The sequence below is a fragment of the Gossypium hirsutum genome, chromosome D08, assembly GCF_007990345.1.
Source record: "Gossypium hirsutum isolate 1008001.06 chromosome D08, Gossypium_hirsutum_v2.1, whole genome shotgun sequence".
Taxonomy (NCBI): Eukaryota; Viridiplantae; Streptophyta; class Magnoliopsida; order Malvales; family Malvaceae; genus Gossypium; species Gossypium hirsutum.
The window spans coordinates 61,359,547-61,431,111 of record NC_053444.1 but is presented as its reverse complement, the minus strand read 5'-3'; the positions used below and the strand labels follow the sequence as shown (position 1 = coordinate 61,431,111).

Sequence of the window (71,565 nt, the reverse complement as noted above, 5' to 3'; positions counted from 1 at the left end):
AATTAATGGTTTCAATAATATAAGGACATGGTTGATATGATATCGATAGTTTAAGGATGTAATTAGAATGTTTTGAAGTTGGGGACCAATTTAGAACGAGGGTCATAGTTTAGGGATGTTTAGTGCAATTAACTCTTTAATTGATTTCTTTATTTTTTTTGGTTAAAACTACCATAACCCTTCCCCAACCCTTAATTGAGTTCTCAAAAATACAATATTATATCAATTAAATCATTTCACTAGTTAGAGCTTTAAGTACCACCTTAAATATGATATGGAACATATTTCAAATATGTGGATCAAATAATAATTATATGTATACTAATTATATTGATAACTCGAATCTAACATGTAAAAGAAATAGCACTCTAAAATTTTATTAACGCTATCTTTTTTTATAACACGCCAAATCCAAATACCAATGCGATAAGTATACATATTTACATTTTAATCTACATGTTATAAATATCTTTCATGTTGATCTAAATTATTTAACGCCTAAATTATTAATTAGATTGATGAAATGGTTTTATTGATATAATATGAATATTTTAAAGTAAATGGATGAATTTAACATTTGAACAATAATTTGAGTATGTCTAAGATGATCTAATATGGAAAAGGTTTTCCACCATTGCAATGTCTTATACACCATCAATCAACGAGATTATGAGTAATGTCGTAAGAATCAAATTGATGATCGATTTGCTCGAACTAGCATGAAGAAAAAACATCACAAGCAAAATCTTCTTAGAACATGAAGTATAAACATATAAGTTACATAAAACTTGCTTCAGAGACCCATTGAAACATATTAAGAACTCAACATTACATGTTACAATTAGCACTACACAACTTGTAACTAAAACACCATAAGTGAATTATGAAAGCTTTGTTGAAGTATATATGTCGGCTATATAGTTAAGTAGATTATTTACAGTTATTCAAAGATGGAATTCTGAGACAAATCCAAGTTAATTCAAGTCCGAGTTAATAAACCCTTTTATCTCATTCATGAGGCAATAGAAATGGTCATTATTAGGCAAGAAATAGAACCCAATGGTGGCCTTGTCTAGGTAAAGAAGCTTCACTTGTTGCCCACATTTTTCAAGTCCTTTAACATAGGCCAATTGCCAATCTTGAATCAAATCCAAGCCGGCGACGACGATGAGACTCTTCGGGAACTCGAGCCCGTCGAGGGTTCGACCTCTCGGGCCGAATGGATTACACGCGGGGTGGTCTCGATCTTCGCCTTCAGGTAAATAAGCCCTCCAATACCAATCACGGTCTTGTAATGTGACGAAGTACTTCCCATCTAATCTTTTCTCTGACTCTGTTCTACTTTGCCCACCAAACAATGGGTGAAGGAGGATGTTGCCTAATACTTCAACGCCGGCCTCGGCGGCCATGACGGCCACATTGTGAGCTATGTTACCGCCGGAACTGTCTCCGGCTAAGTAAACGTGGACTTTTGAGTCTTTTCCACTTTGAAGCCAAGTTCTTGATTTAACCCACTTAAGAGCTGCCCAACCATCGTCGTAAGCACAAGGGAACCTATGCTCGGGTGATCGGCGGTAATCCACCGACACAACGACGGCTTTACAAACATTAACAAGGCGGCGGCAAAAGGTGTCGTAGATGGCACTATTGGCGGAGGAATGAGTGAAGCTTCCGCCATGGAAGAAGACTATGACCGGAACAACCTCGGTGGCGCTCAATGGTTTTTCAAGGTCCACAATGCGCCATCGAGACTCGATCCGAGACGATGGTTGATAAACCCGGTTGAGAAGGCCGGTGGCTCCGTCGACATGGTCTAAAGAAAAAACCCCATCAACGGGGTTTATATTGGCGGGGACTTTCCGGTCAAGGTACTCCGATAGGTCCCTGTCGAACGTTCCATCGGGTCGGCGTTGAAGATTATATGCTACTTTAAAATTGGAAATCAGTACCCATGTATTCAATGGAACAACCCTCTACAAAAAAAAAACATATAAATCAAAGAATTTCAAATGAACCCAAAAGAGAAAATGAAAGAAAAAAATACCCTTGATTCATTGAGGTTGACTTCATTTCTACCAGCCATGGATCAACAAAACCCAGACTCAAAATGAAAAATTTTTAAAACCCCATCTAAGGAAAATGAAAAATTCTCTTCTTTGTACTTGAGTCCTTTAACCCTTTCTTTTTTTCTGATTGATTCCTCGTTTGTTTGTTTGTTTGTTTTTCTTTTTGAAGATGAGACACTTCCTTGCTGCAACAAGGAACCAGAGATTAAAATAACAAGAAAAGAAAGACAAAAAAGAGAAAAAGACCTCGGACGCTGCTTCAAAGAGATGTAAAGAAAGAGATAGAAAGCTAAGAGCCTAATAAGTAATAAATATGTATTTATATCGAGAGAGACAATGGAAATGTTTCTTTTGTTTTTGAAGAGTCAAAAAGGTCGCGAGAGGAAGACGATAGACACGACAAAATGGGGCGGCCCTATTGTACTGTTTATGTGGGTCCTACGTCCCTACGCTTTTTTGGGTAAATTTCATTCTAGGTGATTAAATTATTAGTAAGTTTATGTTTTGATCACTTAACTTTAAAAAGTTATAAAATAGTCACTGAACTATTTGAAAGTTTTTCATTTTAAATCACTGCATTGTTACAATTGTAGTTATATGATCTTCTCTATTTGCACCGCCTACACCAATCAAAAGCTCTCATTCTCTTTTTTTTCTACAATTTAGCTTTTTCTCATTAAACTACTTTAAGCATCATGAATATGTCAACCAAAATCCAAATAGTTTTTTCGCTAATATCTTATCCTAATTGTCAAATTGATTTAGATCTAATGTATGTTTTTCTACTCATTGATGGGTAGGGGTGAGTGTTCGATTGAATCGAGTGAAAAAATTTCAAGTTAATCGAGTTGACAAGTCCTATTTTATCATCCTAACTCGATTTGAATTTTTTTCGAATCGAGTCGAGTAAAATAAAATTCGAGTTGAATTGAATAGAGTGAAATTGTTCAATTTAAATTAAAAAATTAAACCTATCAAATTAAAATCTTGTTACAGTATAACTAGTTCCATGTTGGAGCACATGAATTTGAAATCATATATATTTGAAAATAACTTATTTAAAACAATAAAAAATACAAGATACTATAGTATGATAAACTTGAATCCGTAATTAACTTATTTAAGTCCCAAAATTATTATTTTAGAAAGTTTTTAAAATTTTAACTTTCTTTATATATTCTTTAGAATTTTTTTTAAAAATTACTATAATTTTTTAAAAGTATATAAATTTTTGGAATTTTTATAAATATTTTGAATTTTAAATTTTATTTTGAATTTTTTTGTAATTTTTGTTTAGAGAGAGACCAATTTGCTATTTTCAAAATTGACATGGACCAAAGGGGTATTTACACCAATCTGTTATTCAAATTATTTGAATTGCAAAATTCAACTTGATTCAAACTCAAAACTTGAATTACATATTCAAATTGACTCGAATAACTCGATTCGATTAACTCGAAATTTGATTTTTTTTGATTTCTTCAAATTAAATCAAGTTTTTCTCATCCCTATCGATGAGTACTGATCCATTGTACTGATTGTTGAATCTTCATTTGGAGCTCACTAGCCAAGTTAAAAAAAAAAACTTAACAATTCAGTAACTTAAATAAAAACTTTTGAATAGTTCAATGACTATTTTATAACTTTTTAAAATTGAGTGATGAATAGACGTAATTACATAACTTGAATTCAAATTTTGAATACAAAATTATTAGGAGGATAGCCACAAATTTAAAAATAATTATTTTTTATGAATCTAAGATAAAGAATATCTTATCATTTAAAAAAATTAATAACTAGTTTTTTAAGCAAATCTAATAAGTGTTATTAAAATTAGTTAACATTTGTAACAAATAAGGGGTATTTGAGAAGAAAATCTCAATTTAAATAGTTTGAATTATTTTTGGTCGAGTTTTTTAACCAACTCGAATAAATAATGTTAAAATATGATTCAACCTTACTCTCTTGTATATAATAATGAAGTCAATTATCGGAAGATTACCTTAGTTTGATCGAGTTTGGTAGCTAAACTTGATAATTATACATATTCTGATTAGAGATATTTATGGATCGGGTCAGGTTAGGTTCGAATCGGGTCCATGTAATGTATTTATATTAATTTTTTAAGTTCAAATCAGTCCGAAAAATGAGTTTACGTTTTTACCCAAATCCAATCCAATTTAACAATGGTAAGCCGGTCCTCCCATATTTGATTTTTTTAGATTAATTTTTATTTAAATTTAAAAAACATATAATACACTAAATGCACTAAAAATACGCTAAAATAAAAGTTTTCTAACACATAAGAAAGTATTTATATTAATAAAATACAAATAAATGTAATAAATATTTTATTGTATTAAATATAATTTTTAAAATTTCATATTTTGGGTTGAGTTATTTAGTTAAGGCTTTTTTTTAAGTTTTGGATAATAGATTTAATTGTTATTGGGTTGGTGATTTAATATAAATATAAATATATATATGATTTAATTATTATTTAGCTTATATAATTAATATAATATTTTTTATAACATAATATGTTCGATTTAGGATGGACTCAAGCAAAAAAAATATTGTCAAGACTCGACCAATATAAAAAATGAGCCTTAAATTTTACCCAAGTCTATTTTTTGGGTATCATATTTTTGTTTAAACTTTCCTGTTTTTCAAGCAAACCTTCAAACTTGGATGAATAGCCTAACTCATGAACAGGTTTAATTTTAATCATTAAATTTAAATTTTATTAATATTTGATGATATGTGTATTGACAAAAAAAATACATGTACAAATATGGGCCTAACTATACAAGTTCAATGGTCAAATATTACAATAATCAATTCCATTTTTATTTAATTTTTTTTACTTAAAAATAGTAGAGTTGATGTTATTGGTTATTTGTGATTTTTCAAGTAGACTCTTAAGTCATATGGACTTTTATAAAAATTTCTTTATAATATCTAAATATAATTGAATATATATTTTAATTTGAAATTTTTAGGTTAGTCTCGATTAAAATTTTAAATCCAATTTAATTGATAAAATGAGACTTGTCAATTCGACTAATTCAAAAAAGAATTTTGACTCAATTATATTAAATCAAATGGCCACCTTCTTTCTGAAGCGAAGTTAATTATACTAGATTATAATACACGCATGATGTGGATGAAAAATAAATTTAAGTAACAAATATATTTTAAGTTCACATCTCATTATGTGTGCATATTTTCCTATTTTTATATAAAAAAATATAAAAAGATAAAAACAACCTCAAAAATGATATAATTTACCTTGTAAAATAATGGTATTTTAGTCATTTTCTAACATGTTGATGAAGTAGGCCACCAGTGTCCACCAAGATAGACTCATGAGATGGCCGGGTGCAATTCCATATTCGTTCAGTATAGTACAGAAGAAAGGGTTTAGTGGAATGTGAAGATTTGCCTCCAATAGATAGAGAGGGAGAATGAAGCCATTACTACAACCGCTCAAACGACACTCCCCTTATACAACTTCGAAATCATAAGCGAAGTTGGGTTGAAGAATTCCCCTGGCGGCCAAGTGTCTGATCATCTCTTCCTGGGAGTTGTACATCTAAAGAACGGGGTTTCCACTGAAGTATTGGCTTCTTGATTTCATGGCTCATTGCCACTACTAGTGGTAGACCCACTACCCTAGCCCCTTTGATTCCAACTACCATGTCCACTGACTCCACCTCTAGAACCTATCCTAACTCTAGCCATATGAGGGGAAGCTTAAGAGTAAGGAAGACGGGAATGAATGATTACTTTTGGAACGAATGGAATTCTATAAAAAGAAACTGAAATGCTACGATGATGGAAGAAAAAATCGAGGAAGAGAAATTAGGGCACGAAAAAAACTCAAATGATGAGGAGTTTTGGGGGAAAACAATTTGAAAACTAACGATTCTCTTTTCTCTGCGATGGGCTATATAAGGTAATCATCTCATAGAAGTTTCAATTTTAAAATGGTAATAAACTGTTCACATTCCCCAATCTACGCTTGACAGCTGTTGGTGATTCACGAGGATTTTTCTTAAACCCTTGGTATCCAGAAAAGCAAGAATATCCACCAAATCATCCCACAAAAATAAGTATTCATCAATGTAGGGTTTGCCCATTAGGCATTCGCCAAGAATGGATGTTGAAGAGTCATTATTCACTAAGGATATTTATTCTTGTACTCTACAAATTTTTGCCTCAGGTATCTTTAATGAGGCTATCCGCCAAAGTGAATACTTGCAAAAATATTCAACAAAGTGTCCCACCCAAGGATTTCGTATCACCAGTGGCATTGTAATATGATAAATTCGCCAAGTATCAAGGTAAAAAGACCTCTCTTAAGTACCTTGTGTAAAGTTATCCCATGTCTTCCTATTGCAAAATTTCTTCCTTCAATTATAAGAAATTTCTAGGATGAAATTTTTTTTTAGGGTGAGAGAGTTGTCACACCCGAATTTGTAAGGTTCAAAGTAGCAAAAAAGTTTGGCATACCAAAATGAAAGGTTCTCTAACCCGGCGGGTTCTTTCTGCAAATAAGAATAAGTAGCGGACTGGTTGAGGTAAAGTTGGATTTCAACCATAGTCCCATTGGTTATGAACTAGAAATAAGTTATTGGAAGACATGATGGTTAAGGTATTTCCAGGTGGCACGGAATGACTATATATAGAAGAAGCATTATTCCCTGGGAACGATTCTTTTGTTTTCTTTTATTTTTTTCTCTCTAGTTTGCCATAGAAGAGAGAAAGATTAATGAGTGTTCATTCATGAAAGGGTGAGACTAAGGATTAAGTCTTTGAAATTGGAAATTTTGCGTGTTGGCAAGTTTTCTAATCTTTTTGCATCATCAGATTCAAGAAAAAAAGTAGTTAAGGATTTTAACAAATTATTGGTTTTGTTCTGTTTTTGGGTAAAGTGGCAAATGACCATTCAAATGGCTTTTGCATGAAAAAAAATTATGGATTTTGTACTAATGAATGGTCTCAGTTAGATTTTAATATAGTTATCGCGTTCTATTAACTAAAAAGGCTCGTGCAACAAGGGAAAAAAAATGCTTAAAAGGTGGAATTAGCGACGACGCCTAGGTGAGTTCTCATACTTAGATCTTAAATGAATGTACTCTGTGTCCTTAACATGTTGAGTATGATGTAATGTTACCAACGGTGAATCAATTTATGGCAAAGTGTTGTTGCCTTGTGTGTGCATGGGGTATTGAGTGCAAACATTGTTTGGCCAAATTTGATCATGACTGAAACAATGAGTGATTTAGCGTAATGTATGTTTTTTAATGAGATACAATTGAATGGTTGTAAGCTTACTGTATTGAGTGAACGAATTGTTTGGCATAATGCGTTATTTGCGTATTAAAGTGATATGATTGGCTGATAGTAAGTATGCTTATGATATGTCACTAGAATTGGGTTGTTTTGTACTGTATGATTCATAGCTTTTATTGGCAAAATGTGTGTATAATGTGCATTATGTTTATGTGGCTTTACGGAGGATCGGATGGTCATACACGGGATTGCATATGCATTACATATATGTGGCTTTGAGGGAGGTTTGGTTTGACTGAGCCAAGAAAAGAGATCAATGATATGAAGACTTGGTGCGCACCCGTATATGAGAGCCCCTCGGAGGATGTATGGAACTCCATGACCATGACACTACTGTAAATATGGGAAGCCTGCGAAAACAATCTAATGTAATTATTTTTCTGATGATGTGGCTAAATAAAAATTAGAAAAATTTTAATTATTTTTGTGATTTTATAATTTTATATTAATATTAATATTAATATTAATATCAATTAAAAATATTTCCCTCCCCCAATCCAACCCCATCCCTCTCCCCTCCCTCTCCCCCATCGTCCCCCCGCCCCCGCCCCCACCTCGAACCTCGCTCTCTTCAAAGACAATTAGCATCTCAATTTCCTTTGATCTTCGAATAGAGACTTCGCCATTTTCCATCTACCCGAACAACATTAAGCCAAGAATTAAAACATTAGAACCCAATTATTCTCAACACTTTCCCTTGTTTTTGGACTTTATTGTATAAGACGTAAACAATTGGTACATTGAAGGTACTTAATTTAGTTATTGGCACTTTAGAGTTTCAAAGTACAAACGCAAACCCCAAATTGGAAGAAGGCCATAAATAAAACTAACAAACACAAAATCTTTACCCACAAAAATCAACACAGAAATGTTCTACTTCTTGCTGAGGTATAAAGTTATGATCCTATTATAAGGAAACAAATCCAATACATGAAAAGGAAAACACCAATTTTAGGCTTGAATTTTATTTTATTTAAGGTCATTTTCCCAAACATGTGGTCTACGAATTTGAAAGCAACTGGGGGACAAAGAATCAATGTTAAAGAAAAAAAATGAGAGAAAAAATATTTTAATGAAAATATAATTGAAGGATTCGCAAAAAGAGAGGGTCAAGTAGTAGGGGGAGGACGGTGGGGGACATGGAGAGGAATGGAAGAGCAGTGGTGGAGAAATGTTTTTTAATATTTTAATTTTTTATGCAAATAATGAAGTGATTTGCCGTGGCTTTTTTGCCACATGTTGATTGGTGATTGGGCCACATCATCATTGACCAAGGTTGACTAACAACTGATTAACGAAGAACTAATGAGGTACCAATGTGGGAAAAAAATTAGTTTAGGTACTCAAATTGACCAAAAAAAGTTTTAGTAGCTATTTGAGAAAATAAGTATAGTTTAGGGAGCAATTTTTATATTAAGCCGAAAGAAAACGCTGATGTACTTTATTGGAGACAATGCTTATCTGAACATAAAGCCATTGGGGACCGTTGATTACTGTGCTTATATGGAAAAAATAGTAAATATATTTATTAAAATTTTATAAATATTTAATTGAAATAGTAAAATTAAAATATTAAAATTATAGTATTTTGAGTTGAAATCTAAGAAAATATAAGTTTTTAGTGTTTTATATAAAATTATATATAAGAAAAGAAATAAATTTATAAAAGTATTGTTTTAGTCTTTCCCTAATTTACCAATTCAAATACAAATTTTAAATGATAAGTTTTGATAGACAAGTTAAAGGATTGTTGTTGTATCGAAGAATGACTTGCCTTAAAGGTTTTGCCCTCTTGATGCTTGGACAAGTTAATTTATGACCATTGAAAAGTGAGATTTTAGAAATGACGAATTTACAAGCTATTAAAATTTTAAAAATAAAAAATAATATTAATTACAGCTCAAAATGTAAAAATTAAATCCACAACTTACATACAGTACAATAACTAATAGCAAAAAATGGTATATTATTATTTTCATATAAAATTGAAAAATATTTTTTTCTCACATCCCTCGGTGTTTGGTAGTTACATTGCATCATAACTAAATTGAGAGCGAGTAATCAACCTTAAACCTGACTCAAACGTTAACAGAATAAAATTAAAATTTATACTCGTGCTCTCAACTAAATTCGAAAGTCAAGTTGGGTTGGAACCTTGAACATGAGAAAGCTTTTTAAAGTTGTTTTCTCATTCCAGCCGTGATTAAACTCAAGATCTCATCGTTTAAGTTGGTTCTCCTATTGGCAGCACACATTCGAATCCAAAAATCCTCAATTCCTAGGGTTTGGCCGATTGGATCTCTTTCAATGCAAAACTCATTCAAAACTCTACTCAATAAGTATTAAATTCTTTACTACTCAACTTAACAAGTAATTTTACATTAAAATATTTTTGGGTGGTTTTAAAGTCCCTGAAGATAGTTATTCCCTTTTACAATGTTATCTTCAAAATCTTTTTTTCCTAATAATACAACTTACCTTATTATTGAACCAAACCAATTTTACCATCATATCTACACCATTTGATGGCTTTTAATTCTATTTAAAAGAAAGAGTAGGCTTGGGTTTTGGATTGGATTTGGGGGCTTTTATTTTTGTTTCTTTTTATTGGACCACAGTAATTAAAGGTGCCGCCCACCACAATTTTGGCTGCTTGTGGCTTAGGTCAATAACTAGGAACAGCTTTCGGCTTCTGCTTAGGGGAGTCAACCTGCCAAAAAATACCACTTCTTTTTTTAAAAAGGCATTATTTAATGCAGTAAATTTTCTAGAAATGCCATTTTTCAATTGACATCAAGTCTCATTTCTCTTATTAGGAATAAACTGAAAATGGATTAGGAGTTTATATAAACCCATATTCCATATCGCTTAAGATAACAAGAGAAATGAGACTTGGAGTCTATATAAAAACTTATTTTGTAAATTTTATTTTCAAGAGTATAGGAATAATCTACAAATGGATTATAAGTCTATATAGACTAATATCCCACACCGCTTAATAAAATAAGGGAAATGAGACTTGAGATTTATATAAAAACATGTTTTTGTAAATTTCATTTTCACAAGAGGTGGTACCAAAAGAATTAAAAAAAAGATATTAAGGGCCGAAAACGCTTCCAGCTTGCAAATTCGTTGAAAATGTTTCCAATTGGAAGCGTTTTCGTTATTTTGACATAGTCCTGTAATTTTTTTAAAGAACGACATTTTTGAGAGATATACTCGATTAATATTAAAGATTAAATTAAAATATTGAGTTAGTATTTAAGGTACTATATATACATTATTGATGAACTAAATAATAGCACATCATTTACAATTCTTAAAAATAAATACATTATTGATGAACTATATATACATTAGTGTTTTATACTATGTCGTAATTTGATTCTAAATTATACACTATGTTTACTTTTTTTCTCATTCATAGTAGTGAATTACCATTGATTTATTATATTACAAATATCTCTCAATTTTGAAATTAAATAAATTTGTTCATTTAAAAAAAATAGGAGCAATTTTAATCCCTGAGCAACTAAAGAAAATTAATCACGGTATTAATGACTTTCATCAATTGTACTTAAATTTGATCGGTATAACTACAACTTTAGCCATCGATGTTTACATGTTTTGTCAAATTGGTTTTGATTCTAAAAAATTCAACAAATTTAGCCTCAACATTTACATATTTACACAAATGTTGCAGGTTAAAATTGTTAAATCAAGACCAAATTGATAGAATGTATAAATTTTGAGGGCTAAATTTATCATTATACTAATCAAAAGTATGTACATGCGATGAAAAACATTAATATTGTGATTAAATGTTCTTAATTGATCACTTTCGAAATTAACATGAATTAAATCGCTTTGATTTTATTAAGAGAGATCAATTTGTTCAATATCAAAATTGAAATAAACCGGAGAGGTCTTTTGTCCAGTTATTATGTATTATTTATGTATACACATGCTTTTAATAGAAGTTATATAATTTCAGATAAATCCTAATTGAATTTATATTTAATACTAACAAATTTCTGAATATAACTAGAATATGCCCCTGTAAAATCTTATTAAATTTTAAAATATGATATGTATGATATATATCACTAAAATTGGATTCCACGTAAACACTTTCTGTCATACAATTTTAAGTTAAAGTACTTAAACAAGTATATAAAATTATAAACACGTCACGGATAATTTTATTTTTTTTATACTATGTTTAATGTTATTTATAACTCTTATCTGACCCTTGATTAGGAGAATATGTTAATATATTATTATAATATATTAAATTTTTAGGAATATCTAAATATATTGGATATTATTGTATAACTTTTAGGCATATATTTAGGAATATATTACATATATTTACAGGTGTGATTCGAATTCGGCTGCTTGCCCGTTAACTCGACGTTTACTTACTGGATGACTTGTCTTTTTGGGACAATCTCCTATTTCCTATAAAACTAAGAAACAACATATTGTGTCTTTATCTTCTGCTGATGCCGAGTATAAGTCTGTGGCTTCCGTCACCTGTGAGCTTAAGAGGCTGAAGACCTTGCTATTGAGCTTAGGTGTACATCATCCTAAAACTATTCATTTATTTTGTGACAGTCAATTTGCGTTGCATATTGCATAAAATCCTGTATGTCACGAGTGTACTGAACATATTGAAGTGGATTTTCTCATTGTTAGGGATGCAATTTAGGATGTGTTGATTGCACCTTCTTATGTTCCAACCTCCATTTAGTTGACTGACATTTTTACAAAAGCGTTTGGTAAACCGCAATTTGAATACCTTCTCAACAAGTTGTGCATTTATGATGTGCATGCTCCAACTTGAAAGGGGTGTTAGGACATTATTATGGGATATTATCTTTCAAGAATATCTAAATATAGTGTATATTATTGTATATCTTTTAGGCATATATTTAGGAATATATTATATATCTTTCATATTCCTACGTGACTACTGCTGTATAAATATTATATATACTCTTGAGGTCTATCAATAAGACTGCCCTATTTTTGTCAGAATAAATGTGCTTTAGTGCGCTCGAACTCACATCCTTTTACACTGGCAAGAATATTGATGTCAACCGAGTTAAAACTCAATCAGCGCATACAAGAGAACACATATTTATTCATAAAGGAACTATTTCCAGATTAAAGTACTATAAGAACAATGTTGCAAATTGATGAATGAGTTAAATATAAATCACAGCTTGTACTTGTTAAATTATATTAGATTATACCTTGAATAAAGCCCCACGGACATTGAAAGTTCTCTAATTGTATAAATATTTTTGTATTATCATATTTATTTTATAATTAATAGTAACTTCATATAATTACAATTGAACGGATATCTAACAACCCAAATTAATGAATTCACAGCGTTTTTAAAGTTGATTAATATAAATGCAATTATAATTGTTGAGGGGACGTTGGTATTGGACCCTCAACTGTGGTGGTATTGTTCCTCAAGTGTCGATACTCAATTTTAGTCTTGAGTTTATCTTCGTACTTTGAAGAGAGCTTAAACGGATTCACAGAGTTTCTTTAGTAGTAATCTTACACTATAAGGGTTTGGGCGAACTTCATCACAGCTAAAATGATAAAACATTTCCTTGGTGTACTTTACGTGCTCTAGATAAACTTGGTGAACTCATTTTGGCTCTTCTCGGAATAACGAGTTAAAAATTTGATGCTAAAATCACATAGACACCTCAAAAATAATACCAGTCCGAAATCAACAATAATATTATTTTAATTGATTAAATTCACTATTATTTTGGATTGACTTTCAAGATTGTGGACAGGAAAAAACAGACATTTTAATTGCAGCCACCGCCTCATTTGTTAGTATTTGCTGATGCAATTTTCATCTTCGTTTTGTCCCCACAACATGAGCTGATTATGAGAATAAAAATTCATTAATTAAAAAGTTGTAGTCACATTCAAATGGCAAAGTTACTGTCAATGGATCCTACACGAAATTTGAGGACAATGTGTAATATTCTGTGTTTGTTTTAAATTTCTAATAAAAATAAGTGATAGGTGTTGGATTTTATAATTGGTAATCCAATTGGGATTGTGATGTAATTTCATTAATTGGATATTATTTGGTAATTAAGTTGATTAAATAAGATGTTCCTACTTTAACTTTTAGAATTGTTGATATCAAAAGAAGACGTGGAGGAAAATGAGGTTGGTTTATCTTGTTTGAATGGAGAGCCGTATGGGTTGAGTGATGGAAGAAAGCTATGAAGGAGGAGAAGCTTTGAGAAAAGAAATAGTGTGGTTGGAGCTTAGAGTAGAGGGTGAGCTTCAAGGTTGAGAGGTGTATTTGTATGGCTTTACCTCTCTTGCCACGTGTTGTCCTCTTCTAGGTATGATGGTCTCTTCCACGGTTTCATCATATTCATTGAAAAATGTTAGGGAAACCACGGTTTAAAGAATAGTCTTAAAAACGTTTATTTAAAAGCCATTTTAGATATGCTGTTTTGTTGTTTACCATCAATGATATTTATTAATGTTTTCCTTAAAGGTGATTGGGGATGGAAGCTACTTCTTGAACTTTAGGGGTCAAGAAAATTTCTGCAAAACAAAGGGTAAAGTCTCTTTTTCATATTTAAGTTAAAAGAGGAAGACAATGGGAATAAGGTATAAGAAAAGATTTTGGTGAAGTAATAGCAAAGAATTGAGGTTGAAGGAGAGTGTACTTAGAAAGTTAAATTGGGGTGTCAATTGCCCTGATGTACGTTGTTACTTGCGTAAGAGTGTGAGGATTGAGGATCAAGGTGCCCCTTGCATGAAATTGAGTGAAACATACATTCTTGGCAACTACTATGTGCATGCTAGTACTTGGGGACCAAGCTGCTCGTTGCATGGGGTTGGCTGGAGCGGATTTCGTTGGCCTAATAGGATTGTCCTTGAGGCTTTTTGTTGTTGTTGTTGGTATTGTCTTTGAAGGTTAAGCACTATTTGTTGTGCCAAGTGTCGTATAACCTGGGCCTCTTGAGCCATTTATTTCTTTGGGTTTAAGGCGTATATCTTTAAACTGGTATAAAAAAAAAATTCTAGGTCTTTTCAGGTCTTCTTAGTGATGAAACTGGTAAAATCTTAAACCTATTTGATTGTATAAGAAATTAGATAGTAAATTTATCTTAAAAATTTTTACTTATGACTTTATATTTGTTGTTGTATGGTTGTATCTCAAATCATATATAACCAATATATATATAATTAAAATAGTTTTAACACACTTTCATAAATTTTATATTATTGATATTTTAATAATTTAATTATCTATTTTATGTTTTATTCCTATTAATTTTTTAAAAGTTTAAAATAAATAAAAAATATTTTGTATAAGAAAGTTTCGACATAAGAAATACAATTATATTATTAAAATATTATACAAAAATTTGGAAAATATATAAAATTACATTAGAGTTGCACATGCAAGTCCCTAAGTTTAGGATTATTCAACACTAATTCAATGTAATGGAATATATTTTATGCCAAGAAGGAGACAAACCAATGTGATGTGACCTTATAAGCATCATTATAAATGCAAACAAATAATTTAAGCCCACCTTATATTATTATAATTAGAATCTAAGTTTATTCTTAAAGATCCCATCAATCAAGAAATAAAAAATTTTAATTATTTTCAAAGGTATTTTATAATTAAACAAAAAATAAAAGCCAGTCAGCTGCTAATTACTTCAAAATCAGATGGCTTCACCTTGAAAATACATCAGAGAGCTAATTATTTAGTTGAAAGTGGCTCATCTTTCATCAGTCACCAAAAAGTGATTATTTGTCTTGCACCCTTTTAAGCCTGCTTTCTATTATGCCAATTCTTTGTATAAGTAGATGCTGGAATCAGGATCCAATCTTTTATGTGTTCTTTATATAAGTGTGAATTTTTTTCGAAAGTGAACATTTGAACTATATTAAATATCAAATTGTTTTTTTTTAAGTAATATTTGACTCGACTGTCATGTGTTCTATTCTAAATACGTCGGCATTTACCTAGTTTTTATTACAAATTGGGGTTCAGTGCGTGAAAAATCTTTATTTGAGCACTTCTATAATTGTTTGACCCTTATGTAAGCAACTCATAGAAGGTTGGGCTCTAATTTAAACATTTAGCCTACTAATAAGGTCCTTCCGTCAATGCAGTCATTAATTTAAACGTTAAATGGCAGCTCAAATATAATGCGGAGCATATTTAAAACAAATGGCTCAATTTGTAAACATATGTGTACGCATGAAAAGCTTTGCATTTTAATTGTTAAAAAGAACTAATAAATTCTATCGACATTCTCTCTCTCTCTCTATATATATCATGTTATATGTAAGTTGTTTATATAATAGGTATACACTTTTTTACAATTTGATTAACATATTTTAAATATGTTCCACATTAGATTTGAACCGACATTTAACTCTTAAATTAACAGCTAACAAGAGGACCTCATCGATATAATGATAATGTTTTGAGGATTCAATTAAAATATCTTGAAGTTCGGGGTTCATGGGCTAATCTAGAATACGATAGGTATACATATATTTACAATTTGATTTAAGTATTCTAAATATGCTCCACATCTGATCAGAGTTGGCACTTGATGCTTAAATTGATTGAGATTAACATAATGACCTGATTGATACAATATTGATACATTGAGGACTCACATGGAATATTTTTGAAATTTATAGACCAACTTAAAATACAAGTATTAGTTTGAGGATGTTTGATGGAAGCAACCCATACAATAAAAATTGAGATTTAACCTCTTTTCAATGGCTTTTGCTTACCTGCTCCATTTTCCCAACATTCAAACCTAAACCAGCAAATTTAACATTAAATTAATAATATTATTATAAAAAGTAAACAAACGATTAAAATACCATTTTTTTTATTTTCCACCTTCGTTTCTACTTATATGATTTTATATATTAAAAAACATTATTTCATTGAAATGGGAAATATGTTATGCCAAGTTGGGGACAAATAAATGCAAACAAATAATTTAAACCAGCCCTATGTTTAATATAATTTTATAATTAGAATCCAAGTTTATTCTTAAACATCTCATCAAGAATTAATTTTTTTTAGTTACAATTAGACTTATTCATGAGTCAGGTTATTTTCGCAGACCTGGAGTTCCGCCCGAAATTTGGGAGGATTTAGGTAAAAATATAAGATCCGAAAAATGAGTTTGGGCAAAAAAATTAGATCCGTTTAAAACATGGAGCTCGACCCAACCTGACCTATTTTTAAGTTTATAATACTTTATATTATATTATCTTTATAAATTATGTAATTTTATAACACATCAAAAATAAACCTATACTAAATATATAATACTACACTAATGTAAACATTAAAATAATGTTAAGATGACTATATAAAAAATTCAATAAATAAAAATAATAATAAGATTATTAAATATTTAAAAAAATTAAAAATAATACGAGCAAACTTAAAATAAATTTAGGTTAGTCTTTTGTAAATATGATTTGGGTAAAAATTTAGACTCATATTTCGAATCGAACCGGGTATAAGCAAAAATAAAATATAGTAATTATAACGGTCTGATTTTAATTCTATTCAAATCAAATGGTATTTAAATAAAATCCGTCTAACAATGAATTAATCCTCTTTAAAGAAAAAAAGGAAAATAAAAATTAAAAAATGTATATATATGATTAAACAAAAAGCATAAGAGTCAACTGATTATTCCTTGAATTAGAGAGCTAATTGATATTTTTAATCGAGAGTGGTTGATATTTCATTAATCACCAAAAAGTGTTTCTTTGTCCTAAATTCTGGTTTCGTATATTAAACTTAAGATTATGTATTTGCGTAATCCTAATTACAATTTAATAAAATTACTTAATTAATTTGTTTTAATCGAGTCATCGGTCTGGATTAATTGCACCAGATTCCTCAAACTGTGATTCAAATTCTAAATTAGCTCCAAACTTTAAAATGTTTGAATCGAATCCTTAGAGTCTCAATGCCATATTAATCGAGCCATTCCATTAACTTACCTGTTAAATGCCTATTCAAATCATATTTAAAACACGTGTGTAATTATTGTATGGACAACATGGCAGGGGACAACTAAATGGAGGGTGCGAGGGGCCTTGCCCCTTCTTTTTGGTCCAATTATTATTTAAGTCCTGCTAATTTATGATTAAATGAATTGAGCCTCCCTAACTTTTCTTGGTTTAAACACCTTTTAGGTCCCTACCAATTCTGAATTAGACAAAATGATCTTGATCCCCAATCTTTTGTTTAATTGTGAATTTCGAAATTAGGCAAATTAGATTCTCTCCCAATTTTTAGTTTTTAAATTGGTCGCTTAACAAATAAGATTTTAGCAACTTTTTTAATTTTTAATTTCTTATTCTATCTTCTTCTTTGTTTATTTTTTTCGTTTTTACATTCACCAAGTTGATATACATTTGTGATTTTTGCTTTTCGTTTTTCCTTTTCCCCTGGTATGGTAGCATATGACAATTTGTATTAAAATGTAAAATTGTAAGATCTTGTCTACTTTTTTTTCATTGATGTATTTTTTTTATTTATAATTTTGTTCAAATTTTAAATTAATCATATGTGTTAACTTTATATATATATATGATTTTTAACTACAATTTAACTTTCAATTGATATTTTTCTTATATTTTTTAAATATATAAAAATATTTGAAATTAATTTAAAATATTAAAATCATAAATCAATTGGTACACGATGATATAAGGTGACATTAATAGAATTTTATTGAAATGCACAAATAATTTTGACCAAAATGAAACTTAAACTATTTGATATCAGAACACATTGATTTCATGCTTAGATCCCTGATGTTTTATCCTGATTTTGTCATTATACCAGATGTCCAAATGAAAAATCTAAATGAACATTCAATACCCAAATCTTAGGCTAGGTTGATAGAAAGATTTAATTAATAAAATATTAATATTTTGAAAATTCAGTTAGAACGTTTTAAAGTTTATGGATCAATTTAAAATCAATACGATAGTTTGAGGATGGTTGATGAAATTTAACCCCCAACATCCGACCTTCATGATTACGTTACAAAATGCAACTCAGTCAAAAGGTTAAGAACGCCAAGACAACGACCCCTTCTTCATGTTGTTTTCATTTTCAAAGTCTTTCCTTTACCTGCTCCATTTTTCCCACCATTCAAACCTAAACCAGCAATTTCAACATTTAATTAACAACAAATCTTATTATAAAAGTAAACAACGAATAAAAATAATAAAATTCCATTTTTTTTTCCTTTTGCATCTTCATTTTTTTTTCTCGGCAACCAAACAAACCTTTCATAAATCTTTCTTGAGAAAAAGGCTGAACTTAGCTATTCAATGGACAGGTTAGTGAAAGTAGATGTGAAAGAAGTCGAAATAGTGTTCATGGAAGGCCAAAAAACCACTACGAATTTCACTTTAACGAATCTCATGCACACCATGTCTGTAGCTGTTTGTTTATCCACAAAGAACTCATCTTTCTTCTCTTTCAACAACCAATTTTCAATAATCCCACCCCTTTCATCTTCAACCTATACTCTCTTCTCCCAGCCGTCGGATCAACCTCCTTTGACAAACCCTCCCGATGCTATTACCGTCAAAACCACCATGCTTCCTTTAGGGAAAGCGCACCATGACGATCTCCGCCGTCTGTTTTCCAAGCCTGGACCTCACGTGTTCAAGGACGCTACTTTACCGATCTCGTTCACCGGTCCCCACGTGATTCAACACCTCATTTCGAGCAATACCCAGATGACGGATATGGATATTTGGTGCAACAAAGCGATTTCCGGGTGTTTCGGGGACCAACTCACGGTGCTGCTCAAATCCGCTGTCGTTTCAGGGAAAGTTGGTTTGGTCCGTACACTGATCGACCACCGTGGGGATGTGAACTACAAGGATGATAAAGGAAGGTCTTTGGTCTCCCTAGCTGTCGAAGCTGGACATGTTGATGTCGTCAATGCCTTGATTTCAGCTGGTTGTGAAATTGATAACACAGTTGACCATGTCTTGCACTATGCAGCAGCAAAAAACAGAGTCGATTTGATGGATGTTCTGTTTCGAGGTTATAAAAACATGGATCTGATTGATTCCATTGATTTCAATGGCCGAACCCCAATTCATATATCTGCTATTCACGGGCACACCGAATCGATTAAGTTCTGTTTATCACTAGGTGCGGACCCTGAAGTTTTAGACGTCAATAAATGCACCCCACTTCATTTAGCCGCTCTGGGAGGTCATTTAAGCGCCGTGGAATGCCTGTTGGAAGTATCCAATTATACCAAATACGCATTGAACGGACAAGGGAAGACCGCTTTTGCGCTTGCAGTCGAAAACGACCGGTCGAACGTGTATGATCCATTGCATTTAGGTGACGCGTTGCACCGTTCTGCGAGGATAGGAGACGTGAATGGGATCAAGAGTTGCATCAGCGAGGGGGCGAACATGAACGGGAAGGATCAGAACGGGTGGACGCCTTTACATCGGGCGGCATTCAAAGGTAAAACCGAGTGTGTTCGGGCTTTGATTAGCTACGGTGGTGATATTAACGGTGTTGATAACAACGGGTACACGCCGTTGCATCGCGCGGTGGAGGCGGGGCATGTTGAGACTGCTTTGATGTTGATCGGTCATGGGGCTAAAGCTAATGTGAAGTGCCTTAAAGGTATTGGTATGGGGGTGGCTTTGAAGTCAGATTGTTCTAAGAATCATTGTTGTTATCGTGGTTCATTTGTTCAACCTTTGTGATTGATAGATTTGATGATTTGCCTGTTTTGGGGTTGTTTTTTTAGCTTTGAAATGTGCAGAGCTGTGTAAAATTTTTCACTGTATAATATGGGATTTAGCCAATGGTGTTTACTTGGTTCAGTGATCTCATCTTCTTCCTTGGTTTAAAGTAAAAACCAAGACATTTAACAATTTTAAGCAAAGCTTAAACAGACAGTTTTATTAAATATACATAACTATTAGTGTGGACATTGTATGTTGCCCGAGTAATGTATTAAGAAGTTATCTCGATTGTACTTAGCTAACACATAGTCAGAGTAGTGGTTAATATTCCAGTTAGACACCTCTTGTCTTGGTCAAACAAATTCGGAAGAGATTATCCAAGACTTGGCATCAGGACCATTATGGATAAAATGGCTGCAACCTTGCATGATTGAGGGAAAGGTCCATAGCAGCTCTCTGTTTTCTGGGTATAGCTAGAACAAGCACAAGATGGATCCCTTATAACCACCTGTATCGAGTGACTATAGAGGGTGTTATTCGAGGACTACATGGTGGATGGTTACTGGGATAAGATGAGCCCCCATGCTACATCCGTAGTCTTCTGGAAGATGACATTTAGTCGGTGATGGGCTATCTGAGGGTCCTTCGGACCGGCAATAGCTAAGCTTGTTTATTATACAAAAAAAAAATCACTATCATTTGCACATTGTGTAGAGTGAATTTAGAGATAAAACAACATTTAGACTCTCCCTGTTTCAACTTAAAAATTGTTGTGATAAATACTTTGTGTTTTTTGATATTTTTTTTATATAAAATAAGATAATGAATATAAAATTTTTTTCGATCAATATAAAATTATCTCTTTATTCTCATAAATTATCATATCAAAATTTTTTCTGCCAACATATTTTCTAAAATGATAAAGTTATCTTCACTGTAACATTCCTATATACTTCCCGCCTAACCTAAAATATTGCAAGTCCCACAAAAAATATACCTTTCCACGTTGGGGATCCTACTGATTTCAAAATAACCAATCAAATCACAGGTCCTTCACCTATCTCCACGACGGTGATCCACTTTGGCGATCCGCGTGAAACCCAAGTAACCAATCAGAACGCAGCTTCTCCTTCCTATATAGACCCCAAACCGCCGAAATCAAATCTCACCACTTCCCTCCAAAATCAATTTCAAACGTTTCAAAAGTCTCTATTCCTTCGAAACAGAAAATTGAAAAATCTGCAACCATGAGCTCAGCCGCCGTAGCAGCCAAAGGAGGTCGGGGCCGAGGCCGAGGTAAGCCAACGGCCAAAGCCGTTTCCAGGTCTAGCAAGGCTGGTCTCCAGTTCCCCGTTGGCCGCGTCGCTCGTTTCCTCAAGAAAGGGCGGTACGCTGAGCGCGTTGGATCTGGCTCTCCTGTCTACCTCTCCGCCGTTCTCGAGTATCTTGCCGCTGAGGTTTGTGAAATTGAGATTCCTCATTGATTTATGTGAAATTCTAAAGGTTTTGAAGAGGGATTTAGGTGATCTTATGTACCAATTCTTTGATCTTTACAGGTTTTGGAATTGGCTGGAAATGCCGCAAGAGATAACAAGAAGAACAGAATCATCCCGAGGCATATTCAATTGGCAGTGAGGAACGACGAAGAATTGAGCAAGCTGATGGGAGGTGTGACGATTGCGAACGGAGGTGTTTTGCCTAATATCAATCAAAGTCTATTGTCACGGAAGGCCGGGAAAGGTAAAGTAGAGACCGGTTCCACTTCTCAGGAATTTTAGGTAATTTTGTGTAACATAGTATGTAACGAAATTAGGTTCCTGTTATTGCAAATATCATTCCTAGTAATGAAATCGTTGAATTGAGTTTTGCTGTAAGCATTTTTGTGCCTTTTCTCCTTTGTCTTGGGTGATTCATATATTTTCATCATTTCCCTTGGAAGTACTTTCCGCCAACGCTGACCGTAACCTACCTAAATGGCACAATAAATAAAACTTTCCCCCAACGCTGATTCCTAGAATTAATAATGGATAAACTGTATGTAAACTACACTCACTGGTTAAAAGGTTGGATCTTTTATAACTTCTAAGCTATGTGTACAAAGTAATGGTTTCTTCCAAGGGTGGAGCTAGGGGGTGATAAGGTCTTGGTACTTCTTGAAATTTATACAGGAATTTACCATTGCAGGTAATCGTGGGACTTGTACATCATAGTTATGCAAGTGAGTTGCAATCGCGGGGCTTATTTTTGGTAAATGGGTTTTAAGTTTAGTAATTAAAGTTTTATTTGGTTTAAAATATCAGAAAATATATCAAATAAATAAATTAAATCAAACTTTGGTATTAATGAAACTGAACAGGTAAAAAAATTGATTTTTGTTTATAAAATTTTTACACCCTTAAAAGGAAGATATCTAGTGGTTTGTTTAATTGAATATAAATATGTTTATGGGTTGGATTAAGACTTGAATTTAAAAATTTTCAAATTTGAGCTTAAGCTTGATTTGTTCAAATAGCTCATTATTATTTAAAAAAAATAGTATATTAACATATATATTATAATTAAATTTAAAATAAAAATATGTTTTAAAAATATTTAATTTAAAATTTGATTGGGTTGGGTTGGGAACATATATATTATAATTAAATTTAAAATAAAAATATGTTTTAAAAATATTTAATTTAAAATTTGATTGGGTTGGGTTGGGTTAGGCTAGGGGAAAAAAATCTTTGCCTAAGTTTAATTCATGTTAAGTTAGGTCAATTGGGTTAGGTAGATTATATGACTCATGCGTAAGTCTAAATAAGTATGATATTCAAAATTATTTATTGTTGGAGTTGAAATGACCTTAAAAAAAGAAGATGCACAATTAATGTCTAGTTACTTCGAAGAATGCCAATTCAAGAATTCAAAATTTGTTATGGGTTTTGATCCTATTTATGATATGTTATTTGTTCCTTACATTGGAGTTAATCATCATCAGTCTATCTTATTTGGTTGTGCTTTATGGGACGAGATTGAGGAATTGTTTGTTTGGTCATTAGAAATTTGATTAAAAGCAGTGTTTGGTAGGACTAAGCTAAAAAACCAAAAAATTAAAAATTAATTCGGACTAAAATATTTAAATTATTGATGAAATATAAGCTTAAAAAATTATGGTCAACCTGATTAAATTGAATATTCTCTTTCCTCATCCATAGCTCTCAAATTGTTTTTTTTTTCATTATCCATAGCTCTCAAACAAAATAACGGCTACCTATCATTTATACGTTCATTTCCTACTGAATAAAAGTGCCTTAACTTGGAAAACTGTTCCAAAAAAAGTAGTTTGGTTGGTGAGTGGCTACCAAGCTGATTAAGGATTTGATTGTATTCAACTATAAATATTAAACATGTGAGTAAGGGTTGAGATTACCCATTTTAAACCTTGGAATTGATGCCATTGTTTAAGCTTCATCATGGCGACATTTCCCCCAAAATTTTGTATTTATGCCAGTTATTTTAGAAAGAATTAGGCGCTTCTTCATCTTCTCCGTCAGGGCAAACCTTTTGCCGTAATCAAAATTCAGAACATGTTTCATTGAAGATTATTTTATAACCTCTCGTTTGACTCGGGAAAGATGGGGCTATTCCTCTATCACTCGGATATGTGTTAGCACTAGATGTGTCGTTGACTTCTCTGTCAAACATTTGATGGGATTGAACGTTTATTGTGCCATGCCACATTAATGAATACGGGGATCCCTCTTATAAATACATTGATGAACAACGAAGAAGGGATCAATCTCTTAGTACCCTAAAGTTAATCTGAGCAATTGTCTCCTTAATTAGTTTGTCCTCTTCTCTTTGTTTTGACTTTCGACCTTTTTAGTTGAACTGGCCTCCTCTACACTATTGTGATCTCGTCCTTGTACTCCTCCCTTGGAGGAACTTTTATCATAGTTTTAACCAACAATATCAATTTTCATCACGATTATTTTTGATACTTGAAAAAATAAGAGTATTAAGAATCTCATTTTATCATTTAACTTTTTTGTGAATGATTAGAATATTGAGAATCTAATTACTTTAATTTCATTTCAGAATATTACATTACAAGCCCTAATATAATATTGTGACTAACCCACCTTACAAAATAGCAAAAAGGTGTTTTTAGAGAAAATAAAATATTTGTAATTCTAAAGAGTTAAAGAATAAAGGTATCAAAATTTTGAAATCATTGGCCATTTGTTTCTTTAATGAAATTGTGAAATAAATAAATAAAATTAAAAATTATTCCCTTCTGTCCTTTAATAAATTTTTTAATCATCTTTGTCCGTTATTTTTTCTTATTTAGCTTGAATTCGAATATTTGACTTTATGATAAGGTCTATTTACGTTTATGTCCGAATTCGGTCCGACTCATAAAAGATTCTCTCCCCTCCGTCTCCCTCTCTCTTGGGGAGAGAAATTTTTATTTTTTAAATGTTAACATAATTATTTTGATTAATATTAATATAAATATTAGAAAATAACAAATGGGTATTGACGTGGCTCCATATGATTGGTCAACGGTTTTCTTTAAAAGGTGAGGTATAATTTGTGAGTTAATCCTTTGAGAATCTAGAAATTAAACTATCATCATCTGCTTGTTTGAAACAAATAAAGAAAGGTTCTTCTTCCATGGTGCTAATTGGTGTATATGAAATAAAGCTGATTAAGACATATCAATTTGTATTTCTCTCAATCCTAAACTTATATTAGAATTTATAAAATTGGAATATATATATATATATCTCCTGCCTGTCAAGATATGTTCTTTCCTATTAAAAAAATGGGGACAACGTGATTAGGTGGTATTTGATTGGCAATGGAAGGAATACAATGCATTGCTTTCCTTTCCTTTACGATGCGTATACCGTACAGCTTAACATTTCCAAGCTAGGTTGATCAAGGTATTCATGTTTTTGACCCCTCCACTTGCATCTATAAATCCTACTCCCTTTTTTGATAACATTTTATATCAAAGAAAAATTAGATTGATATATGCTTTCATTTGTTTCTCTGATATACCATACTGTTACACTCCATTCGGACGGATCGGAGGGTCAACCCTATGAGTGGTATGAATAGACCCTTAAGAGGAATTCCTCGTGAAAACTCATTGTTTAACAACGAGCTACGGTGGTGGATCCCGGGACTAAGTTTTTAGGGGTTTAGTAAAAGTTTTAAATATTTTAGGGGTTTAATGAGAACTTTTTTAAAAAAAAATTAAAGGTTTAATTAAATTTTCATGAGATTAATGAGAATTTTAAAAAAAATTTAAGAGTTTAACTAAAATTTTCAAAAAATAAAAATAAAAATAAAAAGTATAATGAGAATTTTTAAAATTTTGGAGCCTTGGCCCTTATAAAGACTTGCTATTGATAAGCGAGCCCCATTCATTAATTGCCTCGCGAAAATTCTATTATTACATCCCATCTGAGATGACTCAAAGCGCATCATAACGACACTTTACCTAGGTGCATATCATCAGACCAATTGGCCACTTACCTTTGACTCACCAATAGTAGATTGACACGTGACACCTTGGGCTAAGAGAAAAATGATATATAAAATTCGAAGATGTAGTTAAAAAGGGAGTTTTTCAATTTTTCCTCTCCAACTCTCTTTCACCCTCCTTTCTCTTACTTATTTCATCTCACCTCTAACTTCAGCCACCCAACTAGATGGCTCTCCGCCTTGTTCTAAACAAAGTGAACCGGATATCAACAAATACATTAAATATTAACCCAATAAGCTAATGTTTGAAAATGAAAATGGGGACTAAAAGTTGTTTAGAACTTTGACAAGCCAGCAAGGATCGTGAGGGTGATCATAGAAGGCGAAATGTTTGGTTGGAAAATTAAAACCCAAAAGGACCATCTTTCCTTTGGGATGCAGAGAATAGAATCAAAGTGGTTTTTAAGTTGTTCCCTTTATGATCAGCCTAAGAAAAGGGCTTTTGTGGCTACTTCAAAATTCCAACCTCTTTAAATTAACTTTTCCCTAATTATTCAACTATATAGTATTAAATCGATACCAAATAATTTATGTTTTCTCGGTTAAAATTTTGACATATTTCAGCCCGTTTCAGCCAATACCTATTGACACAAAATTTTAATATTTTAAATCTAACTTTTAATATTTTTTATTTTAACTACTTTAATTTCTATAATTAAATTTAAAATTAATAGTTATTAAATTAAATTATTAAACTTAATTAATAACTTTAAAACTTATATTTACATATAAATATATTTATATGGATGTAATTAAGATACATTCGAATGTATATATGATATTTACTTTATTTTTAACTAGAATAATATAATTTATTCCAAGTATTGTCTACTAGATAGTTGATTGATCCCCAACAATCAAATGTATTGTCTTCCTCGAGGACTTTGGCCATTGTACTTTGCCCTAGTGATATCATGGTTGAAGGCGCAATATGTTGCTTAATTATTATTCAAATGTCTTATATTGACATCATTTCTGAATCTTACAAGTAGGGGTGTTCATTCAGTTAACCGACCCGAAATTACTATAATCGAATTAACCGGCCTTCCAAAATTTTTAACCGTTAACCGAACCGATTTTTTTTTAAAAAAAATTAACCGAACCGAAATTTTTTCGGTTAATAAGGTCGGTTAACCGAATTAACCAAAAAGTATGTATTTTTTTTATTTTTGGTTAAAAATTACCCGAATTAACCGAATTAACCGAATTACTGAAAAATACCCGAATTACCTGAATTTTTTTATTTTTTATTTTTAAAATTTAAAAAATTTATAAATTATTAAAGTAAATTGGGTTTTAGACTTTAGTAAATTGGGTTGTCTTTTAGTTTTAGTTTTATTGGATTGGGTAATTTGGTAAACTTTAGTTTTAGTTTTAGTTTTATTGGGTTGGGTAATTGAGTTTGGGCTGGGTTGAATAATTTTATTTATTAATTTTTTCGGTTAACCGACCGGTTTCGAACCGAATTAACCATTAACCGAAAAATCATAAAAAAATTAACCAACCCCCGACCGAAAAAATTCGGTTAACCGACCGATTAACCGAATTTGGTCGGTTAACCGAATTTTTTCGGTTTTACCCGAATTATGCACACCCCTACTTACAAGTATCACCAATCAATGCATTCTTGACTTTACGAATTAGGCCTATTGGGTATGTGCTCTTGGCATTTTGACGCACAAAAGCCTCTATCAAAGAACAATATTTTCATTTATTGAGAAATCGATTAACTACTTAATGGATAACACTTTAAAAATATCTTTCGAAAAGGTCGACCCATCAACAAAAATATATAAAAAAATAATTAAAAATATAAATAAATTCGAAATGATCCACCAAACCATACTAATACATTACTTTGACAAAGGTGATTAATTTCTTTATATAGGCTTAGCCCCTCTGCCCTAGAAAGGCTTCATGATGACTAAAGTGGCATGGGTGAGCAACACTTTGAATTTTTAATTGAGACTTTAAAAATAAATGATTTGTGGCCTTGACTTCATGCTTCATCATACTTTACTGCAGTTTAGTTTTTAATTATTGCTTTATATATATAATGCCATCTAATAGATGCTTAACAACAGTTTACTTACATTACTTTAATATTGCTTTAAAAAGTATGATATAATATCATTTTTAAAAATTTTAATTTAACAAGAAATATTTTTGAAAAGATAAAATATTCATTTAAATGATATTTAAATTTATTAATACTATGATATATAAAAAATATATCGATTTAATTTATAATAAAAATTATTTTATTGTAATTCATTATTAATACTTTGATGTATGAAATATAAATTTTAAATACTTTTTTTACATTAATCTTATCATATATGCTTTATATATATATATAATGTCTAGAGCTACTCATAACCCCCGAACCCTTAAATGAGAGGATAATGCGTTTCAGCGCATTTAAACCCATGTCCTCTTGCTAGGGGTGAGCGTTCGATCGAAGTGAGACGAATTGAGTGAAATTTTTTTGAGTTAATTGAGTTGACTAGTCCTATTTTATCATCCTAACTTGATTTGAAATTTTTTTCTAATCGAATCGAGTGAGATGAAATTCAAGTCGAGTCTAATCGAGTGAAATTATTCAAGTTAAATTAAAAAATTAAACATGTTAAATTAAAATCTTATTACAGCATAACTAGTTTCATGTTAGAGCACCTAAATTTGATATTTGAAAACCTTTTCAAAGCAAAATAATAATAAAAAATGCTTTAGTACGATAAACTTTAATCATTAATTAACTTATTTAGGTTCTCAAAATTATTATTCTAGAAAATTTTTTAATTTTTTAAACTTCTTTTATATATTTTTAAGGATATTTTTTTTGAAAATTTTATAAATATTTTAAAATTTAAAAGTTATTTTGTATTTTTGAAAATTATTTTGAATTTCTTTTTTTTTTTAATTCAATTTGCTCATTTTCAAACTTGATAGGGACCAAAAGGCAATTACACCAATCTGTTATTTGAATTATAAAATTCAACTTGATTCGAACTTGAAACTCGAATTACTTATTTGAGTTTACTCGAACTTCGAAATTTTTTTCGATTTTTTCGAATTGAATCGAGTTTTACTCACCCTTACCTCTTATACTAGCAACAATGTCAATACCGATACCAACCAAACTAAAATTCAATCCACATTTTAAATACTTCTTAAGTAATTAATTCAATTTTTTGTAACATTTAATTTAAATATCTAAATAATATTTTAGATATTTAAATATACAAATATATAAAATTACATATTTTAAATAAATTTCTAAAAGGGAAATGAAAGGAACATACTTTTGCTTATGATAAACTAGAGTAAATATTTAACTTACCTCAACAGTAATTTTCGAAAAATCAAATTTATGTTTGGTTTTAGGAAATAAATACAATTTTCGTTTTTGTTTTCTTGAAAAATAGAAAAAAAAACATGTTCGCTTGAAAATATATGAAATAAAATATTTATTAAAAATATTTCGTAAAATTGAAAAAAATTCCTGACTCAAACCCGTATAAACACAAAAAAAAAAAAATCTTTTTTTAAACATTTTTTCCAGATGTCATAATCTAATTGGCTAAAGAAATTCTTCATCTCCTCTGGTCTAGTCTATATATATGTGTGTTGTTTGAAAGGCCATAGACCTTTGTCTTGTTCTTGCATGAATGTGATGCGAAAGCCTTGAATAAATAGGAAAACAAAATCAACCCCACTTCTCTTAATTTTTGTTTCTATAATTCTGTTTGGGGAGGTTTAATTCAATCAAGAGTTAGCCAGTTTGGTTGTCAAATGTCTTACAATATATCTGTTCCGCCTGATACATTCAATGAGCACTTCCTGTTTGATCTTCCTTTGGTTCCTCTCTACGATTCCTCATCCGTTTACAATCTTCAATCTTTGATGACCCAACAAAACCCAATGGACGAATCCAATTGTTCAGACCAGTTGGTTTCAGGGTCGCCATTAACGGACCAGCTTGAAAATCTCAGCCTTTATCAAACTACCCACTTTCCATCTTTCTCATTTGATCCAAATGCAGCAAACGAGTACCAAAGTTCCAGCAGCTTGAGTTTTCCGGCTGTTAAAAATGAAGAATCTCTAGTGGATTTCGATTCTGCTTTTAATATTGACAATGTAGCAAATTACTTGCAAAGGAGCTTTAGTAGCAATTCTTTCGAAACAAAGCCTAACTTTCCCTTCCAAACCGCTCCTAATTCTCTGATGGAACCCCAGAATTTTCGAGGCCAAACCGCTTTCAGCTTGCCGGAAAACACCTTTTTCGCCGCACATATGAGGAAGGTTTCCAGCACCGGCGATTTAGAGGTATCCAGCACCACCAAACAAATTATGTTATTCACTCTGTCTTTGTTTTTTTTTTTTAAATCTTGTTTGTTCCTCGACGATTTAGAATATGAGAAACGTGAATGACAACCAAAGGTCGACTATAGAGAATTCGTTAATAGAAGAAGTACCGTTCAAAGTAGGACGATACAACCCAGAAGAGAGACAAGAGAGGATTTCAAAGTACAGAGCAAAGCGTAATCTAAGGAACTTCAACAAAACAATTAAGGTTTTCACAACCTTTTTTCAATGATGATTATTGTTAATTACTACATTAATTTGTTTTTGATTGTGTTCTAAACTAGTAATTACGGTTTGGTTTGGTTTGGTTTATGTTTGATTGCAAAGTATGCATGCCGTAAAACACTAGCAGACAATCGTCCTCGTGTACGAGGCCGGTTCACTCGCAACGATGACACTGTTGAGACTCCGAAACTCGCATGTAATTCAACTAGAGACGAAGACGAAGATGAGCTATGGGTACTGTATTCCAATCCATTCCTCATAGTTCAATGTAGCACCATTAATCGTTTCTGTATCTGTATCTGTATCCAATACAATACAATATTTCGAAAAATGTATCATTTTTCTCATTTTTTTAATGTATTAATTTGCAGGCGTTACATGAGGTGGAGGATGAAATCATGGGCAGAGCAACATTTATCAATAGTTTTAGTCAACAAAATCAGTTTCCATATCACCATGGTTGTTTCTGATATAAGAATATTGAGAATCTCGTTTTCATATTTTTATTTCATTCAAGAAAAAACATATCTGATTGTAATATAAGATTGGACCAATCAAACCTGCTCCTTACCTGAAAATATATTTTACAAAAATAAAAGTTATCCAAATTTTGAAGTCATTGGCGCATTTGTTTCTTTAATGAAATTGTAAAAATAAAGAAATAAATAAAACTAAGAATTATTCCCTTCATTTTCTTTAATAAATTTTCAAATATCCTTATATATTACCTAACTTGATTTCAAATCTTTGATCTCATCATCATCATTATTTTGTTGTAATGAAGTTATGCTCTTTATTTTGAAGTGCACACACTTTAAATTTAAACAATGAATTTTATGACAATATTTTAGTCTCATGATAGTATATATTATATTCAGTTGAATTTTTTTTACCTTAACCAATGGTCGAGGGTTCGATCCTTATGCTGAGTATGGTGTAATTTTAAAACTCACGACCAGCGGAAGATTAATAACTGGGCTCACTCGGATAGTACTTTGAGAGAATACTACTATATAAATTACTATTTTTTAAATAAAAAAGGACAAAATTTCTTCCCAACTCATCATTTAAATGGTTATAATTGTTAATTTGGGAGATGCATGTACATGGTATAGACATAGTTCATTCTTTATATGAAGTGGAAGCACTTTAAAAAGTTCAAATTGTAGTATATGTACATGCAATGATAATGTCAAGCAACTTTACTGTTAAATTGAGAAAAATAAACTCCAATGGAAGGTTGATTATTTATCAGCATAAAATACACTTAAAAATCTATAGTGGGTAGAGTTACAAATTTTCTTTTCTTTGTTATAAAGCAAATTGATGGATTTGATTGAAAAAAAATATAACATATATATGATGATATATTCTAAAGATGGATTCATTAGAATATGGATTGGTATGGTCAAACTCTACTTTGCTACATGGTTTTTCTTAGGCTACACCATTTATTTTATTTTATTTTCTTCACTTGGAAAACAACTATAGAAAAGAGGCCTATAATAAAATTTCAGGTTTTTTTATAAAAATATTTTTAAAATTAATTAATTAATTATCAAGATAGAGTGAAGGGTACATTAATTACGAAAATTGTATGTTTGTTATACTAATTTTAATACAGTCTAATATATTAGCCGCATCATTGAATTTTTTTTAAAAAAAATTGATAAGAAAAAAAGCTGAAAAAGTTTTAGTGAAAAAAATAATAAAAAACTGATTTATGATTCCAACACCAGATAATAGATTTTTCCCTAAATTTAATCCCTAAAATCACTTCTACTTCCAAGCTTTTAATACTTTTCCTAACATTATCATTTACCAAACTAGAGGAGAGTAAAAGAAAAAGAGAGGAAACTAACTTTTTTTTTATTAAATCAAGAGAGCGCCGTTTGACACATTGACAACATTAATTAAATAAATATTTTTTTATTTTTTAACTTTTTTAAAAAAAATTATTGATACCGCTAATATGTTAGATAACATCCAAAATTATTATAGTAAATATCTTATTTTCGTAATTAATTTATTTTTCTTAAATTTTTTTATAATTTTAATATTATTTTTATGAGAAAGCATAAAATTTCCAATGAGAAGATAACAGTCAAAGCAATTTCCCAAGTGTAGATTGGTTTGTTTATTGCAACCCTTTTTGAGTGTTGTCCAATCCAGGGGCCATAATGATGGGTTAGCACTTAATGAAAAAGTGGGTGGCATGAAAATTGATTCACTCTATGGAGAAATATATATAAACCCTTTGTTTGATCGTTCTCATTCCACTTACACTATATTTTTACTAAATTCCGGGAAAAATATAAATATATATGTTCTCTGTACGGTAGCAGTAATTGTTAAATGTTAATCACGTGGTGTGGCTGATCTTATGTAGAATTAGAGGTTTAATTTTCATTTATAAAAATAGAATATATTTTGTGGGGTGTATTTTGTATTTATTGAATATATTATAGATATTTAGAAAAATGTTCGATGATTTATCGAAGAAGAGGTAAAATAGAGGCGACGTTGCAACGATACGATTAAACCCCAAATAATGGTGGTAATGTCGTGATGAGTATGCATAGGACGTCATGACGATTTCTCCAAGTTATACAGTCGTATTTTAGACTCCAAGCATGACTTTTTTTTTTCCAGTTGGACTCTGATTATTCTAGAGATATTTTAATATGATTAGAACCCTAATTTAAGTCTAATTAAAGGGGTCATTGTATCCTGTCAGACGCACCAATCAGTAAGGGCTTTTCTTGACGGCAAAAAGATGTAGCCATATATGGGTTTTGGTGAGAGTTTCATGGTAACTATAGAGAGAAATTTGTTTTTAGGGTTTGAGTTTGTAGATTCAATACATTTAGGATTATTTTCTCCATATTATACCATCTTTTATTTACTCATTTAGTGTTAAGCCAATATCTCCTTTACATGTGATTTTTCCCTCTTTAAAGATTTTACACGTAAAATATCTGTCCGTTCTTTTCCACTTTTACTATTTATATTGAGAAAAGTGAAATAATGGAATTGAAAGAGATTAGAGCTGTTTAAAGAATTAATCTGGTTGTTTAAAGACTTTTTTCTTTTTCTTAAAACAAATAAATGAAGGTTGTTGGCAAGAAAGCAAATAAAAATAATAAAGGGTGAGGCAAAGCAGATGTAAAGTGAAAGCATGTGTCAAGCTGATTAACACATATCAACCTATACTTAAATATCATATAATGGCATATAAAAAAGAATATATATGTATATATATATCCTGTCTGTCACTGATGGCAAAGTGATTAAGTGTCAATGGAAAGCAATATAGTGAAATGCTTTGCTTTGCTTACCATTTCTTGTATTGATAATTATTTATTATATTAAATATTAACTCAAAATGAGGACTCAAAAGTTGTTTAAGCCAAAAAGAATATTTGGAGTGATCATAAAAGGCCCGTTTTTTTTTCTTTTGGGATGCGGAGAATAGAATCAAAGTGATTTTTTATGAGAAGTCTAAGGAGAGGGCTTTTGTGGCTACTTCAAAATTCCAATAACCTTTTATTTTTATAATGTTCGAGAGGAACTGAATCACAATGTTTTGAGTTTATATCATTTTAGTGTCAAACGAGAACTCCAATCATTGCTTTAAATAAATTTTAACAGCCAATGGAGTGAAATGGGTCAGATTTCAACTCGACTCGATGCTCCTCTACAAACATGCTCGAACCTCAACTTGACTCTATCGAATCTCAAACTAGAAAATTAATTTTATACCTTACTTTTATTTGAATTGAAGTTAATTCAAACTTTTTTTTAATTGTGATTAATAAATTAAAAAAATAATTGTCATCACTTCCCATTGATTTTGTTTTGTCCCTTTTTTTTTTTTTGTTCAACGTCGAATTTGCTGATAATGGTTTACTTTTTGAGGTGTTGTGATTTACAACAAAGACTATGCTTCAGACGACATACATAAGAAAAGAAAATGAAAATGAGAGGGAAATTTGGGAAAATAAATTAAAAAGAGAATCGTGTGTAGAGGTGTGTTTATCTAAAAATTTAGGCCCGTTTGTTAGGCCCAAAAAATGAGCCTAAACTTTTGTCTAAGCTTGACCTGGATAAAAATGTAAAAGTCCGAGCCCGACTCGGTCCGCCCATATTAATTTTTATATTATTTTAAAATATATATAATTCATCAAAAATACTAAAAACATAAAAATAAATATTTTCCAACAAATTGAAAATAAAATTTAAAAAATATGTATACTTAAATAACACTAAGATAGATGTAACTTAACAAGTAAATGCTTCTAAAATAATAATAAAATTAACAAATGTCTTTAAAATAATAACAAAATTAACAATAAAATAAGTTCTATACAATATCCAAACAATAACAACAAAATAGTAGCAACATAATAGTAAAATGGTAGCAAAAAAAAGGAGAAAACAATATTTAAAAAAATAGATTTTTTTGTTATTTAGTGAATTTGGGCCCGAGCCAAAAATGTCTTACCCGAAGCCCAACTCATTTTTTAAATGGGACTTATTTTTTGTCCAAACCCATTTTTCGAGTCTATATTTCTGTCCAAACCCTCCCAAATTTCGGGTGGTCCGACCCATGAACATGTCTAATGATATGATGTAGCGTGATAATTGCTCATCTCATTCTTTAATCATGTAATCAGAGTTTAATTCTTATTCATGAAAATAGAACATATTTCATGATCAATTATTTACCTCTTCAAGAAATACTTATATGAAAACAATAATCATCACTACTAATAGTGAATACCTTTGTTATGACAAAAGAATACATAAAAAAAAAACCAACTTCATAAATATCTTGAGACGGTTTCTTTTACCATCCCTAAGCAGCCCAACCAAATTTCCTTAGAAGTTTAAGGCTACGACTTTTGTTAATTTTTACAAATATAAAGGAATACCCATATCATTGACCGTGAAAGTAAATTTTTTTGGCGACAAATATTTGATTTAAGAGTAAACTATAAAAATAGTTAATTTTGTTTGTTTCAGATTATATTTTAGTCACTTATGTTTGAAATGTTATGTTTTAATCACTTACGTTATCATTTTATTACGAAATAGTCACTTTGCTGTTAAGCTCTGTTACCTCCCTAACGATAATCCTACATGGCAATCCAAATGGGTTTTAAATGCCAACTTAGATGTCCAAGATGAAAATAGTTTTTTTCAATCAAAACGGAAAAGAAAACTAAAAGAAAAGGAGACAAACGATTTTTCTTTTCCAGTTCAAGGTATAAATAATTTAAAATTTTCAATTAATTAAAGTTATTTAATTAAAAACTTATTCTCATCCCAGTTGGACATCCAAGTTGACATTTAAAACCCATTTAGATTGCTATGTAGGATTGCCGTTTGGGAGGTAACAGAGCTTAACGGCAGAGTGACCACTTCGTAACAAAACGATAACGTAAGTGACTAAAATGTAATATGAGGGAAACAAAAGTGGTTTCATCAATAACACTGATAATATTTTAAACAGATTGATTAATAAAATTTCATAGTTGAAATTATTATTTTTGTACGTTTGTCTTCAATGATTTTTCACATGAAAAACAAAATGAATAAGCAAATATTGACTCACTCTTTACTTAAGTTTAAATAATATTAAGTTGCATCATGTGGCCGGATCGTAGTGTAGAAGATAACTTATATTAGTAGGTCATCTAAATGATACATACTCTGATGAATCAAAATTGAGCAGTTGATTCAATAAACTTTATGTTTTCTTTTGTGTTTGATTGAGGAGATACTTTGTTTTGGGTATTGAAGCGCTTTGTTTTGGGTATTGAAGCGAATGACTCACAGAAAGATAAATACACAAGTGTAATTGTCTAGACTAAGAATACATCAGACATGACCCATGCCAAATTTATCTTGAATCCATTTATGAATTTATTCACTTGTAAGGTTCATGGTATGACTTATCGAAATCCTAAGTAAGTGACAGACCATGTGTATTTAACTCATATATTTTGATATATTGAAAACTTGTGTTCCATTGGTCGAGGGTTGAAAGCTGGTAAGTTGGGTACGCAACTTATGTATGACATTATTTCATTTACAATAGTGGAATTCATAGCCCAATAAAGGATAAATGATATCCTCTTAGTGACATTAAATGGTTTATGAAAAAGAAACGTGCCCATGGGTCATTTGTCCAAGACGAAAATTTTATTTTACTATTTGCTAGTAATAATTTTTTTCATGGTGAAAAATTCAATGGTTATTATGAGATAAAATATGATAATATTGGGTGAACAGATTTCAACCAAAAGAGATTAAGGGCATCGTAACACACAAATAACAATGTCATTGAACGAGAAAAATAAGTTGTTTTCGTAATGATATACAATAAGAGAGAGTTCAGTCATGGTACTTTTAGTGGATTGACTCCATGAATAAATAATGTTGTAATTAATAGATAATAGTCTGAACTTAAATACAAATTATTTGAGCCCTAATTATGTATGTCCAATTGGTCCTTCCGCTAGCTCACATAACATTGTTTGAATTGCAACCAAAATTGATATGTTGAATGAATGAAAATGATGAAAAGAGAAATAAATTACACATATTACTATCCATAGTAAATGCATTTTCTCACAAAAAAGAGAGAAACTTGGAAATCAATTTAGTTTCTTTGAATTATTATTTAATTGATTGCAATTAAATAATTGAGTTCAAAGTAAAAATTAGATTAATTAGTCATTGCAATTTTATCGAACGAGACAATTAAATTTATCTTATTATAGATTCTAGTACGATAAAGCCATCATAATTTTAACAAAATTAAAATTGAGTTTAGAAAATAATTTAATTGAAAGAATCAATTAGATTATTTTGGAAATAGAAAACATGTTATTGAGTTGGAAAATTATATGAGTTTGTTTTAAATAAGACTAGATAAAACATACCCATTGTATTCGATACATGAAAACCAATAAGCCTGCATATGATAGGGGTGGGCGATACATTGGGTATCCCCAATGTGTGTGCTGCCCTCTACATTGAGTCCTAGAGGAATTCTTGTTTTCTATTAAAATATTATTATTTTTCCTATTCTGGCAACATTTGTGGTTTTTCCCTGTATATAGGGACTATGAGTTAAGTAAAATATGCATAATCATTGAACATAGTTATTATGCCGAAATTTAGTGAGATTTATTTTTTCAAAGTAAATTCTATTTTTATGAGAACTTTGGGTTATTGTTTTGGTTTCACTTTACCCATGGAGAGAATTAACTTTTCCCGCTGAAAGGTTAAAGTTTTTATTCTGTGTTTGGTTCAGAAATTATCCCACTCTTTAAGAAATTGAAGGTTTGAGAATAGCAAAGAAAATCATTTTGCTTGAATACCAAGAATAAACTAGATTTTGTTGAGTTTAAAAAAAAACAGGTACTAATTTAGTAAAGTTTATTGCTATAGATAACAAAAAAAAAAACATTTCGGTTTTATGAAAGAAAATTAATCTGCTTGCAAAACTTTTATTTTCTCAATCAAATTTTCCAACAATTGGCTTAAATTATTTTGCTAGAAAAATAAGGGGAAAAAAACCTAGGATTGATAGTGGAGAGGTGAGAGGGGTTAGCCCAGTGGTGGCTCATAGCAAGGCCAAAGCTAAAGGCTTATAGAGGGGAGAAAATACTACACCAAAGAGAAGGGAGAAAGGAAAAACATTATTTTCATGCCAATTTGTAATATCATTGATTTTAATTTTTTTAAAATTTCAATATCCACATTATATTCGGATTAAATTTAGAGTTGAGTTAGATCAAATTTTTAAAAGAGATTAAACTTTCCACAAATTATTATTTTTTATATATAAAACTCGAATAGAAAAACTTATTTAAAGAACCTCTAATCCTTACCACTCAATCTAATAAAATTTAATTATTTATTTAATTTCGACCGCATGCAAGAAACACTCTTTGATATCAATTATGTTTTTGTTTCCCACAAAGACAAGGTCTCTAGGCTTTATAGCTCTTCCATACCCAAATTTCCTCCATGTGCAAAACTCATATACATCATTCTACTTTTTAAGATCAAGTTATTTTCATTATTATGACACACCCATGACGTGGATGATAGAAAATATTTTATGTGAAAAATATATTTTTTAATAAGTTATTTAATAATGATTATTAGTGAAGTGGTAAAGAAGTTATATTTAAATTTATTAAGCATGTGTTTGATCCTTAGATTTGTTTTATTTTTGTTTTATTAAACTACTTTTTAACATACTTGTCTTCTTTCTTCAATTTAATATATCATATCACTTTTAATTTTATTTTATTTTAAATTAATTATAAAAAAATAAAAAATTAAATCAAATAAATTTTAATAAACTCAAAAAATATTTATTTATTTACATGAATAACATACAAATTCTATATCTTCTACTATTCTTACATGTTTGAGTTTTATGTACAATTTTATCTTAGCAAGCTATTATTCAAGTTTATAAGGTGAACGTATGTTTTTCATGTCCATGTGAGATATCATTGCTTCTTATTTGGAACATGGATTTCAAACTTTGGCTAAGTGTATTTAGAGACTTAGATGCAGACTGGTTGTGTGGTTTCTCGATGACTTTTGGTAACGATTTTATCTTTAAAGTAGAAACAATAGCAGTTTTGGAAAGTCTTCTTATAGTTTGAGAGAAGGGTTTTAAATAGATAGAGGTTGAATGTGATGATGCACTACTGGTAGAATTTCTTTTGGCTGGTGGGGGAGACAACAATTTGGTAGAATTGCTCTTGTTGCATCAAATCCTAAGGAGTTAAAAGGGTAAGGATCCACCATATTTCAAGAATTCATAATGGGGGTTCCCGATTATATGACCAAATGTGCTGCTTTTGAAAGTTCAAGTTTGCAAGTGTAAAAGGTCTCCCGGTTACAGCAAAAGGATTATTGTTAGCTGATCTAGTTCGGTCAATGTCGAGTTAAGATTTAATCGATTGATGTTTTCGCTTTATGATATTATTTTTTACCGAAAAAAATTACGATAAAAGTTAGACATTTAATAAGGAATATTTAGATAAATGAGTTCCTGAATTGTAAGGACAAAAAAATTAACAACTCTTACATATATTATATTATAGAATCTATGTATAATATCAGTAAAAAATAAATTATTAAATTGGGTTTTAAATTCTAATGGATTAGAGGTGTTCATGGGCCGGGCGGCCCGCCCGAAATATGGGAGGGTTCGGGTAAAAATATAGGCCCGAAATATGGGTTTGGGCAAAAAAATGAGGCCCGTTTAAAAAACGGGCTGGGCCTCGGGCACGACTTTTTTGGCCCGGACCCGGGCCCGGCCCGGCCAGAATATATAATAAAAAATATTTTTTATATTTTTTAAATTTTAAATATTTTTAAAATATTTTTAAAATACTTTTTTTAATTTTTTTTAAAAAATTGGTGTTTATTTTTAAAAAAACGGGCCGGGCTCGGGCCTAAGAAATTTTTCCCGGGTCTGGACAAAATTTTAGGCCCAGATTTCGGGCCGGGCCGGGCCCAGGCCTAGTATGCGGGCCGAAATTTTTTATGGGCCCGGCCCGGCCCATGAACACCTGTATAATGGATATTGGATTATAGTATTGTATAATATTATATTTTGTATTTTTTATAATATATAATTTATATTTAATTATATGTATTTGAGGTTAATAGAATTTGTAAATGTGGAGGGTTAAATTTATTGAATTATTTAGAATTAGGATCAAAATAATAAATATTTAAATATTAAGGACTAAATATGTTATTATACCATTAATAATTTAATCGAGAGTAATCAAACAAGAAACGATCTGAAATTAGTAACAAAATTGAAAATTTTCGTAGTTTGATAACTAAAACAAAAACACGCTTGATTGTATAATTCTATACTTCACCCTTAAAAATCAAATTACGGATTTTTATTTATTGGGGAAGGGCTCGCCCCCTTTTAGGCTCAATACTTTGCATTTGAATTTAGGTTAGAATATTATTAGTTCTTGTATTTATCTAAAATTTGATATTTAATCCTTATCCTTTAAAAGTTAAAATTTCAATTTTTTATATTTTTTAATTTAAAAATTTTAGTCCAATTATTATCATTGTTGACAATTTTCATCGAAATTTGTCAATCAACATGCCAAGTCGACAGATTTCGACAAAAAATACTAAAATTGTTAATGATAGAACTAAGTTTTGATAAATTAGAAAAGTAAAAGGATTAAATTTCAAATTTTGTCAAAGTATTAACAGCAAATTTTGACCTTAATTTATAAGGACTCAAAACGATGCCGTTCACTTCGCATTCAGTCACCAAAGCCCAATATACGGTTCAGGACTATAACGGTTAACAAAATATTATTACATAAACATAGTGACTGAAATGTGCTTTCCGGTTCTCTGAAAAATCAACGATCTCGTCTCTTCTTCTCGCTCTCTAATTCTCAATTCGCCATTGCTTCAGTTTACAATTTTACATTTTCCTTCACGATTCAATCCAAACAACGACAATAACAAGAGGTGAAACCTCTGAGAGTGAGAAATGAGCGGTCACGATTCTAAGTACTTCTCGACGACGAAAAAGGGGGAAATCCCTGAACTCAAGGAAGAGCTCAATTCTCAGCACAGGGTACCTACTTATTAATCCATCTACATCTTGTTTTCCGCTTCCTGTTTTTATCTGCTTCATTTCCATTCCTTAGTTTTGCGATTTGATCATCTTTATAGTGGATTAGGCTTAGCTCCTTTTTCCTCCTTAGATCTATTTGTTTTACGTTTTGATTTGTTATTTTGAAGTCTTAAATTTTCTGAATTATGTTTTAGTTAGCTAAGCTACTTGGATTATTTCGGATTATGGAAATAGAGATTCGATTTTCTTGATTAGGATAGATTAGTGCTACTTGATTCGAGCACCGGATTATGGTTTGCCTTTTTATCAACTTCTTTTCCGGAATAGATTTATATTTAATCTAAGTGAAAACTGAACTTTAATTGTAGGAAAACTTTCAGTTCTCTTGATTTTTTTTAGTAAACATTAGTTTTCTGAAGATTTTTTAATTATGTAGTTCTTAGCATGTCAAAGGTGTAGAAGCTGTCCTCATTGGGATTTGAATTCATATTTTAGCATGTCTATTATCGTGCCATATGGTTATGGTTATGGTTATGGATTATAATCATGCATCTATTTTCCAATATCATCAAGGATAAAAGAAAAGATGCTGTGAAGAAGGTTATTGCTGCAATGACGGTTGGGAAGGATGTGTCATCACTATTCACAGATGTTGTGAATTGCATGCAAACTGAGAATTTGGAGCTGAAAAAGCTTGTCTATTTGTACCTTATAAATTATGCTAAGAGCCAGCCTGACCTTGCAATTCTTGCAGTAAATACATTTGTAAAGGTATACAGTTTTTTATGCTCTCTATCTTACTGTTAATCATGGTTTAAAGGAAATGGGTATTTCTTTTCCATTTGGCATAAATGTTGATATTTCATGATACGTAGATTTGAATCTGAAAAAATATGTCGACTAAGATACTGCTTATTTTCATCCTCAGGCTGTGTTTCTCAGCCTCAAGCCTTTTAGGAGCACAGTTTGAAGGTGACTGACTATCTGCAAGAAATGGAGTTCTTTAGCTCTTAGAGGGCCAAAGATGTATCTTTCCTAAGATTGTAGTACATTATTATATTATTAATTTGATAGTCAAACAAAATCCATGCAATTGGCGAAGGAAATGGGTAACATAGATGAGTAAATAGCTGATAAATTCCAGGTCTTTGTAATCTAATTTTCTTCTTCACTTGTGTTGAGTTTCTTTGATATTTAGGGAAAAGAAAGTTTGATATCATTCTAGTGCTAAAATAAGTAACGGTTGCTTCTAAGTTGCTTATCACAGCATTTCACTTCTGATAAAGTACATTGTGCTTTTTGCATTTCTTTACTAATACAAGATGTCATTCTGATATCAGAACACTGGGCTTTACAAATTTTTTTTGCACATATATTTGTGGTTGATAATGTCTGCCTTCTGGAAAAGAAGTTAAACATTAACCTTCGGATCTACCAATTGCATCTGCCTCAAAGATATAAAGCATAATAGGGAGTTAGGATGCATGTTATGTTTGTCTTAAGAATTTTTAATAATTCTGCATGGATCTCTAATGAACTTGTATATGCAGGATTCACAGGATCCAAACCCTCTCATTCGTGCTTTGGCTGTTCGGACTATGGGGTGTATCCGTGTTGATAAGATCACAGAATACCTCTGTGATCCCCTTCAGCGGTGCCTCAAGGTTGGTTCCTTTGATGGTATATGTTCCAAGTTTTAACAATTCTTTTAGTTTTTTAGTTTCCAACAACATCATCTACTTGCTATATACAATTCACGCTAGTTATTATGTATTTGACTTACCGAGCAAAATAGTTTAACAGGATGATGATCCATATGTTCGCAAGACAGCTGCCGTATGTGTTGCTAAACTTTATGACATAAATGCTGAGTTGGTTGAGGACAGGGGCTTTCTGGAGTCTCTCAAGGATTTGATATCTGACAACAACCCAATGGTTGTTGCTAATGCTGTGGCAGCTCTTGCTGAGATCCAAGAGCATAGTAGTAGACCAATATTTGAAATCACTAGTCACACGCTCTCAAAGCTTCTTACTGCTCTTAATGAATGCACAGAGTAAGTTCAGAGGTTTGAAAAAGTATGGCCTTGTTTAAACCCCTTTAATTTTATATTTCAAAACAATTACCTTCTATCATGGCATTGCCATGTGGTTGAGCTGTCCTTTTAATTGCCTAATAAAGCAGGTATCAACAGAATTTTTGGTACTTTTTATGTTCCATATTTTGGAGACTATGATTTCTTTCTCAAAGTGAGTTTATCCGTAGCTTGGTCTTTCAGATTGATTTGTTGCTCATATGTGATCTTCCATCAAGACAGCCAGAGCAAGTCACTGATCTAGTGGCTACTTCTTTATGTTGAGTTTTGTCTGGGAACCTTGTGCTTTGCCCATCTTATTTTGATAATGGTGCATGTCAGGTGGGGTCAAGTTTTCATACTTGATGCCCTTTCTAGATACAAGGCAGCAGATGCACGTGAAGCAGAAAATATAGTGGAGAGAATTACGCCACGACTTCAGCATGCTAATTGTGCTGTTGTACTTTCAGCTGTTAAGGTAACTTTTGTTTCCATTCATTAATTTGCTTCAACATCAGTATTGTCTTTTATTAATGTCCTTGTGAAAATTCTCTAATTTTTTTGTATCTTCTCCTTTCTCTTATTGATGTCCAGATGATCCTTCTACAAATGGAACTTATCTCTAGCACTGATGTTGTTCGAAATCTTTGCAAAAAGATGGCTCCTCCTCTTGTGACATTACTATCTGCAGAACCTGAGATACAGTATGTTGCATTGCGGAATATCAACCTTATAGTACAAAAGCGGCCTACAATCCTTGCCCATGAGATCAAGGTGGATTGATATGGAATAAACAAATGCAAGCTTTCCTACAGACTTCTGCATTACAGTTTGATATTTGTGCTCAGTATCAATGTAGTAGCCTTGAATCTATGCTTATCAAATGCTTGTTCGTGCTAGGTGTTCTTCTGCAAGTACAATGATCCAATTTATGTGAAGATGGAAAAGTTAGAAATCATGATCAAGCTTGCTTCTGACCGAAATATAGACCAGGTATCAAAGTTTTGGTATGATGGGCTTCTTAATAGTTTTTGCTCCTGCATTTAGGACATGCTAATATTGATGTGAAGTCATATAGTTGAGATGTTCTCTTGGTGGATACCTTTGTAGGTTTTATTGGAATTTAAAGAATATGCCACAGAAGTAGATGTAGATTTCGTCAGGAGGGCAGTTCGTGCCATAGGTCGCTGTGCTATCAAGTTGGACAGAGCAGCTGAACGATGCATCAGTGTTCTGCTTGAGTTGATCAAGATTAAAGTAAACTATGTTGTTCAAGAGGCTATTATAGTTATCAAAGATATCTTTAGAAGATACCCTAACATGTATGTCCCATTTTTTGTACTTCTATTTTGTGTTGCAATATGATCCAAAGCATGCAAGTAATGTCATTGCATTTCTTAATAGTAACAGAAACCTCTTGTTTGCACCTTGAAAGCCCTGCTCATGATTTACTATGACCTTCCCAGGTATGAATCCATCATCGCAACCCTATGCGAGAGCTTGGACACTTTAGATGAGCCAGAAGCTAAGGTATGTTTGTGTCACAAGTTCAAAAATATTAGTACATATTTCTATTACTACTGTTAGGTTGTTACTTAGCTCATATTTTATCCTCTTTTTACCCCATGCTACTAAGGCATCAATGATATGGATAATTGGAGAATATGCGGAAAGAATTGACAATGCTGATGAGCTCCTTGAAAGCTTCTTGGAGAGTTTCCCTGAAGAGCCTCCCCAAGTTCAACTGCAACTGCTAACTGCAACAGTGAAACTTTTTCTTAAGAAGCCAACTGAAGGACCCCAGCAGATGATTCAGGTCTTGCATTTGCGATCTTCATGCATTTTTTTCAGTTAGTTATCTGTTGATTCTGTTCTGGCTTTATCACATTTGCATATGAAAAGATTTCTCTAATGGTTTTGTTATCTTTGTTTACACTTAGCTATGCGCGTTTATCTTCAGGAATCACATCCCATTTAATTTTTATCATGTGGGATTTTTTTAGGTTGTCTTGAATAATGCTACTGTGGAAACTGACAATCCTGATTTACGTGACCGTGCATACATTTATTGGCGTCTTCTATCAACTGATCCTGAGGTATGGTTAACCAATCGTGATTCATTATTCTTTTAAGTTAATTTATTATTCCATTTCTATGAAGTTAATCTCAAGATTTTAAGGAATCGTTTTTCACTACAGAGACATTTTTAAATTTAGTTCCCTTTCTTATCTTTGAGGGGAAGGACTTAAGAGCTTTAGAATGCTTTTCATCATGTCTGCATGATTAGGCATGTGAGTCCTTTTATTTAAAGACTTTTCCTGCCCCTATGTGGTGGGTTTTCCCTGTAAATCCAGCAAGTCTAATCTTCTGGGTAAAGGGGGTTGCAATTCATAGCTATTGTTGAATGCAGGTGTCACTGTGGACATGATTGTGTCATTTAGAGGTACATCTAGACTACGTGCAGTAAGTTTTATGTAGTTTAGTGTTTCTATTTCCCCCCAGGCTGCTAAGGATGTTGTGTTAGCTGAGAAACCAGTGATTAGTGATGATTCAAACCAACTGGATCCATCTCTTCTGGATGAGCTTCTTGCCAACATCGCTACACTGTCCTCTGTGTATCACAAACCTCCAGATGCTTTTGTTACCCGTGCGAAGACTGCATCTCAGAGAACTGAAGATGATGACTACCCTGATGGAAATGAAAAAGGGTATTCCGCTAATGTTGGTGATGGTGGTGCATCACCTTCAACCAGCTCAAGTAGTGTCCCATATACTGCAGCTAGGCGGCCATCTCCTGCCCAAGTCATGCCTGCACCTGCTTCTCCAGTGCCTGATTTGCTAGGCGATCTGATTGGCCTTGATAACAATGCTATGATCCCTGCTGATCAGCCAGCAATGCCTTCTGGGTAAGTATGCTGGAATGCTGATAGAAGTCCCGTTATATCTACCAGAACATTTTGCTTTCGGTGTGATAATATTTAAGTTTTAAACACTAAACATGTGTCAAGCTTCACTGATTTCTTTTTACCTTGATTGCAGCCCTCCTTTGCCTATTTTACTTCCAGCATCTACCGGACAGGGTTTGCAAATCAGTGCACAGTTAGCTCAACAAGATGGTCAAATATTTTACAGTTTAATGTTTGAGAATAACTCACAGATCACACTTGATGGATTCATGATTCAGTTCAACAAGAATTCGTTTGGTCTGGCAGCTGCTGGACCTCTTCAGGTAATTACGGTTGGTCTTTAGGTAGTTTGTTAATAGATTATTGGGGTTTAACCGATACTGTTTATTAGGTTCCCCCATTGGCACCGGGAGCAGCAGCCAGGACACTGCTCCCTATGGTATTGTTCCAGAATATGTCTCCTGGTCCTCCTAGCTCCCTTCTGCAGGTTGCTGTGAAAAATAATCAGCAGCCAGTCTGGTACTTCAATGATAAAATCTTGTTGCATGTGTTCTTTTCCGAGGATGGAAGAATGGAGCGAACTAGTTTTCTCGAGGTAAGAAGTTTGTTTCATATTGCTTTAGTTTATTGTGGTACAAAGTTGTCAAAGCCCTACATCATGAAGGATCACACTGCTGAGAGGTCTTCCTCCATGTCCATTTGGAGTGTCATGTTTGTGGTGATTGATCCCTGCTACCAGCACCACCCAATTGTCAATTTTATTTTTTCTAGCATCTAATGATTTCTTCCCATTATGCAGACATGGAGGTCACTGCCTGACTCAAATGAGGTCCTAAAAGAATTTCCAGGCATCATGGTGGGCAGTGCAGAAACAACCATGGATCGACTAGCTGCATCAAATGTGTTCTTTATAGCAAAGCGGAAGCACGCGAATCAGGACGTATTGTATTTCTCTGCCAAGATCCCCCGAGGTATACCCTTCTTGATTGAACTTACAACAGTAATTGGGAACCCCGGTGTGAAGTGCGCAACCAAGACTCCAAATCCCGAGCTGGCACCACTGTTTTTTGAAGCCATTGAGACACTCCTGAAGATTTGATTCCTTCCTCTATCCAGGTATATATTTTCGGTCATCTTAGCAACCTAGCCTAGGTTTTGGATACATTTTGCTCCCGCTTAATATTTTGCTTCACTTGATTAACTCGTATATTGGTTGAATCAATAAACTCATCGAGACACGTATTCATGAAAGTTCTGCAAAACTCAATCTCTTTGCATAGATGTTTAGTGATCTTGCACTCCTTACATAATTTTTTTGTATATTTCCACTTCCTGATGTAAATACTCGATAGTTTTCTGGTCATTATCAATTGTTACTTTTTGAGGAAGCAGGGGTAGCGCCGGGGCTGCAGGGGCCACAGTCTCCCTAATATAATTTATAAAATTTCAGGTTAATATATCAAAACATCTCAAAATTCTTTCTACTGAAATATGTTAAAAAATATATTTTATAAAATAAAATTCGAATAAAATTAAATATAGTAAAATATTAACAAAATTCAAAAAATTTGAACTGCTATACTAGTAAAAATAACAAAAATTTAATAAAAGCATACCTCAAACTTATTGTATGTAAATATTTATTTAATGATTTAACGTAAGGGTGTTTAAATCGTCGGTTAAATTAAGACCCAAACTTAATTATTATTATTCAAAATTTTAATTTTTTATAATCTTTTTAAATAGTTAATCAAGCCAAATTAATTTTTTTTAATTCAATCGGTTAATTGAATAAATCAAAATTCATACATGCTCTTTTTTCTTTTGATTTAAACAAGGTTAAAATATGACAAATAACACATTGAAAACACTAAATTAAAAACATTATATTAAAAATGTAGTATTTTTTTTGTACTTTTCATGTCTATTTTATAGTCTATATTTGGGGTTCATGGCTATCCCTTTTCAATCATGTCGTCTCTAAAATTTAAATATTATTCTTCCTTTAAGAGTATAATGTGTTTTGCCACAACATCTAATAATATATATAGTATTTTTGGTGCTTTTTATTGATTTATTTTATTTTATTTTTATTTTTATTTTTATTTTTCATAAATTTTTCTCTTAACCCATTATATTGATAGCTATAGGTTCACTTATATATAGAGAGCTTATAGATATATGATATATATTAATAATTATTTAACTTTCAAATTGATAACTTAAATTTTAAAAAACTTTTAACAAGCCTTCTACTAGATTAATTTTGATGGCTGATTGATTAACTAAGGGTTCATTTATTTACATTTAAAAGGTTTTACAGAAAATATTTTCTGTATTTTCCCTTATTTGTTTCATAGAAAATAACTTGGTTAACGAAAAATGACTTATAAGTCAATGTAAAATAAGCTTTTTTTTTTGTAAAAAGACTTACCCTTTTTGAAAAGCGTAAGTCAATTTCCGAAAAAAAGCTACTCTATAGGTAATTTTATTTTTATATAAAAATTAACTGAAATCAAGTTTAATATTATTATATTAATAATAAATTTTATTTTTATTTTTAAAAAAATTAAAAAATTAATATAAAATATTATATTTTTCAATATTATAAAACATACATATTTAATTATTCATATTTAGTCATATAATAAATTATTAATATAAATTATTATTTTAATAAATTATTTAATATTTCAATTTTATTTTAATAATAAATTTTAAAATAATAATTGAAAATATTCAATATTAATATTTTAATAATAAGTGTTTTGTAGTATAAATGTTAAAATATGTCATAAGTCTATATACTCTTCACAAATTTGCAATTTAGTCTCTGTATTTTTATTTTCAAAAATTTATTCCCTCTACTTTTTAGATTTGAAAATCAAGTCCAATTGTTAAAATTGTTAAATTTTTTTTGTCAATTTTGTTGATGCCACATTTTTAAATAAAAAATACTCACTTGATAGTCATGTAACTAAAAAATGACGTTGTAATGAATCTGAATTTAACAAAATATTTTTAAAATATGCAAAAATATGTAAAGTATAAATTTATAGATATAAAATAAACTCAATTAAATAATGAAAAGATAAGAAAATCTTAAATGTATGTTTATTTCATTAAAAATAGTTTCTATGAAATATTTTTAAGAAATCTGTTAAACAACAGAAAATATTTTATATAGATTCATCAAAATACCAAAAAATATTAACTTCTTCAAGAAAGTAAGTCATTTTCTAGAAATCATTTTTCAGAAGCCATTTTAAGTGGAACAAACAGACCCTAAATTAATTTAGTCCCAACAGTTAAATTATTTCTAATTGAAAGTACACACACCCTTAATTTGATTTGGTTGAATAAGCATTGAGAGATGGCTGGTATTTGTAATGACTCAAAATTTACGGGTATCGGAAAAGTGTAGTATCGGGCATCCGTCTTAGAAAATTAAACCTGTAGATAATTATTATGAATATTTGTGAGTTTATTTATGTGTTTAATTAGGTTTTAATTAGGTGAATTTAGCTTAATTTAGGGTAATTAGCAAAAATGACTAAATTGAGTAAAGGGTAAAAATTTAATTATAGATTAAAAGAAAGTATAAAGGATCAAAATGACAATTAAGCCAACTCACAAGTATGAGCGGCAATTACTTCATAAAAATCATTTTTATGATTTAATTATATAAATATCTTAATAAATTATAATCAATATTATTATTTTATTAGATAATGTAATTTGTATTAATTAAAATTATGAAATTATATTATAAATTAAATCAAATAGTGACAAATGTAGGGTGATAAAGTTGTACATATGTAATAACATATGTATATACATTTGTATTATAATTATTTATTTATTTAAAAATTAAGTTAAAAAGATATTTTGATAAATTATAATTATAATTATTATATTATGGAGTAAATTAAATTAAAGACAAGTGTATGGTGATTAAATTAAACATGTGTAAAATATATAAAAACACACTTGTAATAAAATAAAGAAATAAAATAAAAGAATAAAAGAAACAAAGAAGAAAAGAAACAGAGACCATTCGAAACAGGGGAAGGAAAAAGAAAGAAAGAAAAGAAAAAGGAAAAACTAGGGTTTAAGAATTTAAGCTTTAATTTGGTAAGTCAATTAAGTCCTTTTCTTTTAATTTTGATGTTTTAAAAGCAAATTAAGTTGAGGTTTTGGAGATTTTTAGGTTTTTTTAATATAGTTTGTGTTGAACAAAAGATGAATTAGGGATTTAATTGAATGAATTTCAATTTAGAATTGATAAAAGGATTAAATTGTCAAGTAAGCTATAAGTTTTATGTTTTAGGGACTAAAATTGAGGAAAATTTGAAATTAGGAAAATATGCTGAAAATTTAATAGTTAAATCTGAATTTGGATGAAATTTGAATAGAAATAGAGTGTGAATTGAATTAGAAAAGTAAGTAAACTTAGTTAGGATTAAATTGAGAATAAGGTAGGAATCGATTAGAAATTCAATTATTTATTATAATTAATGCTGTAATTAATAGTGTAAATTATTATTATTTTCGTAGCTAACAAAGAACCCGAGGCATCGGCATCAAAAGGAAAGGAGAAAACTATCAAGGACTAAAATGGGAGATTTACGATTTGTATTACTATAATTCAAATCACTTTTTATTAAATGTTTTATATAAATTTTATATTTAATAAATGAGTATAAGGTAAGTATTAATATTTGAGTTGAATGGGAATTGGATTGGATGGTGAATGTGTATGTATAATTGAATTGTATATTGATTTGAATGTGAAATTGAATATTGACTTGAAAAGAAAAATGGAAAGGTGAATTTTGAATTGAATTGTGATTGAAAGTGAAAAAGTCAAATTGAATTGAAATGTGAATTTAGAGACCCTATTAACTAGTCGGGCTGAGTCGGATATAGTTGGCATGCCATATGATTGAAAGAGTTCAGGGATACTTCGACCTCAAGTCGATGAGACACTGGGTGTCACTATATTTCTTCGGATAGATTCAATGAGCTACTGGGTATCAACTTTCTTCGGCTTTGTCGATGAGACACTGGGTGTCAACTATTGCTTCGAACTATCCGATGAGGCACTGGGTGCCATACTGGAGTGTTTGGTTGGATCCGTGTATCCGCCAAAGTCCGAGTTTTGTTAATAGGGTAAATAATGAAATGATAAATCGAATGAGTTGATCAATCAAGCTACTGAAATGAGATGAAAAATTTAAATTGTGAATTGAAATGTGATACGAAATTGGGGAATAAACCTAAGGTTCATGATGTGTCCAAGTTTAAATTGTGGATATATGATATTAATTGATGAATTGTTATTGTTGAAATATGAAATTTGAATTTAAATTTGTATGTATGATTTATGTTTTACATGTTTATTACTATTATAATTTGAATTATGGTAATACCACTGAGTATGAAATACTTAGGGTACGGTTGTTTCCGTGCGCAGGTCGATAGAAGTCAAAGGTCCCAGTTCAGCATCCAGATCAATCCCGACTTCTGCATAACTTTAGTGATGTATTTTTCCTTTGGTAAATGTGGCATGTACTTCGGTTTTATTAAAGAGTCTTGTAAGTTTTGGTTGTAAAGAATTGACCTATTATATTTGAATGATAAATGAAACGTTAAGTTATAAAATGGTATGTTTGGTACTAAAACTGAAATAGAATGAATGAAGTTTATTTATTTAAACAATATATGCAAATATTTATTTAGTAAATTACTAAGTTAATGTTTAAGATATGTTTAGGTTATTTGAATATGAAATTGTAAGAATTGTGAATTGGCTGCGGTTTGAAATTACAGGGAAGGTTAACTAATTATAAAGGGGTTATATTGAGTTTTTTTTTTTAAATCACATAAAATAAAATAATAAAAAATGAAGTTAATTAGTAAAATAAATATTTTTATGAATTTACGATTATATTATAATATGTTTGTTATTTATTTAAGAAATTATTTGTAGATTGTCTGATATATCCGGTAATGCCTCGTAGCCCTGTTTCGGTGACAAATTAGGGTTAGAGGATGTTACAGTATTCATAAGATTGAGCAATGTGATATATAAAATATATACAATATATATGAGATCATCAAAGTCGACCTAATACATTGTTTTCGAAATCAGATTCGATCAATCGAGATACCAGTCTAAAATAAGGGATTGGACTCAATGGCGAAGTTAAGAATTTTGTTTACGGGCTCAAGGTAAATTATAAAATTTTGGGGGTCAAAACTAAAATTATTGTGTTAAAAAATACTTAATTTAAAATTTTTTATTTAAAACTATTCAATTTAATATTTTACTTTTTTTAGAGGGCCTAAAATAGCCAATTGGTTGAAGGTCAAGGCCCTTAACCCAATGGATTAATTGACATGTAAATTGGTTAAATGAAGGGATCGAATCAATTGAATTAATTTAAAAAACTATTTAAATCCACAATTGAACCAATTAAATTAATTAATATTTTATTTTATTTTTAATAATTTTTGAACACACCCAACCAATTCTAAAAACCTTGCCTAAGTGTTGGCCGTTGAAGTCCAAAATTATCTTTCATCTTCCATTTCAAAGCAAAAACAAATAAATTTGCGCCAAAAAGGAGGATTATGTGTCCCTCCCCTTACGTCTACCTTTCTCTTTTCTCCAACAATAAACAAACAAACAAAACTTGACCTTTTTTAAATATAATTATTAAATTAAAATATGTTTATAAGTTTCATAAATTTAAAATTTAGTCCTTACACTTTTTAATTTCAGAATTTTAATCTTTTTATTTTTTCAAATTTTCAAATTTAAAATTATTTTATTAAATTCAGTTTCATTAAAACATTATTTTATAGTTACATTGCTACCGAATATTTTTATTTTAAAATATCACACCAATTAATTTAACAAAAAAATCTAAAAATATTAAGAAAAATTAAATAAAAAACTAAATTTCTAGAAATAAAAATAGGGTAATCTACAAAAATAGTCACTTTTGTTTGCCTCAAGTTACATTTTAGTCACTTATGTTTGAAATGTTACGTTTTAGTCACTTATGTTATTATTTTGTTACAAAGTGATCACTCTACCGTTACGTTCCGTTATCTCTCTAACGGTAATCCTATGTGGCAGTCCAACTAGATTTTAAGTGCCAACTTGAATTTCTAAACGGGATGAAAATAGATTTTAAATTAAATAAATTTAATTAATTAAAATTTTTAAACCTAAACCTCGACTGAAAAAATTGTTCATCTCCTCTTTTTAATTTTTCTTCGTCTCTTCTTTTTTTAGGTTTTTTTTTCCATTTGACTAGAAAAACTATTATTAAGATCATAATAGTTGAAATCAAATTGACTGCTTCATAAAGATGGATTCAATGGAGACTCCAGGTATGTCTTCTTTGCATTCCTCTGTCTCTTTTATTCAATACTGAAAAACAAAAGATTAAATTTTTTATTGTTTAATAAAAACCCTAAATTAAAATTCTTGATATTTTCTTCAACTTTTTGAAATTGTTCTTGTTCCTAATCACTATATTTTCTAATCATTAAAATTCCTATGTTCTTGTTCCTAATCATTATATTTTCTAGTTTTTTTCACAATTCTTGAAAAATTGGTTGCTCAATCAAATTTTTCTAATCTAAATCAACTTGTATGTTCACAATCTCTTTGTGGGTATTCCATATTATTCTTTCTTACTGCTGATTTTGAGCTGAATTACCTTGCTATACAAACAAATCCTCTTTGTAACTTAAGGAATGCAACCTGTAAGTCCAGAAATAAACCCAGAATTTTTTAGTTGCCAACATAAAGAGATAAAGAAGATGATCAAGATCCAATAATAAAACTAATTGTAAGTTTTGGGCGTTGGAGAAAACAAGGTGTGATAAACAGGTTATGTCAGAAGGGCTTCACACAACCTAATTAGCAAAGAAGAAAAATAAGAATGCAGGAGTGGTAGAAGAATGAAACCTCAGAATCATGCTGCATGAGAAATGTCTCTTGCACTCCACCAGGCACTACGATACAACTATAACCAGCTTCCAGCAGGGAACAAAAGTTCTTCCTTGTGGTTGGTGAGGCACCCAACCATGTCTACATATGCCTCAAGAATGGAGTGTAGAATACCTATTCATTCACCAAAACCAAGTAAAGCGGCTGAAATAAATTTGAGTTATGGGTTATGGAATGTGAAGGATATGAAAATTTGAGGAGTTCAATTGGGCTTACAAGGCTGGTGGTAAGGCATTTAAGTTTGGGAAGAGGCATGAAACCTGTATGTTCAGCCAACATAACAACTCCGATCGACAACACCGAATGTGGGGCATAACCGAGAACTGCAACATTTACATGCTAACATCTATTATTTGCCCCAACTGGCAACCACTAAATAACTTAGATAGCCCAAGCATGAACATATACTCTCAATATATTTTTAGTGGAAAGAAGAAATGGTAAACAGTAAGGGAGTATTTTTGTTTCTTCGACCTGTCTACTGAACAAAACCAAAAATAATTTTAAATCTATCAAATAAGAATGGAGCAAAATTTCACTTAATAAACCAAAAACAATTGTAAATCTATCAAATAAGAACAAAAAATAATTATGTTGCTGTCTTTCAAAATATATACTTTAATTTTAACTCAGGTGTAGTTTGATGCAAATGTATATATTCAGTTTTTCATTTTAATTCAGGTGTCAAGATGTGAATAATGATTACTATTTTCATGTTTTAGATTATGTATTTTAATGTTGTCCAAATGTGAATATTGACTGCTGTCCGAATGTCCTAAAATGTTCATAAATTCATTATTGATGTTGTTTGAAATTGAACTGAATTTGAGATAATGTTTTTTCAGGTTTGAATTGTGCAATTTATTGATACTAATATAATGTTTTCTTTTTCTTTTTTGGTTTAGGGTTTGAAGTTGAACAAAATACTTTAGGGGAGATTTTGGAGGAGAAGCGTCCGACTTAGATGATAGTTCATATAAAGCTTATGAGTCAGGTACTTCTTATTCTGATTCTTTTGAATCTGATGGTGATAAGGTAGATGAACCAGAGGTTGAACTAGTAGGTGAAATGATACAGAAGGAGTTAGACCACTTACTGGATTCAAGTTTTTGGAGTTTAGAAGATGATTTTGATAGTAGCAGTGATGATGATTTGAATAATGACGTGGATTATGATAAATATGGGAATAAAAAGTACCCTCTATTCAATCCTCAAACTGATATGAGGAACCCTATATTGATAAAGGGTTTGGTTTTCCCTAGTAGAGATATTTTAAAAGATGCAGTTAAACAGTATGGGAGGATAAATAGGGTAGTAACCAAACTAACTAGGAATGACAAGCTTAGGTGAAAGCAGTCTGTGTACCTAGTTGTCCATGGACGTTATGGGATCCAAGTTAAATCCCAAGGATCCAATGGATGGGAGTTGGCAAATTAAGACCTTAGTCAACCACCATAAGTGTAGCAAGGTAATGAAAAATAAGAATATTACTTCAAAGTGGATGGCTAGACATTATTTACACAAATTTCAAGTTGATTCCAATTATTCCTTAACATCCTTAAAAAATGATATTAGGGTGGATTTTGGAACAATAGTGTCTCGGACTAAATGTATGAGGGCTAAGATTAGGGCTCTAAAACTAGTTCAAGGGAATCACAAAGCTCAATATGCCAAAATATATGATTATTTACTTGAGATAAGGAGAAGCAACCCTGGTACAACAACCCTGGTACAACAACCATCTGTAAATTAGACTGTAGGCTATTTCAGAAGCTTTATATATGCCTTGAAGCATGCAAATCCGGTTGGTTAACTGGTTGTAGGAGAATTATAGGGTTAGATGGGTGTTGGCTGAAGGGATATTATGGTGGACATTTGCTTGCTGTTGTTGGGGTTGATGCCAATGATTGTATATATCCAGTGGCTTTTGCTGTAGTTGAGAGTGAAAACAAATAATCATGGTTTTGGTTCCTCGAGTTGTTACAGAGAGATTTGGAGATCGACAACTCCTACAATATATGTTTCATGTCTGACAAACAAAAGGTACTATAAAGTCATGGTATATGCTAAATTTTTTATATAAAAATGATTGCTTAGCATGTTGTTTTAATTGTTTTACAGGGCTTAATAGAAGCGATTTCTTTGTTGTTCCCTAATGCTGAAGCAAGAAATTGTGCCAGACATCTTTACAATAATTTTAAAAATATAGAAGGATTTAGAGGCCAAGTTATGCGTCTTACTTACTGGAAAGCTGCTAAAGCAACTTTTCCAAGACAATTTGAAGAAGCAATGTCTGAAATGAGGTCACTATCAGAATCAGCTGAGGCTTGGCTGCGTGACAAGGATCCAAGAACTTGGTCAAGAGCCCACTTCTCAACTAGATGCAAATCTGATCTACTACTGAACAACAACAGTGAATGTTTCAACAAGGTTAAAAATTATTTTTTAAATCTGACTATTTATCACTTCATGTTGTATAATTGTTGTTTGAGTTATTTAAAGACTTACTCTCCTTGCAGATCATTTTAGAAGCTAGAGATAAACCTATCCTAACGATGTTGGAAATAATTAGAAGAAAAGTCATGACTAGGTTGGTTTCTATAAGAGAGGCTGCTGAGAAGTATCCTGGACCTTTATGTCCAAGGATACAGAAGAAGTTGTCTGAAATTGTTAGTTAGTCCAATAAGTAAGTTTTGCTAACTCTTTTTTACTTAGCTTGAATTATGTTGCTTGGATGGAAAAGTTTTTAACTTTAAAATGTTACTTTGTTTATAGTATATGGCCGATATATATTGGAAATGAGAAGTATGAGGTAGACTGTGGATTAGGCAACAAGCATGTGGTTGACCTCCTCAACTCCTCCTGTTCATGTAGAAAATGGGATTTGTCAGGAATCCCATGTAAGCATACTGTTTCTTGCATGCAATTACTTGCTGTGAGCCCTGAAACTTATGTAAATACAGGTTATACTGTCACTACCCAGTTGAATATTTACAGCCACTTGATTAACCCTGTAAAAGGTAATAGCCATAAAAACCTAAAACTTTATGAAATATTACTTATTTATAAAATGTGTTTGACATCTTTAAATTTTTGTGTATAGGTCCTATGCAATGGGAACATGTAAGGGACATGGAACCCATTCTTCCTCCCATAATTAGAAGGCCCCCAGGAAGACCCAAACAAATAAGGAGGAAGGAAATAGATGAAGTAAGAAAGAGTGGATCAAAATTAAGCAAGACAGGACATCAAGCTAATTGCAGCAAATGTGGTAAACCAGGCCATAATACAAGGACTTGCAAAGGGATTGTTGGGGGTAACCAAATGGCAAGCCAATCATCGAGCCTGCAAAATTTGAACCAAGCGACTTCAATGGATAACACATCAAGCCAACCACCCTTAACCCAACAAAGCTCAAACCTGAGAGCAAATTTTAGGGCCAAATTACCTTTCAAAAGGAAATCTATTTTGTGAACAAAGAATATATCCTTTTAGAAAGGTTGTTGAATCATGTTAACAATACATTTTATCTTAATTGAGGGTTTGAAACAATTTTTTTTTTTGAAATGTTAAACTATTGAACAATTACTTAAGAAATGGCTATTGGACATGTTATATATTCACCTATTGGACAAATACTTTGAAGCCTATTGTTTTAGTTGCTGGATTGCAGGTAAGCATCTATTTACTTGCCCTCGCAACCATGTGGAGTTTTAATTATTGAAACATAGAACCTGAATCTGTGCGTGTATTTGGCATTTACAAGATAGTTGCAGGGGCATTATTATTAAAATAATAATCATTTGATAAAAAAGTATATTAGTATGTAAGTGTATAACAACTTTTCTCTTTACTGCAAGAAAAGATATAATTACAAAAAGGTAATTGTACATACAAAAATGACGTGACAATTTAAGAGCCGCACAATGAACAAATAGTTGTGTTCTATGAGCCGCACAGTTTCTCCATTATAGGACCCAGTAGAGTAGGTCTCATGGTAACAATGGCCAAAGCTACATCCTGGAATAGAAACCAAATATCATGTTAAAATAATATGATTCCATAAATGCACACAACATTTAGACTCGAGTATGGTATTAGCATGTTAAAATACAATGTAATATTCACCAATAAAACCAACACGAATCATCAGAAACTACGGTATCTTGAGTCTTGACATACATCATATTCATAGCCTCTTATACAAAAAGTCTAAAGAATAACTCCTTTCCTGTTACATTATCCATGCAAACAATTGTTGCACTAGATTTCATTAACCATAGTGCAAGAGTATACCAAATAACAGAAGTGACATATACCCTGAACCATGCGTGCCTTTTTTATGAACTTGTCATTTGAAACACTTTTTGTATCAAAATCACATTCCAAAGTAGCAATATCATTAGAGACACGACCTAGGATACATTTTATGGAAGAATGACTTGACCCCCAAAACTTCCCCCTTGAGGCACTGGTTCATTATACCACAAATTTAGAGACACGACCTGATCATAAGATGGTTCATTATACCACAAATTTAATATCGAGGCCATCGTCACAACATTGGGAAGAAAAAACAGTTTTTCATTGTTTAGTATTTGTAAATCTTCTGATGTAATTCATATGCTTGTAACACATCTAGAAACTGACCTCCAATAACATGGATGCTTTGGCACATAGAACCGCATTTCCCATTGAAGGAAATCCATTACTATAAGAAAAATTTATGTCCATCATCTTTCCAGGAGACGAGTTCACAAGAAGGGTAACGTCATCAACGCCGTCAGTTTCCAGCATCGACCATCCTTCATCAGTAAACCCATTAACAGCCTCATTAAATCCCCTGGAGAATAGAATATGTTACTGCCATCAGTCAAGAATCTACCTACACTGACATAGATGGTGAATTACTGAAAAGAAGAATGAACATACTTGCTCAATTTATGACTAAGTGCACGCAGAGCTGCAGGTCTTCTACCCCAACCAGTAACATTCGGCTGAGATATTTCCTGAGAAATCTACCTCAAATGACGCAAAGCCTGTGCTAACGCCAAGATTATACCATGAGACATTTAGTGTCTTGGTTTAGCTCCTAGCTCTACATTCAAAGAATAGATGCAAGGAATAGTCTTACCACCATTGTTGTCTTCTGAGCAAGCAAAGTAGAGCAAGCAAAGTATAGATTCAAAGTATAGCTCTACATGTTTCTGGTTGCATTTTATGGGATGTCTACCGACACAAAATAAAATACATGTTCACAAACAATTTCAAAACAGTCTGACATGCAGTATGTACAGAAAATAAACCGTTAATTGACTATAACTGTACATCAAAAAATTTGTGCACCTGATTGTAAAGCTCATCTGCTCTAGTCGAAATATACATTCTTTGACGGACTTTCAAGAACAATACTGCACACCCTATAAGCTATAAAGCTAAATATCGTTAACAACTTTCAAAATTTTGATACTATAACTAAAGCATTCAAAGAATAGCTTTTAGAAGGGACTACCCCGACACAAATAGGTATGATAATAAGAGAATGCTTGGAGACCAATTCACGAAAACGACAGGTCAAAGGTTTGTAATGCTCTGCCAGAGCATCTGGACACTTGAATTCCTGTAACCTGTAAAAAGAAAACAAGAGAAATGTAAATTAAATATCTTGAAATGCCGAAACATAAAAATAGACGTTGATAAGCATACCCATGTAGATTTGTTCTTGTCTCCAATAATTTAGCTATCGTCTCCATTGCCCTTCTTTTCACATACACATATGTGGTATGGTCTGAACCAACATTTTGCATCAAGTTGTGTCTGTCTAAATCATTCCAAATATCATTTTCTCGAACCTGAAACATATACATATTTAGAACAATAGACATCAGTAATGTACAGTTTCTAGGATACATAATTTCCTGTATTATACATGTGATATAATATGAAATTGAATATCATGAGATACCCAAACATTGATTGACACATTATGAGCAAAAAAAACTTGAAAATCTCAAGTTACCCACAAATTCATATCAACCAATAAACCGAATAAAAAGCTCCCATAGCTAAAACTACAAACAAAACTCAAATTAAACAAACAGAATGAATACAAAATCATAATAAAAGATGCCCAGAAAGCAAAGTTAAACAAAAACAAAAAAAATACCCAGAAAAGAAGGGGGGATAAAAGAATTATACCTGAGAATGAATCGATGGGGTCTAAGTTACTATCACAAAAGGGTTTAGAGGTGGAGGTAAAGAAGGTAAGGAAGTAATTACAGGAGAGAGCTACAGCGGATGCGATTGCAAGTACAGTAATGAGACGCAAGAACTCGCCTTTTAAAGGGAATAAGCTTTGGGGTGGTTCGAGTATGGAGTTCAGTGAAGAATTTTTTGAATATGAATTATGCTTGGATTTTGGACGCTTTTTGGGTGTTGAAGGCATTTTCTTTTTTTCTTTTTCTGAAAGTTAGATCAATACCAAATGATGTTAATTTTTCTTTTGAAATTTTTCACTGCTAAAAACAGAAAGGGAGGGAATGAATGAATGAAGGAAACAAAGAAAATAGAGCCTCTCTAATTTTGGTTAAATTACACCCAATATCTCTAATTTTGGTTAAAATTTATTTTCATCCCATTTAGAAATCCAAGTTGGCACTTAAAATCTAGTTGGACTGCCACATAGGATTACCGTTAGAGAGATAATGGAACTTAACGGTAGAGTGATCACTTCGTAGTAAAATAATAACATAAGTGACTAAAACGTAACATTTCAAACATAAGTGACTAAAATGTACCTTGAGTCAAACAAAAGTGACTATTTTTGTAGATTACCCATAAAAATATAAGAAATAAATTTTAAATTTGCATGACATTATGTATACTTTTTAGTATGATGCGTGGAAGTAACCGTAGAAATTGGCGCGTGTAGAAAATTCCCATTAAACAATTCTGTGATGGTGGAATCTAATATCAGTTTTAATGGGGGAAAGTCTTCTTTCTTTTCACTGAAAGATATTCATTCTCCCACACAAAACAGAGCTAAATTTTACTTATTCAAAACAAAAAAAAAGGGATCCTAGAATTTACACTCCAAACAAGGAAGTAAAATAAATTAATCTTTTATCATTCAAGTTTCATCTGGGAATTCTTGAATCCATAATTTCAATAAAAAAGGTAAAATTTCATGTCCTATATGTTCTTTTTTTTTTTTTTTGCTTTCTGTGATTTGGTTTGCTTAGCTATTTAATTATGGTTTCTCTAGGGTTTGATTATATTTTTCTTACTACCTCTAGAATTGTTGAATTACTGGTAAATTTTATTGGGTTTTCTTTTCTTCTTTTTTTCTCAACCTTATGAAATTTAGATGTTTTGACTATAGCTTTTGCATATGATATTGATGAAGAGAAACTCAAAGGCAACTCTTTATTTATTTATTTATTATTGAATTCTCCTCTTCTGTTTGTTGCTCCAAGTGTTTGAGTATTTGGGTTAATTAGTCTCACAAAAATGTTTGGTTTGATTTGATTACTAGTTTGTCATTAACACTGTCCACCTCGATTATTTAAGGAATCGGAACTTGGGGTTTAGTCCTACTCTTTAATTTAACTATCAGAGTATTGCTTTTCAGTTTACTTCATTTGGTTGTCTTGAATTTCTTGATATGGAATTGTAGCTGGAAAACTGAACCCGACTTGGTAGCTTGTTTCTTAAACTTCGTTTGTTTTTAACAATCGATAATGGATGTTGCTTTTGTTTTTACATGATTGAATTCTGCTACTCTGTTGATCATAACATCCAAAAATTTGTAGCTTGTGCTGCAAAGAGTAGAATATGATCTAGCTTGCCTTTATTTTAGGGTCTTTATCTAAGAAGGCTCTTGTACCAGGAATCAGATTGTATTTTATCATTTCTACTCAGAAATGGGTAAATTAGTCCCTGTACGTTAAATTAAAGAGCAAATTGGTCATTTTAATTAAAATTTTCATCCATTTGTACAGTTAAAAACTGGTGTGACTGATAGAATAACCAGAAAATGACACATGGCATGTCACATGTATCTCATACTTATGTATAAGTATCAGTTTTTAACAATAGAAATGGATAAAATTTCTAACAGAAGGACCAAAGAGGAACTAATTTGCTTATTTTTTTAGTAGAGGGGGAAAAATGCAATCCAATTCTGAGTACAGAGGCCTCTATAACACTTTTACTGTCTTCTATCATACATGTGCTTGTTGATGACGAGTGTATGCAAGAAACCGGATATAGAATATGTTTTGCATTGTCATGTGGCATTTGGCATGTATATAGTTTACTAGACGGAATACTAAGCTGTTTATATCTTCAAAAGTGATTTCAATCTTTTTCTTAAAACAGGTTTTGCTCACCTTCTGTTTGTGGGATTCTGATCTACAAAGTACCAGTGGTGTTTTATGGGCAGTGGACATAAGTAAAAGGAATGGGAGGTTGTTGCTGTTGCTCTTCTAGAGGAGTAGAAATAAGTAGTGGACCAGCATATTATTACGTTAGTATAATTTTCTTCCCCCATGGAATATTATTAGATACTGGATTAGTGTTCCTGTTGAAGTGATCTCATTTCATTTATTTATTAGATACTGGATGACTAAACACTAATCCGAACTTGAGCCATACAAGGAAACTATTTTGAAACTAATCAGTTATTGTATTGAATTCATTTTCATGATCTTTATTGATTGGAACTCCTTTCCTTTAATAGTATCCAAGAGCATCAGATGAGCGCGTGCCTTTATCTTCTCATAGTGTTGCTGCCTCTGCTCTCTCTACCGGGCTCCTAGTCGACACAAATCTGGAGGTATCTGTGCCCGATGCTTATAGACCTCCTCCTGCTCCGGTGCCATTTGATGCAATTTTAGGACCTCCTCAAACTCCTTCGGTAGCCCAAATTCATAGCAGTAAAAGTGACGAAGCAGTGCAATCGACTAATGTTGATTCTGGTCAAGAAACAGTTGCTGCCAATACTCGAGAGACTTGCAGAAAATCTGAGGACACAAAGGGATTGGGCTGCAAAGCACAAACCGATACAGAAATTGAGTCACCGAAGGAACTAGAAGTCGAACTTTCAAAACCAGTTGAACCAGTTGTGTCTACAAAGGAAGAGGAGGATGTTTGTCCAACCTGTTTGGAAGGTATGTCTTCCCTTTGCAATTTATAAGTTCTTTTAACGGTTGCCATTTTTCAGCGAACTTGTGCTTCTACTGTCGAGGAGAAAAGGTTGTTGAGAGATCCTTGTGTCTGTTTTTCATGCAGAGTATGATGCAGAAAATCCAAAAATTATCACAAAATGCGAGCACCATTTTCACCTTGCATGTATTCTTGAATGGATGGAAAGAAGTGACACATGCCCTGTGTGTGATAAGGTTTGTCTCGAAACTATTTTCATCTATAAGTCGATAGGTATTATCATATCTAATCCAAGGAAATAACAAGAGTGTTCTAATTCTCTTATGATGTAGGAAATGATGTTCGACCTACCCACCGACTAGTTTCATTGTGGTGGACTCAGCTTTTAGTTGCTTCAAATTAAGTTTGTTGCAAAGGTTACAACTTACAAATCACAACAGATTTTCGGTTTTTCGTTTTCCCCCTCATTTATTATAGCATATTTAGTGGCTGCTTCCAATTAGCAATAGTTTGGTTTTGGGTCTCTTTTCTTCATCGTATAAAGGAGTTGCCAATTCGTGAACATAGTCTCTTTGTGCTTTCATGCCTCAAAACTTTTAGATGAGAAGAAAGGAGAAAGAAATACAGAAACAGCTTAGATGCCATTTTTAACGATCATCACTTTATGGCCTATGCATAAAGTGTTTATTAGATCAGCATGCCATTAGTTTCTACCTCCCCGAATAAGTGAGTGCCTGAAGTTGAATATTGCCGTAAATTGCCGTAAATTGTCCAGAAACCTTTGCAGTCAGCCGCAAGCAGCATATCATACAACACACACACATATATATTTTCCTTACCATGAATCTGCAGTAAATGGGATATGGTTACACTTATTTTCAGTTCATGTATATGTGAAATTGTTGGTGGTGGATTTGCTTTTGTTTTCAAAAGACAGAAGGGATAAACTGAATAGGCATTTTGTAATACAACATGATTCTTGTATATAACATGTATTTTTTTCATATCAAAGTTTGATCATTTCACATAAAAAAATTTACAGTTATTTTTACTATTCATATGAAATTTTGTATGTAACGAGATTGTATTTATTATTATTGGATGATTGGATCGATTTTCTTCAATTTGAAATCTTCTTTTTTATGTTCTCCAGTTCATCAGAATCAGCACTTGCATTTTGCAAATCTTTAATTGCCTTTCTTTTGTTTTTTTTTCCTTTCCCAATTAGTTCCACAGATTTTCCGCTGTCACCCAATTTTTATTGATAGGTTTCGACTTCCCCCAACTTTGTGGGAATGAATTCTTTTCCCAATTTATGGGATGGTAGGCATGGTAAAATAACCGAACCTTGTCAAAATTGATAGGTTTCGACGTCCCCCAACCTTGTCTTACGTCCATCCTCCTCTATCAGCATAGTGAAAGAAATACCCTTTTACGTTACCCCCAATCAATATAGTTCCCGTGTAACAAGCTGTCAGCAAGCGAATGAGTTACCTTATTTGCGTCTCTACGAATCCATAGGAAGGAAAGGGAATGGAACTGAGATTGAAGGCGACAACAATCCTAAACAATTGTTCCAAACTCAGATAGGTTGCATTGATGCCTCAACAGTGCATGCCGGACTTGCAGACAATCAGTCTCGACCAAGACATCATCGAATCGATTCAACAAAACCCAGGATAAAGCTTCACGAACGGCAAAGACTTCAGCCATTCTGGGAATTTCAAGCAGACATAACCAGTAACCGCTCGAACAAAAGGGCCTCTGAGTCTCTAACAACAGCTGACCAGCCTGTAGCATTTTGATCGCCGAAAATTGCAGCATCAACGTTGCATTTCAAACTACCCATCGGTGGCTTTAACCAACTTAACAGAGCAGTAGAGGCTGCTGAACCGAGCACCTAGATTTTATCAAAACCTGCTTCTCCACCCTCCAGTTCTGCAGGAACGAATCAGCAACACGAAGAATATGAGCAGTCGGAAGACAAATCTGTTTCCACACAAACAAATTCCTATGAAGCCAAATGCTCCATAAAATACAAAGAGCACGACCCGACATAATATCATCATTCAAACACAGCAAGACATAAATGAAATCAGTAACAGAATTATAGGAAACAGTAATATTAGTGAGCTGCCACACTTCACAGGCGAGCCTACAACCAAGCAAGACATGCTCGATTCCTCAGTCTGTCCACACTGAGCAATATGTTCGCGCCGCGCTGGATAAGATTTGTTTTGCAAGGACGCCCAATGGATTTTTGTTAGAATTGTGTGACCCAAATTCTAAGAGATTGCTTGCAAGTCAAGTTAAACAAAAATATATTTTCTTTCTAGAAGATTTAGTATTTATTAGTATAATATATTTAGCATTTATTAGTATAGTTTATTTGACTTACTAATTTAGCCTATAAATAGGCTCCTTTACAATCTTAGAATTAAGAGACACCCATTAGATTAGAACTCATAACACATTCAGAGAATTTTGTGTTTACGTTTGAGGGTTCTTTGTTTTTCGGGTTTTCGGGGTTTAGTTTTTATCTCCATCTTTTGTACTCTTCATTCTTTTGCCATTATAGTAAAATTATCTTTGCCCGTGGTTTTTTATCCTCTTTTGAGGGGTTTTTCCACGTTAAATTTGTGTGTTCATCTTCTCAATTTCTTCTACTATTTTTACTTGTTCGTTGCTTATTCGGGACGATCCTAACAAGTGGTATCAGAGCTAGTTTAACTTTCATAGATCAGCCCGTTCAGAGATGGCAGCAACAAGGTTTGAAATTGAGAAGTTCGATGGTGAGACAAATTTCAATCTGTGGCAAGTTCGGATGATGACAATTCTAGTTCAAAATGGCTTGAAAAAGGTTGTTACAGGGAAAAAGCCTGAGAATCTAAATCAAACAGAATGGAAAGAGCTTGATGAAAAGGCCTTGTCTGCAATCCAGTTGTGCCTCGCGAATACAGTATTGCAGGAGGTATTGATGGAGAAGACCTCATTCGCCTTGTGGAAAAGGTTAGAAACTCTTTATGCGACTAAGTCTCTGGCTAACCGTTAAGTGTTGAAACAACGTCTATTTACGTTTCGCATGAACGAAGGTGAGCTTCTTAAAGATCACATCAGTCAATTCATCACTCTTTTAAATGATTTAAAGAACGTTGAGGTTCATATTGACGATGAAGATCAAGCTATGCTGTTATTATGCTCTTTACCCTCTTCATACAAGTCTTTCAGGGAAACCCTGATTTATGGTAGAGACAAACTCTTGTTCGAAGATGTGAAGGGTCATTTGTTGAGTAGAGACAAACTCGACAATGAGTTTGGTTTGAATAGAAAAGCAGATAGGCAAGCTTCCGTTTTGGTAGCATCAAAGAAACGAGACAAAAGGTGTCGCTATTGTAAAAAGTTAGGTCACGTCAAAGCAGATTGTTATAAACTGCGAAATAAAAAAGCTGCTGAGAGTAACGAGGAAGATGTAGCTGGTGCTAATTTGGTCGATGAAGGCGATGATGATTTCTTGTTAGTGTCAACGAGCGATAATTCCAAGCTTACGTCTGAGTGGATCCTAGATTCAGGATGTTCTTTCCACATGTGTCCTAATAGAGAATGGTTCTCCACATACAGTTCAGTTGAAGGTGGAGTTGTGCACATGGGAAACGATTCATATAGTAAAATAATCGGTATTGGTACTGTTAAAATTAGGATACACGATGGGACGATTAGGACACTCTCAGATGTCAGGTATGTACCTGATTTACGAAAGAATCTCATCTCCTTGAGTATTTTAGACTTGAAAGGATGCAGAATCAACATCGAGTTGAGCGACATTAAAGTATCTCGTGGAGCTCTCGTTTTGTTAAAAGGTAAAAGAACCGGCAGTCTTTATATTCTGGAAGGTTCTACAGTGGCCGGTGAAATCGGATGTCCCTCGTCCGTTACGGAGTCAAAGTCAACTCATTTGAAGCGGAGGCAACTTGGTCATAGGAGGGAAAAAGGTATGACTGTTTCGTTGAAGAGAGGTTCTCTTTTGGATGCAGGTTTTGAAAAGTTAGGGCACTGTATTCGTGAAAATTAGACTCGGGTTAGTTTTGATTTGGCAGTGCACAAGTCGAAGGCTAGAAATCTTCCAGCTTCTAAGCATAGATTCGACTCAGTTAATTCCCTGCATAGTTCAAGATAGGCCCGTGGCGGGTTTTGGCAAAGATGGCATTGAAAGAATTTGTTTCAATGTGGAGATTGTTAGAATTGTGTGACCCAAATTCTAAGAGATTGCTTGCAAGTCAAGTTAAACAAAAATATATTTTCTTTCTAGAAGATTTAGTATTTATTAGTATAATATATTTAGCATTTATTAGTATAGTTTATTTGACTTACTAATTTAGCCTATAAATAGGCTCCTTTACAATCTTAGAATTAAGAGACACCCATTAGATTAGAACTCATAACACATTCAGAGAATTTTGTGTTTACGTTTGAGGGTTCTTTGTTTTTCGGGTTTTCGGGGTTTAGTTTTTATCTCCATCTTTTGTACTCTTCATTCTTTTGCCATTATAGTAAAATTATCTTTGCCCGTGGTTTTTTATCCTCTTTTGAGGGGTTTTTCCACGTTAAATTTGTGTGTTCATCTTCTCAATTTCTTCTACTATTTTTACTTGTTCGTTGCTTATTCGGGACGATCCTAACAATTTTCCTGCGGTCATAGCCATTCGACCCTCACCAGAAGAAATTCATCATTTTTTTGCAACGCATCGCATGTATTCAACGGGAGGAGAAAGCAAGCTATAGTCTTTAAAACCACCTCCTTACCTGCTTTTGCCAACAACCTATTTTACCAGCCCAAAATACGTTGCTCAACCGGTCACGGAGAAAAGCAAAAATATATATTTGATTCAACTTTATAACATATGTTTTAATTTTATAATTTTTTTACTACAATTTCTTAATTTTATCAAGGGTATACTACCAAAACAATCCTTTTTTATTTACCTCAGATTACATTTTAGTCACTTATGTTTAAAATGTTATGTTTTAGTCACTTACGTTATTGTGTTATAACATTTTAGTCATTAAGCCGTTAATTGCCATTAACGATATAATGGTAAGCTGACGTAGCACGTTAAATCATCATTTCAAACAAAAATTTTAGGTTAATTTATACAATCGGTCCCCATATTTTTTCATTTTGAGCAATTTACTTTTTTCTTTTATGTTTTTTAACTTTCTTTTTTTTCTTTATTTTTCATTTTCTTCTGCTTCTCCCTCTGTTTTCCTCCCTTCTCCATTTCTTTTAACGTAGTTTTTCTATGTTTTCCATTTGTTAAAATTAGTCCCTATACTTTTAATTTTTTTGAACAATTTAATTTTTTTCGAGTGAGGCGAGCTTGTGGATTAGTTTTAACAAATGGAAAATATAGAAAAACTACATTAAAAGAAATGAAGCAGGGAGGAAAACAGAGGGAGAAGCAGAAGAGAATGAAAAAAAAAAGAAAGTTCAAAGAATATAAAAGAAAAAATTAAATTTCTCAAAATGAAAAAAATATCAGGACCAATTGTAGAATTTAACCTAAAATTTTTGTTCAAAATGATGATTTAACGTGCCACGTCAGCTTACTGTTACATCGTTAACGAAAATTAACGGCTTAGTGATTGAAATGTTATAACACAATAACGAATGTAACTCAAACGTAACATTTCAAACATAAGTGATTAAAATATAATCTGAGGCAAACAAAAGTGACTATTTTAGTAGTTTACCTTTTTATCAATATAATGGATGGTGGTCAATCATCGCTAGCGACGTCAGTCACGACGAGAATTGTCAGGTTTGGGAATAGTCAAAGAAAATATTTGGAATGGATCTCAATTTAATGTTCTTTCCATGTTTGGTGAGAATAAGGAAGAATCTAAAATAAATTTTAGGTTAATTTATACAATTCCAGAATCCTTTCAATTTAGAAAGTAGAGTATTATTGGGGAAATGGAGGCTGATAAAAGAGAATGGGTGTCTGGAACTAAAAATAATAAGGGAAAGGGGTTGCGAGTTTCGAATAAGGCCAGAAAACAAAAAATGATGTTAATGGGTTGTTGGGCTCAAGAAAGGATGGGACAAGGAATGACTCGGGGACACTAAATGATGCTACTATGGTTAGGCCAGATAGGAGTATTGGTGGCAGGTTAAGTGGGCAGAGGTTACTTAACCCAATGCATCACACGATGGTGAATTTGAAAGAAAATAGGAGCCCAAATGTTGAGACTAATAGGGCTGCTAATCAAACAGAAAATTTGGGTTTTTCTAACCTAATTGCACCAAGCTCTCTTTAAATGATGTTGAAATTTTTTTTGACAAATGACTTGCTAGAAGTTGGTGAATCGAGCAAAGTCTTAAGCAAAGGCAATATGGGTGATTTGATACCCGTTGAACAAGCAGTGGAAGGAATAGTGGAAAGTTTGGACATGGTTGAACGAGGAGTAAGGATTCAATAAGAGAATACCATGTTAGCAAAAATAGGGCTTTCGATGAGTTTGCAAAATCGAGGAAATTCTACTGAAGCTGTTCGGGTTGAGGATATTAGTACTTAAGAGTGAGTTCTTTGCTCAAGTATGTTGGCATTCTATTTTTATGAAGTTGAATATCATTGTATGGAATTTTCAGGGTGCAGATCATCCTAATTTTCATAGGTTTCTCAAGGAATATTTAAAAGAGTTTGATTTTGGAGTTGTTGTTCTAGTTGAAACCAGAACTAGTGGAGTTAAGGCTGATAAAGTGATAAAAAAACATTGGTATGGCGAATTCTCATAGAGTGGAAGCTTGTGGCTTTTCTGAGGGAATTTGTATATTATGGAAGGATATTGTTACTATTTTGGTGAAGGCAAACCATTTTCAGCTTGTTCATTTAAAGTTGAAATTACCAGAGATAAATGAGTGGGTTTATTTTACTGGTGTTTATGGTAGTCCACGGTGGTCAATTAGGAAAGAGTTATGGAAGAAACTAGTCTTGATTGCTAAGAATATTAATTTGCCTTGGTTGGTTGCAGGTGACTTTAATGCTTGGTGAGGATGATAAACAAGGGGGATTGAGGAAAACTAAAAGTAGTTGCCCTCCGTTCCAACAGTTTTGTGATGTGTCTGGGTTGAAAGATCTTGGGTTTAAAGGTTCGAAATATACTTGGAATAGAGGGCAGATGTTTGAACGTATTGACCGAGTATTGGGTAATTCTCAATGGGAAATGTTGATGCTGGATACAACAGTCTATCACCTCTAATGAGTTAAATCTGATCACCGTCCTTTGGCTATCTAATATGGCAAAAATAGAGGTAGGAAACCTTCTCGACCTTTTCGGTTCTTGAGTGGTTAGTTGTTGCATAATGGATTTGTGCAGTTTGTTAATGACAATTGGAGGAATTATGCAATGGTAGAAAAGTCCGTTAAAAAGTTTATTGAAGCAGCAAAGAAGTGGAATAGAGAAGTCTTTGGTAATATTTTGAAGAGGAAACATACAATTTTAGCTTAGCTCAATGGAATCCAAAGGAGGATGGAGAAATATCGATCAAAGAAACTTATTGACCTTGAAAAAGAACTACAGATTGAGCTAGAAAGTGTTCTTGATAATGAAGAACTGATATGGAAGCAGAAATCTCGTAGTAATTGGCTGACACTTGGTGACCGTAACACCAAGTATTTTCATTTTCAAGCTAATAATAGCAGGCCTGTTAATCAGATTAATGCTCTGAAGTTAGAAGGTGGGATGTGGTGCTATGAAGATGAGAGGTTAAAGTATGAAGCTATTTCTTTTTATCAAAGGTTGTACACTAATGAGAAGGGTAATATGGGCAGATTCCTGGTAAGACGAATGTTCCCTACAGTGGAAGCTGAATTTCTAGAAGCACTTGATTGAAAATTGACTACAAAAGAAGTTTATGATGTTTTATTTAGTATCGCACCTCTTAAGGCCCCGGGAATTGATGGTTTGCATGCTCAATTTTGTCAATCGCAGTGAAATGTGGTTGAGGAATTTTAGTTTCCCTGGTCAGGAGGGTGTTTGAGAATGGTACGTTAGAGAGATTTTTTAATAAAACATTGCTTGTACTTATTCTGAAAGTTGTGGGTCCGAAATCTATTACGCAGTTCAGAACTATAAGTCTCTGTACTGTCCCGTATAAAATCATTACTAAAGTCATTGTGAATCGACTTAAACCTCTGATGCCACTTTTGATTGCTGGTAACCAAACTAGTTTTGTTGGAGGACGGAATATTATGGACAACGTTGTTATCGCTCAAGAGGTGATACATTCAATAAGGATTTGTAAAGGGCAGAAGGGATGGATGGCAGTTAAAATAGATATGGAGAAAGCTTACAATCGGTTATG

General features: G+C 31.9%; 6 protein-coding genes and 1 long non-coding RNA gene across 14 annotated transcripts; 5 read left to right on the top strand and 2 right to left on the bottom strand.

Annotated features, from left to right (window-relative positions):
• Positions 1-733: 733 nt before the first annotated feature.
• On the bottom strand, positions 734-2,453 carry LOC107943945 (gibberellin receptor GID1B). Its single transcript, XM_016877762.2, has 2 exons — positions 2,045-2,453; positions 734-1,973 (listed from the first exon to the last, which is right to left on the bottom strand). Exons 1-2 carry the CDS (start codon positions 2,081-2,083, stop codon positions 975-977), a joined length of 1,038 nt encoding a protein of 345 aa, XP_016733251.1. The 5' UTR covers positions 2,084-2,453; the 3' UTR covers positions 734-974.
• Positions 2,454-18,511: 16,058 nt separating this feature from the next.
• On the top strand, positions 18,512-20,357 carry LOC121219910 (protein VAPYRIN-LIKE). Its single transcript, XM_041098663.1, has one exon. It carries the CDS (start codon positions 18,843-18,845, stop codon positions 20,253-20,255), a length of 1,413 nt encoding a protein of 470 aa, XP_040954597.1. The 5' UTR covers positions 18,512-18,842; the 3' UTR covers positions 20,256-20,357.
• Positions 20,358-21,392: 1,035 nt separating this feature from the next.
• On the top strand, positions 21,393-22,111 carry LOC107941294 (histone H2AX). Its single transcript, XM_016874852.2, has 2 exons — positions 21,393-21,694; positions 21,794-22,111. The coding sequence occupies exons 1-2, from the start codon at positions 21,485-21,487 to the stop codon at positions 22,013-22,015; spliced, it is 432 nt and encodes a 143-aa protein (XP_016730341.2). The 5' UTR covers positions 21,393-21,484; the 3' UTR covers positions 22,016-22,111.
• Positions 22,112-29,416: 7,305 nt separating this feature from the next.
• On the top strand, positions 29,417-30,976 carry LOC121219909 (two-component response regulator-like APRR5). The gene is made up of 4 exons (XM_041098662.1): positions 29,417-30,104; positions 30,190-30,351; positions 30,471-30,602; positions 30,740-30,976. The coding sequence occupies exons 1-4, from the start codon at positions 29,571-29,573 to the stop codon at positions 30,836-30,838; spliced, it is 927 nt and encodes a 308-aa protein (XP_040954596.1). The 5' UTR covers positions 29,417-29,570; the 3' UTR covers positions 30,839-30,976.
• A 9,776-nt stretch (positions 30,977-40,752) lies between these two features.
• Positions 40,753-47,260, top strand: LOC107941520 (beta-adaptin-like protein C). Of its 2 annotated transcripts, XM_016875069.2 has the most exons (15): positions 40,753-41,031; positions 41,605-41,802; positions 42,582-42,695; positions 42,835-43,085; positions 43,446-43,581; positions 43,698-43,877; positions 44,004-44,096; positions 44,214-44,425; positions 44,570-44,633; positions 44,740-44,919; positions 45,107-45,199; positions 45,606-46,009; positions 46,143-46,332; positions 46,401-46,604; positions 46,809-47,260. In XM_016875069.2, the coding sequence occupies exons 1-15, from the start codon at positions 40,945-40,947 to the stop codon at positions 47,106-47,108; spliced, it is 2,706 nt and encodes a 901-aa protein (XP_016730558.1). In that variant the 5' UTR covers positions 40,753-40,944; the 3' UTR covers positions 47,109-47,260. The 2 variants fall into 2 exon arrangements, with proteins under 2 accessions (XP_016730558.1, XP_040954595.1); XM_041098661.1 differs by lacking the exons at positions 40,753-41,031; positions 41,605-41,802 and having other exon boundaries at positions 42,827-43,085.
• A 10,562-nt stretch (positions 47,261-57,822) lies between these two features.
• On the bottom strand, positions 57,823-60,604 carry LOC107941522 (uncharacterized). Of its 7 annotated transcripts, XR_001695648.2 has the most exons (7): positions 60,237-60,576; positions 59,745-59,890; positions 59,385-59,665; positions 59,173-59,267; positions 58,971-59,077; positions 58,689-58,881; positions 57,823-58,058 (listed from the first exon to the last, which is right to left on the bottom strand). It is a non-coding gene; the product is annotated as an uncharacterized lncRNA (long non-coding RNA). The 7 variants fall into 7 exon arrangements; XR_001695647.2 differs by having other exon boundaries at positions 58,971-59,465; positions 59,551-59,665; positions 60,237-60,604; XR_001695645.2 differs by having other exon boundaries at positions 59,173-59,665; positions 60,237-60,595.
• A 326-nt stretch (positions 60,605-60,930) lies between these two features.
• Positions 60,931-64,327, top strand: LOC121219908 (probable E3 ubiquitin-protein ligase RHB1A). Its single transcript, XM_041098660.1, has 5 exons — positions 60,931-61,214; positions 62,418-62,565; positions 62,779-63,208; positions 63,330-63,439; positions 63,536-64,327. Exons 2-5 carry the CDS (start codon positions 62,500-62,502, stop codon positions 63,563-63,565), a joined length of 636 nt encoding a protein of 211 aa, XP_040954594.1. The 5' UTR covers positions 60,931-61,214; positions 62,418-62,499; the 3' UTR covers positions 63,566-64,327.
• Positions 64,328-71,565: the final 7,238 nt, after the last annotated feature.

What these genes read in the sequence shown, in the direction of transcription:
- LOC107943945 (XM_016877762.2), bottom strand. Translation starts at nt 2,083, where the DNA reads ATGGCTGGTAGAAATGAAGTCAACCTCAATGAATCAAGG. An exon ending in TCAACCTCAATGAATCAAGG is followed by an intron (nt 1,974 to 2,044) that starts GTATTTTTTTCT and finishes TTTTTTTTGTAG; the next exon opens with AGGGTTGTTCCATTGAATAC.
- LOC121219910 (XM_041098663.1), top strand. Translation starts at nt 18,843, where the DNA reads ATGGACAGGTTAGTGAAAGTAGATGTGAAAGAAGTCGAAATAGTGTTC.
- LOC107941294 (XM_016874852.2), top strand. Translation starts at nt 21,485, where the DNA reads ATGAGCTCAGCCGCCGTAGCAGCCAAAGGAGGTCGGGGCCGAGGCCGA. An exon ending in TCGAGTATCTTGCCGCTGAG is followed by an intron (nt 21,695 to 21,793) that starts GTTTGTGAAATT and finishes TGATCTTTACAG; the next exon opens with GTTTTGGAATTGGCTGGAAA.
- LOC121219909 (XM_041098662.1), top strand. Translation starts at nt 29,571, where the DNA reads ATGTCTTACAATATATCTGTTCCGCCTGATACATTCAATGAGCACTTC. An exon ending in CCAGCACCGGCGATTTAGAG is followed by an intron (nt 30,105 to 30,189) that starts GTATCCAGCACC and finishes TCGACGATTTAG; the next exon opens with AATATGAGAAACGTGAATGA. An exon ending in ACTTCAACAAAACAATTAAG is followed by an intron (nt 30,352 to 30,470) that starts GTTTTCACAACC and finishes TTGATTGCAAAG; the next exon opens with TATGCATGCCGTAAAACACT.
- LOC107941520 (XM_016875069.2), top strand. Translation starts at nt 40,945, where the DNA reads ATGAGCGGTCACGATTCTAAGTACTTCTCGACGACGAAAAAGGGGGAA. An exon ending in CAGTAAATACATTTGTAAAG is followed by an intron (nt 41,803 to 42,581) that starts GTATACAGTTTT and finishes TTGTATATGCAG; the next exon opens with GATTCACAGGATCCAAACCC. An exon ending in CAGCTGCTGGACCTCTTCAG is followed by an intron (nt 46,333 to 46,400) that starts GTAATTACGGTT and finishes ACTGTTTATTAG; the next exon opens with GTTCCCCCATTGGCACCGGG.
- LOC121219908 (XM_041098660.1), top strand. Translation starts at nt 62,500, where the DNA reads ATGGGAGGTTGTTGCTGTTGCTCTTCTAGAGGAGTAGAAATAAGTAGT. An exon ending in GTGGACCAGCATATTATTAC is followed by an intron (nt 62,566 to 62,778) that starts GTTAGTATAATT and finishes TTCCTTTAATAG; the next exon opens with TATCCAAGAGCATCAGATGA. An exon ending in CATGCCCTGTGTGTGATAAG is followed by an intron (nt 63,440 to 63,535) that starts GTTTGTCTCGAA and finishes CTTATGATGTAG; the next exon opens with GAAATGATGTTCGACCTACC.